This window comes from Aspergillus brunneoviolaceus (genome assembly GCF_003184695.1).
Source record: "Aspergillus brunneoviolaceus CBS 621.78 unplaced genomic scaffold BO95scaffold_124, whole genome shotgun sequence".
Lineage (NCBI taxonomy): Eukaryota > Fungi > Ascomycota > Eurotiomycetes > Eurotiales > Aspergillaceae > Aspergillus > Aspergillus brunneoviolaceus.
The window spans coordinates 1-55,953 of record NW_020290854.1 but is presented as its reverse complement, the minus strand read 5'-3'; the positions used below and the strand labels follow the sequence as shown (position 1 = coordinate 55,953).

Below are 55,953 nucleotides of genomic sequence, written 5' to 3'. Positions count from 1 at the left end.
TTAATTTATTTAATTTATTTAATTTATTTAATTTATTTAATTTATTTAATTTATTTAATTTATTTAATTTATTTAATCTATTTAATTTATTTAATCTGCTTAACCTTTTTTCTTATAGTTCCAAGGAGTATATTATACTTTAAAATATATTTACAGAATCTAGTATAAAAAATATAGAATCTAATATTAAATAAATTAATAAAATATATTATTTTTTATACTGTCTAAAATAATAATTATAATAATAAAAAAATTAAAAAAACCGGGTTTCTATTTCTATTTAAATATATATAATATTTAAAAACTTAGATAAAGCTAGTTTTTCTGTTTCTAATAATAATTTATTTTCTGAATTATTTTTAAGATTATCTATATTCTTATTCTTTATTAATATAAAAAATAGTAATTATTTTATTTTTTTCTTGCTTCTTAGATGTAAAGATAACTAAATCTAGATTAAAATTATAAAAAATATTCTAATACTTCTTACTAATAATAAAATAATTAGTATGTATCTAAAATATTACTACTTTAATTATATTAAAATAAAAATAGTTCTAATAATAATAACAGATATCTTAAAAACCATTAAATAGATATTTAATACTAATACTATTAATAATAACTAAAAAAAATCTCTAATTATCTAATAAAAAATAGAAAACTGATTATAGTAGGATTTTTAGTAAATAAAAATATTAGTATATTTTATAATATTTAGAATAATATTAGTTTAATTAAAAATATTTTAATAAGCTATATATTATAAATATTTAAATATATTCTAAATTTTTTAAATATCTCGGCTGCCGGTAAGAGTTTCTGATATTTAAAAATATTATAAAAAGCTTTATCTAGATCTGATAATAATCCGAAAATAGTTAATAATATATTAATAGTTAGATTCTAACTATAATAAAAATAAAACAAATAGTTTGGTATTTAAAATATTAATTAATATTATTATCCAGCCAGATATTCTTCTTAAACTTTTTAAGCTTTAATATCGGGTTTAAAATAATTATAATTATATAGATATAGCCTTCTATCTGATAAATATAATAATAATATTTTTAAAGCTTTTAATATATATTTTATAAGTTTTTAAAAATCTTTTTTTTAAAATATCTGCTTTCTTACTAGTCGGTTAATTAAGTAATCTAAATAATTAAAAAATTATTATAAATTTTATAAATCTTATAAATAGTAGGCCTACTATTCTTAGATAAATATAATATAAAAAAAAGAGATATAAAAGCTTAAAAAGATACTTTATTTATTTTTATTTAATTATAATAAAATAAAAATAATTAATATTATTATGATTATAGTATTAAATAAAACTGTTAATTACTTAATAAAAATTAAATATCTAGTAGATTATAAGATAAATTAAGTTTTAGTAAGTTTTAGAGTTAAAAAAAAATAAACTAAATCTAATTTAAACTATTAAATAAACTGGAACTTTTTATAATATTAAAAACTTATATTTACAAATTATATAATCTTCTAAATTTATAATTAAAAATTAGTATTATTAGCTAATATTAAAAGAAAATCTTTAAAACTTATTGATAAAAAACTAATTTAAATAATCTTTTTTTATAGTAGAAGCTTTTTATATTTGTTTTTTATAAATAACTCCTAGAATATATCTTTTTGAAAATTCTTAAAATATTAGAAGAGGCTTTAAAACTTTTATTATAATTCTTTTATATATATTTAATAGTAGTATTTAAAATCTTAATCTAAAGTTTTTGTAAAAAAATATTAACTATAAACTAAATTATATAAGTAAGATAGAATATATAATACTAGCTTTAAATAATTATTATAAAATCAGAATTAAATATATTATTATAAAGCTAAATACTTTAGCTAAATTAAGTCCGAAGTTTAGATAAGATTATACTAAATATTAAACAGATTATATTTATATAAAATTAATAAAATAATTATAGCCAGATTCTTACTAGTATAAAATCTAGATACCAGTCGGAAGTCTAGTAGAACTTTATAATAATTTATATCTTTTATTAAAAAATATCTAGTTAAAGTAAAAAATATTTCATAATTAGAATTAGTCTAGTAGTTTATTATAATTAATATCTGTCTAATATCTAAAAACTTTAATAACAGCTATATATTTATATTTTTTAATAATTCTAAAGAATATTCTTTAATCTGTACTTAATTAAAAAAACTTAATTTTTAATAGAAAAATAAAGCTATAAGATTAATTATCTGTTTAAATTAAATATATTCAACAGTCCAGAATAGTAAGTAATAAATAATTATAAAGTATAAAATTTAATTCTAAAAATTCTATTTATTATAGACTATAGAAACCTAAAAAAAATAATAATTTAAAAAAATATATATTAAAAAAATAAATAAATATCTGTAATAGCTTTTTATTTAGTATTTAAGTAATTATTTATTTAGATATTATTAATAGTATTTTTTTTTATAATTCTTGCGAAGATAATAGCTTATAAAACTAGTTTCTAAAATTTTAATTTCCGGATATTATAGAATATAAAGACAGATAATATAATAAATATAAAAAATTCTATTTAAAAATAATATATTTTTTAAAAGCTATTTTATATTATTAATATCTTCTTCCGACTAAAATAAAATAATAGTTTTTAAACTTATATACAGGCTTCAAAAAAGATTATTTTTTACTACTAATTCTAAAAAATACAATATTTTTTTATAAGTTAGATATAAAATAATCTTTTGATTCTTTATAATACGCGTAATCTGAAGATTTCAAAAAAAATTTAACTTAAAAAGTTTATTTTAGTTTAAATATTATCATAGTTTATAAATATTTAAAAAATAAAAAAAAACTCGATAGTATTTTCTGAAAATAAACTAGATAATTATAATTAACTTATAATTCTAAGACTACTCTATAAATAATAAATATAAAAAAAAATAAAAAATTCTATAAAAGTGGTTTATTTTATTTTAAGATATATTTTTATATAAATATAATTTATTATATTTTAAATACAGCTAAAATCTTTGCCGCATCTTATTTATTTTAGTTAATTAGATTAATTAGATTAGTTAGATTATTCTAATATTTATAAAAAAAAATCTGAAAAAAATTTATATAAAATTTTTCATAAAAGATATAGTATTTGTAAGAGCTGTTTAAATAATTAAAAACTAATCTATTTAATACTAAAATATAAGAATTTTAAGTATAAGAAAAGAAAAAAAAAAGAAAAATACAGAAAGACTTTAGAATATATATTATTATTATATAAAAAAATCGATTAAACTAAATAAATAAAGTAAGATTAGTATAATCAATAGCAGGTCTTTAGAATATTTAAAGTTGTAAAAGTTAAACAGATTAAAAAAATCAACTGGATAAAAAAAATAAAAAAAATTAACTAGATTAAAAAAGTAAAAATAATAGACTGCTTTTATAATATCTAGTATTGATTAATAGTTATAAAAAAATATAGTTGCCGAGAAAGATTATATAGATAATATTATATAGATCTCTTTTTAAATTTAATTTATTATATAAATAATTCAGCTCTTTTAGATAAAAATAAAAGTATAATAAACTATCTAAGCTAAAGTAAGAAGAAGAATAATAAAATAAAAATAATATATTTATTTTTAATAATTTAATTATTAGTAAATATATAGTTTTTTTAATATTATATACTATAATTAAGATATACAGTTTAAACTAAGCTATAATTATATATTTTTATATATATTTCTTACTATAAGAATGTTATACAATACCTACCGCTACAGCAGCCTATATCTACCACTATGGCAGCCGCTTCGGGGTCGATATAGATTTATCGGGATTTTAATCCGGATGTTTATATTATTATATTATTTGTCTCTTTTTTTTGTATAATATATTGTTCTAAGATCTTTTAAAAAAAAAGATTTCTTAAGAATTAGTTTTAAAATTAATAAAAAACTACTTTTAACTATCTTACTTGTTTTATTTAATCAGTATATCTACTATATTAAGTAGTTTCTAATAATTTCTAATTTTTTTTACTTTTGGTTATCTAAGAAAAAGTAATATATTATCTAATAAATCTTTATTAGAATTATTTTAAGACACTTCGTCTATTTTTAAATTATATTATCTAATCTAAATAGATATTTAAGAAGTACAAGCCACTATTTACTAATTAAAATAATTAAAATAATTAAAAGAATAGATTTAAGTATTATAAATAGAATATAAAGATATTAAATTTTTAATAGAATTATAATAATATTATACTAGCTCGACCTTATCTTTTAAATAAAAAAAAAAAAATTAAATTTAAAAAAATCTCTATTTTCTTTCTTCGGTTAAGTTTATAATAAAGAACGAAGTAGATTTATAATTTATTATATACTTTTAAAAAAACTCTTCGAAAGTATTAAATAAAGAATTAAAAAGTTCTAGCTGCAGTTAGCTATTTAAATTCTATTTATTAATAGAAATAGTACTAATATATTAATAAAAAATCCTCGGAAGACTACTAAAATACTAAAAAATTATAAGATTATTTTATCTAATGAATTTTTTCTCTTATTTAAAATACAGCTATTTTATAGTTTAATATTATAAAACAGCTTAAACAGGCCTACTAATAAACTAATTAGAATTTAAAAAAATTTTATTTTTATCTAAATATTTTAAAATATTACTTCGAATCTAAATAAGATAATAAATATATATTAATCTTTTTTTTAAAGCTGGTACCGAAACTCAGTTAATATATTTATAAATATATATTAAAACTACCGGACTTCTAAGAAGAAATAATATTTATTACTATTTATTATTAGAATATATTAAATCAAAAGAGAAAACAAGATCTAAAAAACTAAGAATACTATTTAAATAAGATTTTTAAAAAATCCGGATTTTTATAGCCTAATAATAAGTTTTTTCCGTCTAAATCCCTTTAAAATAAAAGAAATTAAAGAAAAGAAATTCTTCGCTGTTATAAATATAATAATAAATATTATTTAGCCAACCGATACTTTTATAGAAATAAAAATAAAACCGAACCAGAACTAATAAAAAAAAATAATAGTTAAAGAAGCCTTTATATTTTTAATAAATTAGTCTAAAATAAAGACTATTATTTACTTTAATATATTTATTTATTTTAGAAATATACTTAAAACCTATATAGACTTGGATTTATATACTAAAATTAATCTTATTAACTATTAATTTATTTAGTAATTTTATCTAAATACAGCCTGTTTTACAGTCTTACTAGTTGCTGTAATTAATTATTTTATTATAGATATTTATAATATATAAAAAATTCTTATTACCGCTATTAATTTAAGAGAAACTATATAATTATTTATAAGATATTATATAGCTATTAATTATAATCCAAATCTTTCCGAAAGTCCTATTCTACTTTTAATAATTATTTTAAAAAATCTATATATTTATCTATCTATATAAAATCGACAGTAATAGTATAAAATCTAAATATTAAAGATTTTATTTTTTTATAAGTTTATAAAAACTTACTAAAATCTTATTTATATTTATACTGTTATTAAACTTTCAGAGAATATCTAATTACTAGAAAATAAAGCCTTCTCAAATTATTTATAAATTAGATTTAATAAAATTATATTATTTTTTAAGCTCTAAAATTTTATAGATATATTTTTTTCTAATTATTTTTAATAACTTTTTTTTTATAGACCCTCGGATTATACTATTAATTTAAAAGATAATAAAATTTTATTATATAAATCTATTTATTTTTTATTTTAAGTTGAGCTCTAATCCCTCTGTTATTATATTAATAAAAATATTTAATTAAAATAAATTTAATTTTTTAAAAGTCTTACAAAAACCTCTATTTTTTTTATACTAAAAAAGAATAGAGGCCTCTGATTATATATAAATTACAGAAAACTTAATAAGATTTTAGTTAAGAATTACTATTCTTTATTTTTAATTTTAAAAATTCTAGACAGAATTACAGAAGCTAAATATTTCTTTAAGCTAGATATTCAGAATATATATTATTAAATTTATATTAAATAGAAAAATAAATAAAAAACAGTTTTTTAAACCTACTATAAGTATTTTAAATATTTAGTTATACTCTTTGGATTAACTAAACCTCCGGCTATATTTTAAAACTATATCTATTTAACTTTTTATAATATATTAGACGTTTTTTATATTATTTATTTAGATAATATTCTTATTTTTTTAAAGAACTGCTCTTTTTATATTCTTTATTTATATTAAGTATTAGAATACTTACGAAAAGCAGATCTTTATATTAAGCTATTAAAGTATACTTTTTATTAAAATTATATTAAATTTCTAAAATATATTATATTTTTATATAATATATTAATGGATTCCCGACGGGTATCTAATATTTTTATATAGCTAATACCAACTATATACTGTAAGATCTAAATATTCTTAAAATTCTATAATTTTTATTAATATTTTATTAAGAATTATTTTTTAATTATATTACTACTAATTTTTCTTTTAAAAGGCACCCAGAATAGGAAGAAGTCTGAAAGAATAGTATTAACTAATAAAAAAATAATAATATTTTAACAGCTTCTTTATAATTTTAAAATTATATTTTTATTAAGATATTTTAACTCTTAATAGAAGATCCGGATAGAAATAGATATTTTTTAATAAAATATAACAGAAATACTATCCCAGCCGGATAACTATAAAATATACTATTTTATTATATTCTAGTCGAAAAAATTTAATAGTATTAAAACTTACTATTTAATCCCAGACCAAAAGCTTTTTACTATTATTTATTTATTTAAATATTAGTATTAATATTTTAAAGAATTATTATATACTATTAAAGTTTTTTTAAACTATTAAAATCTTTAGATTTTTATAAAATAGCCGAAGCTAAATAGCCGTCAGGCTTAATAATATATATATTTTAATAGTTATAATTTTATTATTTAATATTAGTTTAATAGATATAATCCTGCCGATCTGCCGTCGAGAATAAAAAAAAACTTAAAAATTTTATTTAATATAAAGATTCTAAAGTTAATATAATATTAAATAGCTAATAAATCTCTTATAAGATTATAGCTAGTCTTAAAAAAATTCTAGCTAAAGTATAATAAAATATTTTTATAAAAAAATCCTAAATTCTATACCCGCTAGTATATATTAAGTTTATTAGAATCTAAATATAATTAAACTGGTATAAAAGCAGTTGGCTAAACTGTCGGAATAAAAATATTTTATAATCTATATATTAATATATTAGTAGTATTCCGAGTATATAAATATAAAAATTTATTATATTCTAAAACTGTTGAAATAAGCTTATTTTATAATAAATATATTAGTATATCGGCAGTATTCCGAGTATATAAAAATAAAGATTTATTCTATTCTAAGATTAATAAGAAATTATATTTTCTAATTAAAAAAATCTAAAATAAAAATATAAAGATATATTATCAAAAACTTACTGTTTTAGAAAATAATTCTAGGTCTAAATATTAAAAAATTAATAAAAATAATCTTATTATATATAAATACTGCTTGTATATTTTTATAAAACAAAATCTTCGGCAATATTTATTAAGTCTTTATTATAATAATTGGCTAGCAGGCTATTTTAAATAATTAAAAATAAAAACTTTTTTTAAAAGAAAATTCTATTAGATAAATCTTTATAAAGATATAATTATTTATATTAGAAAATGCCTTATATATTAAAAAGTTATATTTACTAGATATAAACTATACAGCGAGCTTAAATTATTATTAATTTTTAGTTAATTTTTTGTTGAACTATTTATAGACTTTATTACAGGTTTATTTTCTATTATAATAAAAAATAATATTTTAGATTTAATTCTTGTTATTATAAATAGATTTATAAAATAGTATTAATTTCTATCTATTTTATATACTATAACTACTCTAGAACTTGCTAAATTCTTTTATAAAAAAATTAAACTCTAGTTTGGACTATCTTAGAATATAATCTTAGATAGAGGTTTTTTTTTTACTAGTAAATTTTAGTTCCGAGTTGCTTATTATACTTAGATTAAACTTTATTTATTAATAGTATTTCGACCCCAGACCGATAATTAAACTAAAAAAATAAATTAGACTCTTAAATAATATCTTTAATATTTTATTAATAAAAATTATCTGAACTAGTCTATTCTACTATTTTTTACTTAATTTACTTATAATAATACTTTAAATTTAACTACTAGTTATTTTTTTTTAAGATTTTTTTAGACTATTTATCTGACTTTTATCTTCGTACTAAGATTAGTATTTTCTAAAAAAAGATTTCTACAGCTAAAAATTAAATTAATAAGCTAGCTATATTATAAAAAAACCTATAAAATTACTAGCGAAAAGCTAATAAAACAATAAAAAAATATTATAATAAAAAATACCAGCTAATAATTTTTAAAAAAAAAGATCTCGTAAAGCTGTCTACTAAAAATTTAAAAATTAAGATTTTATTTTAAAAGCTAGCTTTTTAATATATTAAACTTCTAAAGATTCTAGCAGCTATTAAAAAATAAATATATTAAATTTTTCTGTCTGACTGCTTTAGTCGAATCTATAATATTTTTTATATATTATTATTAAAATAATAGAAATCTAGTACAAATTTATAAGACTAATTCTATTTTCTAGATTTTAAAAAAAAAAGAAGTTTAAGATCAAAAATATTAAAAATAAGCAGACTTTTAATAATAAATAATATTTTCTAGTTAAATAGACGGACTGGCCAAATAAATATAATAAATAAATCCCGGAAGAATCTATAGATAATATCCAGCAAGCTATTTAAAGCTATAAAAAATAAAAAAAAATTAAAACAACAAAAAATATTTTATTTTTAAATATAAAAAAAACAACCGAATCTATATTAAATTACTATATTAAATATATTTAAAAATTAATACTAAAATATATAATCAAAATAAAAATCTTTATAAATAAACCAGATTCTTATCAAAAAACTATTAGACTAATCCGGCTAATTAGTACTATTTTTACAGAAGATAAGCAGTAAAAAATTAAAACTACTTTATTTTCTAAATATAAAAATTCTAAAATAAGATTTTATTACTATATATAGTATATATCTCACGGTAAATCCTCTTAAAAAATATCTGTTTAATTCTAATTTATAAAAAAAACCTGTTATTTCTAAATATCAGGCGAAGTATAATTAGATTATCCGCAATAAAATAACAGTCTATAATAAAAAAGTAATAAAAAATTAGATTAAACTAATAAATTAGTTTATAAATTAATAAAAAGTCGATAAAAAAATATATAGTAATCTTAGACTTACTAATATTAGTTAATTTATATTTACAGTAGTAGATTAGCTTAACTATTTTAAAGCCAGTAGCCAGAGCTAGAATTAAATAACTAATCTAAATACAGAATATTAGATTCTAATCTAAATTCTAGTTAAAAATAGTATAATTAATAAAAAACTTCTGGCTCCAGTCCAGAATTTATAAAAACTTAAAAATATTTTCTAGTATATTAACTAAAGTCTAGTTCTTATTAGCCTAAAAAATCTATTAAAAAGCTGTTAAAATATATTTAATAATAAATCTGATTTCTATTAAAATACTATTTATATACTATAAATATTATAGTATTAAAAATATAGTCAGATACAAAATTTTCTGCGTTAATAATATTAAAATTCTTAATACTAGTTTTTAAGTAATATAAACAGAAAAAGATTTTGGATATAATAGGCATATCGGCTAAATAACAGCAAGTAGTTATTAATATTATATTAAAAAACAGCAGAAATAAGAATTTTAAAAAAATAAATTAATAAATAAAATATAAAATAAATAATAAAAACAAGAACAAAAACAACAAGAAAAAAAAAATATAAAAAAAAAGATTCGGTAGAGAATTAAAATATAAAAATAAATAAAAATATATTAATTTTCTTTATTTATATATATATTTTATATTGGATTCTAATCAGATTATTAATAAAACGCGTGCTTTATTTACTATTTTAGAATCTTTTATCTATAGAATATATAGTCTATTAAATAATTCTTTTACTATTACAGCGCCGAACTCTATTATTTAAAAAATATTACTAGTAGAAATATCTAATTAAAATAAATAATAAAGCTATTTGCGGCTATATTATTATATTAAATAATCCAGCTTAACAAAAAAGTATAATTATTATATAATATCTATTACTATAATAGTTTATATCTACTATTATAGCAGCTGCTTCGGGGTCGATATAGATTTATTAAAATTTTAATCTAAATACTTATATTATTATATTATTTATCTTTTTTTTTATATAATATATTATTCTGAGATCTTTTAAAGAAGAAGATTTCTTAAGAATTAGTCTTAAAATTAATAGAAGACTGCTTTTGACTATCTTGCTTGCCTTACCTAACCAGCATGTCTACTGCGTCAAGTAGTTCCTAACAAAGAACTATAATTTTATAAAAAGCTAAATTTTGTTAATATTATTAGAATTCTTGAATTAAATTTTTAAAATAGAAATAAAAAAAATATAAATACTTCTTTTAGTTATTTCTTTCTGAATTAAAAAGCTTATTTTTATATACTTTTAGATAATAGTTAAAATAGTTAAGTTAATAACTACTTAATCTAAATATATTTTAACTATATTAGAGCCTAAATAGATATAATAAATAGGTTTTAATATTAAAAATAGTTCAAATAATTAATTATTTCTTTTTTAGCTATACCGCGGTATAAAAATTTTCTTAATATGGCTATAATCTGGTGGTCAGATATAAAATTTCTAATTAACCTGACCTGACCTGGCCGTTAGCCACTCTGTTAGATTAAGATTAAGGTATAACAGTCAGGTTAATCTACTCTAATCTTAATCCAGATTCAATTATCTTTATATCTAAGAAGTAAAGAAAGAATAAAATAATTATTATCTTCTATATTAATAAAAATAAAAATATAAATGATCTTGAAAATAATCTAGAAAATAGATTATTATTAAAAATAAGAAAACTAGTTTTATTTAAGTTTTAAAATATTATATATACTTAAATAAAAATAAAAACCCGGTCTTCTTAATTTCTTTACTATTATAATTATTATTCTAAATAATATAAAAAGTAATATAATCTTATTAGTTTATCTAATATTAGATTTTATATTTTTTATACTAGATTTTATAAATGTTTTTTTAAAGTATAATATATTTCTTAAAATTATAAAAGAAGAGATCGAGCAGATCAAATAAATTAAATAAATTAAATAGATTAAATAGATTAAATAGATTAAATAGATTAAATAGATTAAATAGATTAAATAGATTAAATAGATTAAATAGATTAAATAGATTAAATAGATTAAATAGATTAAATAGATTAAATAGATTAAATAGATTAAATAAATTAAATAAATTAAGTAAATAAGCTAAATCTAGATAATATTATTATATTATAATTAAAAGTATATTATACTTTATATATTATTTATATAAAAAAATACATATATTACTAATTAATCTATAGTTATTAATTTATTTATTATATTTAATCTTTCTAAGTAGTAGATATAAATAGTTAAAATAATAATTATATTTTAATCTAACTATAACTATATAGTTAAAATCTTTTTATATCTTAATCTAACCACCAGGTTATGGTCAGGTTAAGGTTAAGGTATAACAGTCAGGTTAACCCACTCTAGCCTTAGGCACTAACTGGTGCTTCAGGCTGAGCTCTATACTAGGGCCTTAGTCCCATAACAATAATAAATCTAATATAATTGTTATAAACTAGACGCAATGCAATATTTAGATAATAATTTAGATAATCTACTAAAATATTCTGTTTATATTCATTAATACTATACTCTTTTTAAATTCAGATAAAACTATATTTTTAAAATTTAACTTTTGTCAGCTGAGATTATAAATTTTTAAAATATAACAGATAATTTAAAACTAATATTAATGCTAGACTAATATAGCGGCCGGTTAATACTTTTAAAAGATATCTAGAATAAAAGCAGTAAATTTCCAAAATAAACTTTTTAATATAGTATTTTATATCTTACTAAATATATATTCTGGTTTCTCTAGGTTGCAGTGCCATCCACCGACAGTGCCGGGTTTTATGCGGAACGATCTCGCTGTGGGAGACTGCATTCCTCGCATTTTTCAAAGGCGCTGCCCAAAGGATCAGCACTCATGATACAATCAAGGTAGGATTGTCATGACCATCGTTAGCATTTTCAGAAGGTGAAAGGTGGGTTCTAGGAAAGGGAAACAGGAAGATGAAATGAGTGACTGGGTTGACGCGAGATGAGCCCAGCAAACGGTGGGTACAGAGACGGGGGCCTTCTATGGCGTGCTGCCAATTGGGGTCCCAACTATACGAGGGCCAAACTGGGATTTTTCTGGCCCAACGAGGTCGACTGATTGAGGCTGGGCTGGCGGTGCAGGATTAATACGGTACCTCAGGGTTGTGATTACTCTGGGATTGATACGACAACCAATCAAACAATGAGGGATTGGCTGACTGCCTTGGTTTAGTCCAGGTAGTGCTTACCGTCATCGACTAGACATTCTACCTTGTTTCATCAACCAAAACAATACCACACTCATCAACACCTACCAAGCTCCACCATCAGCAATGGAGACCGTTTTTGGAAAATTCGGCTCTGAGCTCTTGGAGCGACCGGAAGTCCAAGTCCTTGCGGTCCTACTTCAGAAACCCGACATCTCTCCCATAGCGACCGTTCAACGAGGGTCCGGGGATAGTCCAGAGGATTCACGCTATTTCGATCTGCCCCGATGACGGCGCTGGGAAGATGGATTGCAGGCGCACAGCGGGAGTTCTCTCGGGAGAATACGCAGGGGCTGATCCGGACGGCATTAATGGAGCTTGGGAGGGTTCAGAGCAGGATACGCTCAGGAGGCTTTCCATAAACTAGGAGTACTCGTGTGCTGTTTTAGCTTTAAAGTCGGATATAATAGTTGTAGTCATAGACAAGCCGCAAAAAATTGCCCCCGAGGTATGTATGCCGACATACAGTCTGCATTTAGATCTGCAACTATATGACTCTCCAGGAGCTGTTCACCTCTCTTCGATCTCCCTGCCATCCACCGTAAAATGAATACAGATAAGAATAGGTTGACCTTTGTTATTGCAAGGTGGAAAGGTCATCTTACCAGAATATTTACCACGCACGATCGTGGCACTTTTATATTAGCTGGACATTATCACTGCACCAGCACACGTCAGTTTGTATTGCTGGACTGACTCTGAAGCTCGATTTGAGAAGCATGATGCTTAGCTCGAGGTTATATCAGACCGCGACGGCCTCTGATTATTTTTCTTACCTGGCTAGATTCATAAAACTGAACGGAGAACTTGAAGCTAAACAATAGCACTTTGGGGGAGGGGGGTGGGCGTGGGCGGGCAGGCGCTTGATCATTACACCGGATCCACTTACCCGTCTTCACTTAACTTTCAGTTCAGATAGGTAAGTAGACTAAGGAGATGTCTACGTGGTGCACCAAGAGCCGGTGATACTACCCTGACCATGAATGATTAGCTTATGGTTGTTAGGGCATAGAGCGAGTGAGCGGCTTACTTATACCAGCAGAAAATCCCGAATTTCCCCGGGCTCTATTGCCGTTCCAAGCCACCCTCAAGAGCCTCCGTCTCAGGGCTGTTCAGTGCACGGATAAAAGAGCACGGACAGCAGTGGATGCCGAGGGACCCTTTGCATCTTTCAGAGACTTCATCATCCTTCAGGATCTCACCCTGCTACATGTCCATCTTCTGCGCCAATCGTCGCGTCAGCTGGGTGTCACCAGTGTAATCAGCTGGTGCAGATGCTTCCCCGCTCAATACAAACGCTGGGAATCACAGATGTTATCGATGCTGAGCATGATATTTTGATCTTAAATCTTATCGCTCTAGTTGGATACTCGAGGCGTTTCTCTCAGCTGGAGCAGATTTTTATCTATGCCGATTCTAAGGAACCGGGCTTACTTGACTTGTTGAGAAGAACCTGCAAGGCTGCAAACATTGTGCTTGTAGTGCAACGTCCTGACTAGTAGGGTTTTGTCTTATGTATATTTCTCTTCATTTTCCCTTTACCATGTCCGCAGTTTATCATCAGTGTCTACGGCAACAATGGAAAATGAATACCAACCCCCACTATATTCTCTCTCCTGCGTCATCGTTGTGAGAAAATCTCGTTGAAAAATAGCTTCGAACTTAGCCGCAGTCCTGCTGCACTCGAAACGACACGGAAGCGAATTAAAAGGGACTGACTGGATCGAACAGGGAGGATTGTCTGGGCTGAAGCAAGAATATCCTCACATAATAAAAATCCGATGAGATTCCGATTACCCAATTTGATTTTGCCCAATAGAGGTTGCTGGTTCCTATCCATGCTTATCCACATTGGGAAGAGTTGAGCTGATCGCCATTCAGTTGGGGCTTGGGAGGTGGGGGGGAATGATGTCGGTGTGCATTACGCTGTGGGTCTCCTGCTCCATACATTGACAACGATTCCGAGATCTCGGGACCTCATTATGAAGAGAACCTGTAATCTGGGACGCAATCGTGAATTAAAGTGGAGTCTGCCCCCCAAGTTCTCCACATCACCGGAGACATCACCTATCGCCGTGCTGCATGCTCAGCTGCGGACGATTTGGGCAATCCACCCGGACTGCCGATCGTCTGCTCGTAGCTGAAGGCTGAGGGTGGAAGCCTGAAGCTGAACAGTGGAGAACGCCGCCTCCTTTTGTGGATGCCCCGCGTCTGCTGGATTTCGATCGATAGATTGGAGTATATAAAAGAAGGAGTAGATATTTTTGCTACCTCCCCTTCTTCTATTTTTGCTTTACATCCAACATTCTCTTTCTTCCAATATGGGTCAAACCTTTTATGCGCACCTTCCCGGCTGTCGGGAAGGAACTACTATTCGCCTGCAAAGCTTTAAGCGAGATATCGCCACGTTTTCCAGCGCCGATGAATTGATGCACTCGTCCGAAGGATGGGTAAAGCACTACTGGGAAGATGGAGGCTGGTATACTAAGGTGGTCTCGGATAAAAACCAAGCATCTCAGTTCGACGTGGAGCAGGGAGATGGTGGATTGATGTTGAAAGAAAGGAGCACAGGGCTTTACCTCTGTAAATGGGGCGAGTAAGTTATTAGTCTTCTTCTTCTTCTTCTTCTTCTTCTTCTTCTTGCGAATACGACTAAGGCTGATGTGTTCTTTCTTTCTCTTTTGTCATCAGATGGGTCCGTCTGCACGAAGACCCATGGACCATGGGATTCCAGCTTCTGGAGGTTACAAATCATGAAATCCAGGAGTCGGGCCATGATAACCATCAGCGTTGGTATGAGATCTATATCCCGCAATATCTTATGTGGCTCAACGGAGCCAATTGCTCGGTGTACCGCAATCGGTATGGCAACCTCAATGTCAAGCAGGATGGGTGGCATTCTCTTTTCCGGTTCGAACGTGTGCCTGAAGATGAGCTTGAGGATTAGTAGATTGAAAAAGATGTTCGAGCACGGGTAGGGAGTGCTTGAGCTTAGTGATTTGACCACTGGCGGACGATCGGGACCCCCTGCATGTGTGTGTATACCTGAATAAGAACAACCATTGCAACCGTCAGAAGTCAAACTGCGTTAGGTTATCGTGATCAACTCCCGCTCAGTCAAGACGCTATCAAAGCCTACGTCGTCGTCTCATACTATTATAGCGAGGCCGGCCTGCAGCGCTAGCGAGAATACCTACCCTTGGCTTCTAGAATTGATCCTTGATGGAAAGGATAGAATCTGGAATACATCAGTGACAGAAATTAATTCAAGACATGTTATTTATGACAGCTTTTTACGAAATTCTTCTGAACGGATAACCAGCTACTAGACCCAAGGGTAAAAGAAAAGATCAAGCCCCATTTTATCATGGAGGTAACTACTGTGGGAGGCATCTTCCTGATATAGAGGCAGTGGGTAATATATATATATAGATTATCCAAATATTCTAAATTTTTTATTAGTGTTTAATAATAAGGTTGGTAGCTTTAGCTAATGACTATGATTTATTTGTACTTAATATTAAAAAATTTAATATGAATCTTTAGTATTTATCTGGTGATAGAGTGGCTAACGGCCAGGTCAGGTCAGGTTATGTCATAGATAACCCCTGGAACTATGGCGGGTTGCTAACGGTCTATTTACGCATCCTCTACGTAACAGTCGTAATATTAATAACTCCGATCTTCTTTAGTATTTAACTTTCAGAATCTTACTAGATCTTCGGATAGTAAGAATTAGTTTTAAAATTAATAAACTGCTACTATTCTATACCTAACTAATCTTTTTTTTTTATAATTCTAATTCTTTTTTTTTAATTATCTATAAAATACAGTATATTACTATAATTCTTATATTCTAATAGTATTTCCGAGTCGGAAACTTTTTCTACCGCTAATAGTTTATTATTTTTACTACTAGATTCTTCGGTAAAAAATCTTACTGTAGTTCAAAATACTATTAGTTAGTTATAAGATTACTAGTAGTTAAAAAAACAAATTACTAAACTACAACAAAAAATCTAATATAATAATATTAAATTAGTACTAATTCGGCAACAAAAAACTTTTTTTTTTTTAATTAAATCTAAAATAAATATTAAAATCAAAGATATTCTGCAATTTAAACTTTTCTTTAATATTTAAAAACGCCAGAAATAGTTCTATAATTTAGATTATAATTTTTAGAAGATACTATCTAAATTTTATAATAACTATTATAAAATTCTTAAGGCTGTAAGTTATATAAGCGCGACTTATTAATAAAAATAATACTATTATTTTAAAAAATTATTACCAAAATAAAAAAAAATATTAGTTATTTATAGTTTATTTTTATTAAATAAATACTTTTTTTTATCTAAAATATTATTATTTTTAAATCTAATATAATAAGCTATTTAAAGCAAGCTTAACAGTAAAATAATTAAGATTCTTATAAATTTTATATTTATTTTAATATTTTAAAATAATATTTTTCTAAAACTATTAAAAAGAAATATAGCTATACTTTTTTTATAAAATTATTTTCTGATTTTAGTTGCTATATTAAAAAATATATATACTAACTACCTAAGAAACAAAACAAGATAATATTTTTTATTATTTATTATTAAAATCTATATATATAGAAATAAAAATATAAATAGAGACCTGACGGATCTAATATATTATAAAAATAATTATAATTTTATAAAAATACTTAATTTTTTAATTTTAAAACTAATTATTCTAATCTAGTTAGAAAAATTTTATAATATTTTTTATATAATAATACTGAGCATCTTGCTAATTAATATTTTTTAAAAAAAAAAATTAACTCGAATTTAAGAACTGTAAGCTAGAAAAAATAATATAAAAAAATAAAATAAACTAAAATTAACTTTTTTGTTTTAATTCTATATTATAAAATAGAAACAGCTGATAAAATATTAATACTAATATAAATATCTAATATTAGAAAAATCTATATAAATATTAATAGTTGTGCGGCATACGATCTGATTAATATTAAATTTATATAATAATATTTTTTTTTAAAATCTTAGAAATTCTTACTATAGTTTAAAGCTATTAATTATATCTTTATTACTAGCTATAGAATATAAAATATTTCTTTAGATATTATTAATTTAAGAAAAGTATAACAGTATTTTATTAGACTATATATTATTATTATTTAAAATATTTTAATCTTATTTTTTATAACTATTTTACTCGACTATAAAATTTATTTGTTTTTCTAAAACAAGTAATAGTAGTTTAAATTTAATTAAATCTAAAAATTAAGTTCTTAAAAATTTACTAAAGCTTACTAAAATTACGTCTGTATTTATATAATTATTAAAATTTTCGAAAAACTATAGCTTTCAGATAACAACAGAAAATTAGAATATTATTAAAATAATTCTATTCTACTAGAACTGGTTGAATTTACCGATATTTTTTTTTAATTAATCTAAAATTCTTTTTAAATATTATAATAAAAATTATATTATTAATTTTCTTAAAAATAAATTATTTTTATTTAGGCCTATTTATCTTCTTTTAGAAAAAGAACTTTTAGTACTTAAAGATTATATTAATAAAAATACTACTAATAAAAGAATATATTTATTTAAAAGCCTTATAGAGGCTTTTATTTTCTTTATATTTTAAAAAAATAAAAGTTTATAACTATACGTAGATTATTATAAATTTAATAAAATTATAATAAAAAATTAATATTTACTGTTTTTAATCTTCGAAATTCTTAACTAATTAGCTGGATATAAATATTTTAATAAAATTAATATTTAAGACGCCTATTATTATATTTATATTAAAAAAAAACAAATAAAAGACTGTATTTTATATATATTATAATTATTTTAAGTATATAATAATACTATTTGGTTTAACTAATATATTTATTTCTTTTTAAAACTATATATACTCTGTATTATATAATATTCTTAATATTATTTATATTATATATTTAAATAATATTCTTATCTTCTTGATAATAAGATACAAATATATTAAATATATTAAGAAAGTAAGTGCTAGTACGACTATAAAAAACTAATTTATATATTAAATTATTTAAATACTTTTTTTTTTAGTAATAAGTTAAATTTCTTAAATATATTATTTTCTTTATAGATATTACAATAGATTCTAACCGAGTTAAAACTATTGTTTTATAACTATTATCTACTATCTACTATAATATTTAGATCTTCTTAAGATTTTGTAACTTCTACTATAGATTTATTTATAACTTCTTTTTACTAGCACTATCTTTAATAAATTTTTAAAAAAAAAGTTAAAATAGTAAGAAACCGGAAATATATTATTTTTTTTTAGATAAAAAACTAATATTTTACTGACTTATTAATATATTTCAGACTATTTTTCTTTTTTATTTTTTTAATTTAATTTAATCTATTCGGATCAAAACTAATATTTATAATAAAAAAATAATAGATATTTTAATCCAACCGGAACTAACAGAATAATATTATATAGTTATTATTTAATTAAAAAAATTCTCGGGTGCAGAATTTAACTAAAATATTTTAAATTAAGAATTTTTTGCTATTATCTATTTTTTTAAATATTAGTATTAATATCTTGATAGGATTTAGTATTCTATTAAAGTTCTATCTAACTATATAAATCTTAAATTATTTATAAATTAATCCCGGCTTAATAAATATTAAGTATATTAATATATAATTTTAGTTTTTTTTGACTTTATAATTAAATATTAATTAAATAAAAGTAATCCTGTTAATATTCTATCTAGACTATTTAAGCTAGTAAAAAGCTTTTATAATAATAATATTATACAGATATTTTATAACTAATTAATATTTATTTTAGTAGTATCTAAGATCTCGGTAATAATTAAAATTAAAAAATCCTAGTTTAAATATAGTAAGATATTTTTATAGAAAAAATCTAGATCTAGTATTTATATAATATTAAACAGGCCTATAGATATTACCGGTATAGAATCGGCTGATTAAATTATAATTTATATAATAAACTGTAAATAATCCGCTAATATTACGGCTATAAAAAGTATAAGTAAAGCCGAAAAGATTTATAAATCTATTTATAATAATAATCTAAGAAATTTAATTAAAACTTTTTAGAATCAAGATTTTAAATTTCAGAAAAAGAAAAATAAACTATCCAAATATTAGAAAATTATAATAAATAGATTATTATATTTTAAAAATAGACTTTATATATTAGAGATAAAAGGTCTATATTAAAAGCTATTATAATAATATTATAATAATCTATTAGCAGATTACTTTAAATAAAATAGAACTAAATAACTTCTCCGTAGAAAGTTTTATTAGATTAGTTTCTAAAATAATATAAAAAATTATATAGTAATATATTCTATTTGCTAATACTAAATCCCAGCTAGATATTAATTATATAAAAAATTCGAAAGTCTACTAATTTTATTAAGATTATAAACCAAAATTATTATAAATTTTATTATAGAACTATCCGAACTATACTACCAGAGTTATTAGATAGATTTAATATTAATAATTATTAATTATTTTATAAAAATAAACTGTTTTATAATAGTATTATATATAATTCAAGTAGAAGAACTGGCCGAACTATTTTATTAAAAAATTAAACTAAAATATAAAATCTTTTATAATATAGTTATAAATAAAGACTCTATATTTATAAAATTAATTTTAGTCTAATTTTTACTATTAAACTAAGATTAAAAAATAATTATTAACTATATTTTACCCGCAAACCAACAGCTAAATAAAAAGAATTAACTAAATTCTTAAATATTATCTGTACTACTTTATAACCGAATATTAAAACTACTAAATAAACTTACTAAACAAGATAGAATTTATATATAATAATTATTTAAATATCTCTATAAAAATAATTTTTTTTAAAACTCTAATAGATTATTTTTTTAAGTTTAGACTTCGGATTAAGAACAATTCTATAAAAATAAAAATACTATTAATATTAAAAAGACTAGAAAAGTTAAATACTTTATAAAAAAAACTAAAAAAAACTAGTAAAAAACAAGCAAAAATTAATTAATTTATTATAATAATTATTACAGTACTCTATCTTTTAAGTAAAATAATAAAATAATTTATATTTTTAAATAAAAAGATTTAGTTAAGCTATCTACTATAAATATTAAATTTAAAAAAATCTTTTAAAAATTAGTATTAAAATTCGTAGGGCTTTTTAGAATTCTAAAAACTATAAAAAAATAAATATTTTATTTATATTTTTCTAATAAATATACTTGGTTATATAATATTTTTTATATTACTCTACTAGAATTTTAAAAAATTAGAAAAAATATTCCCGAAACTTTACTAATACCAGATCTAGATAATAATAAGAAATAGAAGATAAAGCAGATACTAAATAGCCTATATTATTAAAAAAACTAATTCTATTTAGTAAAATAGTAGAAATAGCTTTTTAAATATAATTAATAGTTACTAGCAGAAAATTTAGTAAATATTTAGTAAAAAATTTATAAATTTAACAATTAGATTACAGCTTTTTATTTTATAATATATAAATTAAAATTAATATACAGCAGAAATAATAATAAAATAACTATAAAATATATATAATATATATATAATTTATAATAAAGAGATATAAGTTTGTTATATTATATATTTATTTTATTTATATCTATATATATAAACTATAAAAAGAATAATATTAAGAAAAACCCGGATTATATATATTCAGCAGGATTATTAAAATTAAAAAATAACTAAATAAAAATTACCGATAGAAGATATTATTATATAAAAAATAAATATAGAATATTAATAAAACTATAAACCGTAGATAATATTAATAGAAAAAATATTTTTAATATCAGCAATATATTAGTTTTTATTATTATTTTTATTAATATAAAAATATATAATCTCGCAGATTATATTATTCAGATAGAAAATAGTTATATAATATTAAAGCAGATAGCCAGCATTGCTAAATAAAAAATAAAAATACTTGTATAAGTTTTTGGTCTAAATAGTAAGAGTATAATACTTTATAATAAAATTATAATAAACAGCCAGATTTTTCTGTTGAAAAATTAATATAATTTTTATAAATAGTTAATATTATTTATAATTATAGCTTTTTTAGTAGCAGCTGCTATACCGTATTTAATATAGTAGATCTTTTTTATATTAAAAAATTAAGTAGTAAGATTAGTAGTTAAAAAACCAAAAAAATATAAAAAATAAGATTATATTTTTTTTTTATTTTTGCCGCCTAAAAAAAGCTTAATTAATAGATAATTAGTAATAGATTATTAATATTATTTAGTATTTCCAACGCCGTCTGGTATATATTTAGCTAGAGTTTAAAAATTTAAATAAAAAAAAACTTATAAAAATATAATTTATCTTTTAACTGGCGTACTATTAATATTTTATTAATAAAATAGTATTAAAAATATACCCGGGCTTAAACTTTTTACTGGAACTATACTTATAGTCTTTTATACTAGTCTAAAAATATTTTAAATAAAAAAAAATATTAAAAGAAAATAAAATCTTAATTAAAAAATAATAATTTATTATAGAAAATATAATAGTACAGTAGAAAATACTACAGCTACTAATTAATATTTTAATAATATTAAAAAAATATAGAATATAATTTACTGAATATATACTATAAAATAAATAAACTAAAATAAAAATAACAGTAAAACACAAGTTTTTTAATATAAAACAAAAAGTGTTAACAAAGTTAACAGATTAAAAAAGATATATAGAATTATATTTATATTATTATTATTATTATTAAAAAACTATAGTATTTCTAAACTAGAATAATATTATTTATAATATATATTTTAGATAAAATTAGTTTATAACTTTCTGTTATCTGCTATTATACTTCTAAAAATAGTTAGCTTTTATGCTGAAATAGCAGTATTATATTATTATTATACTGCTAAAAACAGCTGTATACTAAAAGAAAGCCCAATTATTATAGATAATTCTTAGAATTATAGCGGGTTACTAACGGTCTATTTATATATTTTTTATATAACAGTTGTAATATTAATAACTCCGATTCTTTTTAGTATTTAACTTTCAGAATCTTGCTAGACCTTCGGATAGTAAGAATTAGTCTTAAAATCAATAGACTGCTACTATTCTATACCTAACTGACCTTTTCCCTTTACAGGTTAATTGGAGTCTTTATACCTGACCGCCAGGTTATAGCCAGGTTAAGGAAATTTTTATACCTGACCGCGGTATAGCTAAAAAATAGATAGTTAATTATTTTAACTATTCTTAGTACTAAGATCTTTCTGCTATATCTATTTAAGCTTTGTTACAGTTAAGGTATACTTAGATTAAGTAGTTATTTATTTAACTATTTTAACTGTTATCTAAAAGTATACAGAAATAAGCTTTTTAAATTAGAAAAAATAACTAAAAAGATATTAGCATCTTTTTTATCTTTATATAGAAGAATTAATTAAAAGATCTTAATAATATTAATAAAATTTAGCTTTTTAAAAATTGTTGCTTTTATAGTAAAGAAAATATAAAGATATATAATTACAGCTTTATTCAGACTGTATATCTTAATTATAATAAATAATACCTAAGAAATTATATATTTATTACTAATTAAACTATTTAGAATAAATATATTATTTTTATTTTACTATTTTTTTTTTACTTTAGTCTAAATAGTCTATTATATTCTTCTTTCTTATCTAAAAAGCTGAATTATCTATATTATAGATAAAAATTAAAGAAAAATCTGTATAATACTATTTATATAGTTTCTCTCAGTAACTGTACTTTCTAACAACTGCCTAATTAATTACCAGATACTATATTTTTGATAAAGAGTTTTATAAAAGCCTTTTCCAGGCCTTTTTTATAAATATAAAAGTAATCTAAATAATCTAACTAATCTAGTTAATCTAATTAATCTAATTAACCTAACCAACCTTGTTCCTATTCTTCCTCTGGTCTGTGGACGTGCTCTTAAACGCGAAGACCAGTAGTATGCTATTACTCAAGTTGCCGGTCTTGCTGCCAACTCGTGCTCCATCTTCACATCCGTTCAACAGCCTGCGAAAGCTTTGCAGCTCTTGGAATTCAGCCGCGGCCTGATTCTAGGTTACTTAATTGATAATCTTACCGATCCGGATCAACTCCGTATGGATTATCCACACCTGGCTACTGAGTGTGATCAATTACGGTTTCTTCTCTCACACTCTTCTGCCTCCGACGACCCTATTGAAGTACAAAGGAGCATTGAGTTGAGGCAAAATGTCCCCTTTCAACTTGAAAAATGTCTCGCTGGTATTCGTCAACAACCGGGCTATGAGAGGTTCCTCTTAAAGCCGCCAGTTGAGGAACTTGTTGCCCAGGCTACTCATGGTCCTCTTGTAACAATCAACATGACTGATATCGGCAGTCATGCTATTTTTGTTTTAGATAACAGTATCTATTCTCTCGAGCTTCCATCTTTACTGAATTCGACCCATCTTCAAACTCTGCAGCTGATACAGCAGTTTCAGGCTGTGGGACAACGCGGCCTACACACCTCTCGCGGTTGGCGTGATCTTGAAAGTGAGATGCAGTCTCTCCCCGCACTCTTCCAGATCGCTGCCTCATACTTTGACATCGAGTCCCTTGCGTGGCTGTGGAACCACTGTGTGAAGCCCGTCTTGGACTCTCTTGCAAATCACCGACACGACGTACCGGAAGCAGATTCCTTGCCTCGCATCTGGTGGATTGGTGCCGGTGCGGCCAGCTCACTTCCGTTTCATGCGGCTGGTATTTATGATCGTCCAGGTCAGAGTACTGTTGACTATGCGATCTCCTCGTATACACCTACTATCAAAGCTCTGGCCTATTCACGATCCTGTCTGGCCAAAATCCAACCTCGGGACAGCCCAAAGTCTGTGCTTATTGTGGCGATGCCGGAAACCCCACACCAATCGTCACTTCCAGGGGTAGAGAAGGAGATTGAAGCTATTCAGCAAGCTGCTGGCTCAGCGTATACTGTTCGACTACAGCAGCACCCCGGATCTGAAGATGTACTGCAGGCAATGCAAGAGACCGATGTTATACATTTTGCCTGTCACGGGTGCTGTGATCCTGTCAACCTATCCGAGAGCCATCTTCTTCTTTATAGGAAGGATTCATCTGGTGCTTCGGTCGACCGGATTATTGTTAAACAGATCTCGAATCAAGCGATGAGCCAAGCGCGGATAGCCTTCCTATCGGCTTGCTCTACGGCCCAGGTCAGTGCCCGTAAATTTAGCGACGAATCCATTCACCTGGCCAGCGCATTTCAGGTCGCCGGGTTCGGACACGTGATCGCGTCGCTGTGGGCGGCGGATGACACGATCTGCGCGACTGTTGCAAAAGCTTTCTATCACTATCTGGCTCAAGACCCAGCGACGTCGTTCTCTGACCGCTCGGTAGCCGAAGCTCTGCATGCGGCGGTGGTGGAGGTCCGGAAGACCGAACGACACAGTATCTGGGCTTCCTTCGTGCACTTCGGCGCTTAATTCGCAGGAACAGGGCTGGTTTGGGTACGATTCTTGATTTTGGACCTCGACCAGCTTCATGCTGAGGCCTATGTTTTAAACTGTTCTAAATAGATGATGAGCAGCTTCCAAGTCATACCAAGATACGTACCAAGCAGGTTCATTGATCCGTGGAACAACGTTCAATCTTACTCAAGTCACTATTACACTTAGCTTAGCCCTCAAGCAACTCTTTGTTGTGTTGGCAAGTTCGATGGGGGTGCGCGTCGCCTATACCCAAAGTAGATAACTCTTTGTTAATCGAGTGGTCTATCCAATATTACCTCCTATCATTCTTTCCAATCAGAGAAAACAATCAGAGAAGATGGATACTTAAGGTTTGGCTAGGTTGAATTGCGTGATCATCGCCCGACTAGGATGATGGCTCACCCTTCCTTAGAGCACACTCACCCCAGGTCACCCCCGGTCGCGCGTCCGTAAAGCGGCCACACCCGCTAGCTCACCTGCACGGCACCCACCCGCCTTCTGGCCGCGTTCAAGCCACACGCCGGGAGGTTAGTAGTTGGGTGGGTGACCACCAGCGAATCCCTTCTGTTGTATGTTTTTTGTTGCTTTGGATTGTCCTTTCGTCCTGCAGTTGACGTTGACGCGGCCGTCCCGCGAATTATTCTCTGGGCCAAGTCGAACTGGAAAGCCCTCGCCAAGCCCTCTTTATCAATCCCAAGCCAGTGAAAAAAGACTTGTAAACAGTTGAACACGTAATAAAGATTTCTGATATCGGATACCTATACTCGGAGAAGGCAGATATCCTTCCCTCAAACACACCTATAGCGCCCGAAGAAAGGCAGTCATCTTCTGTAGATCTGGATCTTCGGGATAGCCTTGCTCCAGATACCGACAAATTGACTCCCCTTCCAGCACCGTGCGTGGGGTCATCCACCACACTCCCAGTCCCCGAATCTTCCCATACCAGCAGGCCAGTAGTAACAATGCCCGAGGATCCTTCGCGAGCAACAGCAATTTGAAGTTGGACGACATGGTGCTGAGAAATGTGACGAATCTCAAGATAGTCGGCAGAGGAGGCCGATCACCGAACAGCGCCCACGCAACGTCGACGGCGACGCTATGGTATACCGCTTCAGAGTCCGACGACTGTTTTCCCGTGCCCAGATCAAAGAGCCGCAGAAACGAGGCGGGAACCCCTTGAAGAGGCGCCGGGGGTGGAGCAGGCCGATTTATAATCGGATTGTTTTCCACCGGTGCTAGAGCTGCTGAGATGCTGTCTCGTGGAGGGGAGGGCATCTGGCGCCAGACTTCGTCTTTCCCTCGCGCAATCCTTAACCAGGTGGGACCGCTGACGAGATTCGGGGATAACGGCCAGGCCTCTTCTGGACTCGACGCATCGACGTGGCAGAAGACTAGTAGCCACATCAGCATGGAGGTGCTGAGCAAGGCGGCTTTGTCGTCGGATTGAGGATTCTGCGACAGTTTCCGATTTAAGCCAACCAGGGCTCGATCCCAGTGGTAGAGTTCCGCCCAGTCGGGGGTTAATCGGAAGGGTGTTGTTGTGTGGCGCTGGTACATATAGGTTACCGTCGTGATGGCATGCTTGAGGAATGGTGTCTGGAGTGCATCAGTGGGTGATTGATAAAGTATCACTTATCACTGCCTGCTTTTAAAAAAAGCAAAAGAGAAAAAAAAGAGAAAGGAAAAGAAAAGAAACGAAGGACGGAAGAGCAAGGGAATAAAGATGGTGAGCCTACCGTCTGTGCCAGTTCGACCACTTGAGTTTGATATACATCCAGCCGTTTGCCATAGCTCATGGTCGGGGCGATTTGTAGTTGGAATCGGTTCATCAGCCGATCGGTCGGGCAAAGCCAATAAGGTAATCCAATCGAGGGCGAGGGCCGAGCAAAAACATGCTCGATGACGGGTTGCAGGGGCTGCATCTTAGTCTGAGTGAAGCTAAAACTACAGGAGACACCATAAGCCTGGCATTGCCGACACATGGGTTTGACTTCGTCGCACTGCCATGTGAGCATATCAGGCGGCAAATTAGCCACTGCAGTCCAGCAGAGAAGGGACACCCACCTTCACCCGTCGAAGCTTGCAGTTTTTACAGCCCCATCTTGATCGCTGTCTAACACGAGCTGGACCCATGACCCCAAGGCCCAATCTTGTTGAACCTGTTGTTGGGAAGAGACGAGATTGTAGATGAGTGACATCAAGGCTGTTCTCAGCCTCGCGGGGCATCGCTCTGGATCCAGGCGGCCGGGGATGCATGGCGGATGCCGGATTTACCGGGTTTAAGCGCGGCGGATGGCGCTAGACCTCTTTTCGGTTACAGACCGTTTTGATTGGCTCGATGGTCAATACAGCTTCATTGTCGGGATCGATCAGATCCATGATCTAATGACGTGGAAACTACTATGTCTGTGATTATATCGAGTATAAGGGCAGGTGAAAGCCCCAAGGGTAGTCCTACAGACACTCTGCTCGTTCAGTCAGTTTCTTTTTGACCCCTAACATCAATCCACTGACCGTACTTCGGCCTACCTTGCAACACTGCGGGTCGCCATCGGGATATACATCCACGTTTGAACCTCCACCTTCAAAATGCCACCCAACCAAGCAGCTTGGCTGGTCCGTTCCAAGGCTTCTCCCTTTGAAGTCCGATCCGCTCCCTACACACGACCCCGAGAAGGGGAGATTGCTATACGGACTCACGCCGTGGCCATCAATCCCATCGATTGGACTATCCAAGGCCAGGGTACCACCCTGATGTACCAATGGCTATCTTACCCGACCATCTTGGGCACTGATGTAGCCGGAGAGGTGGTTGAGGTCGGACTGAATGTCACCACATTCCGGGTTGGTGACCGTGCTTTCGGCAAAGCATGCGGCACCGACGAAGAGATCAATTCTCACACCCAAGGGGGCTTCCAACTCTATGTCATCCTCGCGGCACATATGGCCTGTCCTATTCCCGCTCTACTATCGTATGAGCAAGCTGCAGTGCTACCCCTGGGAGTTTCTACCGCCGCATGTGGACTGTTTGAACCCGACCAGCTCAACCTCAAGCCCCCATGCGCTCGCCCTGAGCCAACCGGCCAGACTGTCATCATTTGGGGCGGGGCTAGCAGTGTCGGTACCTGCGCAATTCAACTCGCTCGGGCTGCAGGATACCGAGTTTTCGCAACCGCCTCACCTAAGAACTTCGAGCTGGTGAGACAGTTAGGCGCCAGTCGGGTGTTCGACTACCGGAGCCAGACGGTCATACCAGACATGATCGCCGCCTGTCAGGGCGAGACTGTGGCGGGAGCACTGACTGTAGGGGCCAATGGAGCAGATTGCTGTTTTGATATTCTCGCTCAATGTACCGGCCCCCGATTCATCTCCATGGCTGCCTATCCAGTGCCACAGCCGCCTCCGGCGCATCTCACGGTTCCTCGTACGGCGCTCGCATTTATGGTCGGAAATTCGAAGTACTGGTACAAATCCCGCATGCGAGGAATCAAGTACAAATACATCTTTGCCAGCACGCTATATCACAATGGGGTGGGGGCTATGGTTTTCCAGCAGTACCTGCCGCAGGCTTTGGCCGAGGGTCAGTTTCGGCCAGCGCCCGAGCCGATCGTTTATGGCAGGGGTCTGGCCGACATTCAAGGGGCAGTGGACTTTCACAAGTTGGGAGTGTCGGCGCAGAAGGTGGTTGTACTCTTGGATGACTGATATTGTTTCTGCCTCGGGCTTGTAATTTGTTTTCAAAAAAAGAAAGGAAAAAAAAAAAAAAAAAGAGGTCCGCGATCTAGCCCCATCTGAGCCATTATTTTAGCAATCACTTTTGTATTGGCACTGGCACATAAAGTTGAGAAAGTTTGGCATGATATAATTGCTCTTTCTGATCAACCGTGTTGAAGCTTCACTCATTGTTTTCCACTCACTATGCATTCTGGGTTTAACGCTGAAATGTGGACCAGGTTGGGCTACGTGTCGAAAGACTGGTTGTTAAGTGGGTGGTTGCAAAGAGTCCTAGGCTGTATAATTTCAGACTCTTCTTCGCACTTTATGCGTAACCTGGACCTGCTTTCGACTTATGCCTAGTAGACCGTGCAATGTACAGATTCTAAAACCCGAGCTGGTAGAAAACCTCGTCTGATCTAGAGAAACAGTAATGTCTGGCCGAGTGCTAGCCAGCCGTGACTGGGAATATCCACTCCGAAGAGCCCGATGGCTTTTTGATTAAACAGTGACTCGGAGTGACTTTCTGGATAGTGACTGTTGGAAAGGCAGGGGGAAAGTTGGGATGGAGAGTCGAGGAGAAACGCGAGGGGCGCCAGAGGGGATTCTATATCACATTGCAGTAAGGGAACAAGCACTAGTCGTGCATCGGCTGTCCTCGGTTCTGTCATTGAGCATCGGAGGAAATGATTTATTGGCCACTGCCGGGGACAGTCCTAGACAGTGGTGTTTGTTCCCGCGGCTCCCAGCAACGGTTCCCTCTCCCTCCCCAACTTGCTCTGTACCTCCGGTTTCTGGCCAACCATCCGCCAATACAGCGCCCAGGCCAAAGACAAGAATTGCACTCCCGCGAACACCCCATTGTTCACAACCGGGTATCCATACAGAAAATACCAACCTAAGCCCAGCGGGTCCCAGGTCTCGGCATATACTACCCGGAAGACCCACGATATCGCGACAAGACCAAACACGACGGCCTGAACCGCAAGTCCCGTTAGACTCAGCGCCGTGTCGTGTGCATGGTTTCGACTCTGTGCTGCCTGGAGGAACCAGGAAAATCCCCCGATGAAAGTGGCCATGGGGGTGAGGAGCACGGCATGATAGAAAATGAACATCTCGCGCAGGTCTTGGCGGGGCAAGCTCTTAGTCTCTGGTGTGAGACCAAATATATCGATGAGCTCCGGGATCAGCGAGACCAGGAGGGCAAGAATGTAGAGATTGCGATACGGGCCTGTGTCGGAGCCCGGCCGTCGGAGGCGAACGCATAGTATGAAGCTGATCGTCTCTGGTTTAGTGGGCGTGGTACAAGCACCCATAGCGGACACTTACAGGATAAGAAAAAGAGCCCATGTTACGAGGTCTTGAACGAAGTTTAGCCAGTCCCCAGCGCTGAAAGGATCGTGCTTGAAAGTTCCAGCAGCAGCCTCAGGGACATTGATGGAGAGGTAGACTTCTTTCGTGAGGTCTTCAGTCACGACCAGGAGATTAGCAAGCACATAGCCAAGAGATATTCCCGTGCTGCTCTTCTTGGACCAGAGAGCATGAAGCTGAGGAGCGAAGGAGAGGATCGTGAGGACGATTAGAATACTTAAGAAGGTTAGTGCTGTGGGGGCATAGTAGAGGCTAGGTAGAGAATGCGCACACTCTGAGAGGATCAGACGCCTCTGGAAAAGAATCGTCCAGTGGTTGCATCATCTTAACTGGCAAAAGTCGCTGGTTCCTGAAAGGTGGTGGGTGATGGATGATGGATGGTGGATGTTGAGAGGGGAATCGCGGCTGAGGATGCTAGTCTAGCCAGAAGCGACTAACTAGTCACTTGGCTACCTTGACAGTGTACGCTACATACAGTATATTACATGTACTGTACTGGACGGACGGACAGCCGAGTTCACTGAGCTGGTGTCCAAGGCCACGAATTCATGTACAGAACATAATTGATTGCGTTACTTGTGCGAAGTCTGCCGATATGGGATCTGCGGCACTGTTTAGAAAGCACTCTGAGTACATAGAGTTCAAATATGCTACCGCCTACGCTGAAGCTACGGAATTTCCAGGGGCAAGAGCAAGATCGGTTTTGCGAGCGACAATTTGCAGTGGGTTCCATGCCAGACCATGGTCGACACCACGTTGATCAGAGAATTCCCGCGCCAGATCCTCCAGCCACCCGTGCTCCTCGTCCTTGCCTTGTGCCAGATTAGATTGCAGGATGCCCAGCACTCCACTGAGATAATTGTGATAGTACTGACCCCGAACGGTGTCAGTCCACGAGCCCAGCGTCGCTTCGGTAACGTCGAAACCATGATTTCGAAGCGTATCTGGTAACGTTTTGACCCAGCTGTCCGTCAGTCAACAAATGCTTGTCAGGGAGCGCTCATACCAAGACACAGACACCCGGTTTCTCTTTCATGCGAGAGCAAAGCCACATACCTTGGATCGAGATGCTGTTCCTCCAGAAAATGCGAGTACACATGCTCTAAGCGTTGCATAGGCTTAGACAACACCCCGCTCGTGTCACGATCAACCTCCTCCCATTGAAGGTAGCCCCCAGGCTCTGTATGCATCTCTATCAGGGCATGAGATCTGCATTTGTTTCAACGGTAACTTCACATACTCAACAAGGCCTCAGCGAGCCGGATCAACTGGCCCGGGCAATTGTTCCGTACCACGCAGGCCCATAAACGTAGGTGCACCACGTCGAAGGCGGCGAGCATGTCTTCCGGGATCTGATCGGACATGAGGTCCAGAGTGTTCAATTCCACGTTCTGTGGAAGCGTCGAGCGGGGTGGGAAAGCATCAGACGAAACATCGTAGCCGATAATCTCGACTTTCTCCGTATCTATCGCTCGGCTAAGCTCGAGGCACCAGATGCTAGATGCGATATGACCGTCAGAGCTTCGGGAGCATTAGCGCATTAGCGGAGGGACGAGGGCATACCCTGTTCCCGTGCCGAGATCGGCGACCCTCAGACCCGGCCTCCGGGGAACCAAGGGGCTCAGAACGTGACCCGTCTGGAGTTTCCATAGTAGGTGCTGCTCGTTGAGTCTGATGGATAACCTCATCAGTGCAAGCGATTGTGGGGGAGGACGGACTCTTGCAACTCCTTGCCTCACACTCTCATGCAAAGTCCGATCTAGGATGTACCCATCAAGGGAAGTAATTGAAGCCATTGCGGTGGTACGATGCCCTGACCCACGGCCTCCCGTCAACTGACACTCTGTGAAGCCCCAAGCCGGCAGAGTCAGTTCATGGCTACTGGGTATGGTATGGATTTATAGAAATGAGAGGTGGGTACTAGTTTCGTAGTCGTCATTCGCCCGGCAAGGCACGGACCAAGTGCATCATCAGGAATTCTACTCTTCAATCCCCGCTGGCCTCCCGGCCGATCGCTCCATCGTACCCTCCATGAACCGACTTGAAGCCTGACTGCTCTTTGCTAGTATGGCCTCACAAACGATCATCGAAGTTATGATAAAAGTGGTGACGTGAAGACCGGACCCAGTCAAGACATTGCAGAAGAGGGGTGAGTCATGCAGGTCGGCTGGCATGCGCCCGGAGCGCTGTAAACCAGGAACACATACCCGGGGCTATCGGAAACACCATGAGATACAGCGTGGGCGAATCAGATGTCGAACATAGGGATGTGATGGGAAGAGAAAAACTTCTTTTGGGAGATAGTCACTTCTTCAGGCCGAACATGCAGCCGGTGGGAGTAGCTCACAAAATCCTTCATGCACGCCGCCGTTTTGGGAATGATTGATCTCAGTCACGGGTCGGAAACCACGAGTGAAGATTGGAACGCATTCTTTAACCCGCGATACAGATTGGGACTCAAGGGATAATGCAAGATACCTAGTATACTGCACGTGATGGATGCCATCTTCGAGGAATTCAAGATTGTGCCCAGAATCAATCGAGATTTCCATGCCTCCAACAAGAATGATGTCTCTCACGACTAGCCATTGAGTGACGTATGCTACATATCTCATATTGTCACATGATGAGTATATCTGTATATAACTTTCAGGGCATCTGCAGAATCGAAATAAGTGACCATGGCCCGGATGCAAACAAGCATTCTATCTGACCTGGAATCATGTTGAAGAAAATGCTGTATGCACAATCAATCGAGGACGGAGCTGTATCCGACAGGGTGCAGCGACTGGCATTTCTTGCTGCCTGCTCTCTCGGGATAGCATTTGTGCCATGCTACGTCCTTGCTCCTCTTGTTCGATCCCTCCGATCTCCCCTCCGCAAGCTCCCAGGACCGTGGTATGCTCCACTGACGACATTGCACCTTCGATACGCCTTCGCCAGGGGTACTATCTGGAAGCTTGTCGAGTCCAAGCACAGACAATATGGACCGGTCTTTCGGTACGGTCCTCGACAAATATGGATCTCGGACAAAGATGCCTTGCGAACTATTCTCCAAAAGGTGGACCTTCCCAGAATACAAATGTACGCGGAGATCTCTCGTGATGCGCACAGCCCAGGCCTGTTTGGGGAAGTGTAGGTTGACCCACACTCTCCTCTCCTCTTGCCCTCTAATGGACTTCGGCTAGGCGACCGGATCCCCATAAAACCTTCAAGCGCTTCTTATCACCCAGATTTACGGTTGCGCATGTTGACAAACAGACCCACCTGTTTGAGAAGTGTGTCGGAATCTAATTGGGTTTACATTTTAGCCTAGGCCAACCCGGGTAGGAGACAGTGGAATTCCCATCAGCACGCAGGTCTAGGACGAGAGGACTTACCCATAGGATGATTGTACGCAGGCCCCAGCTGAAGCCTGGGAGGGTAGTAGATATCCGCCGAGAGATGCGGCTTGCCGGTCTTCCAAACCAGGGTTTCACAATCCACCTCACAAGGGGGGCTAAAACTTGGAATCTGGTCGCACTCCGAGGCGAATCTGCAGATCAGTCGAACCGTCTGCGCTTCCGGGCTGGGCCCGTCACTTATCATAACCTGCTGAAATCCTGCACCGCGCATAGCATTGTCCCAAGTGGCTGGGGACCCGAACGCGTACGAACACCCGTCGTCGAACAGCCACCAGCCCTCCAGCAGACCGAAGATTTAATCCATAAAGAACAGCCGCCGGGTAATCTCATTCAGGCAGATCAGTCCGTCGGGTCGCAGCATCTGACGCGCGTTCGAGAGCGATACCTGGAGGTTACATGTGGCATGTACACAGTTGGTGGACACAATGAGGTAGAATCGCCCCAGAAGGTCAGGCTTCGGGGGCTGCTCGACATTGACGACCAGAAACTCCATCGAGTCGTGGTAGGCCTTGAACCGACGTTGGGCGGTCGCTACCATTGAGCTCGAGATGTCAGTGAAGCAATACTGGAATGGGACGCCGGAGTCGGATAACGTCTCGAGCAAGGGGACAGTAGATGCACCGGTTCCAGCGCCGAGCTCGAGGACGCGGATGGGACGGGGTGAGCCCGGGCTCATCGCCAGCTCCTTGACAAATTGGCACAACAGCTCGTTTGTAGTGCGGAACATGGGGGCGTCACCGTAAAATTCAGTCAACAGCTGCCGGTTCTTGGGGCTGCCAAACAGTGGCTGTAAAGGGTCAATGCGGCCAGAGATTAGACCAGCTAGATCTGTGCCCGTCAGATGAAGGAGCTCATGCTCGAAACGGTGCTGCGGATGCTTCTTCATTACCTCTTCAAAGAGTGAAGACGATGAGGGCTTGATGACATTCTTGTCGGAGCGAAGGTACTCGGTGCGGCTAACCGCATCGATGACCCCTGCATGCTGTAGGATCTCATACAGAGCAGGCTTGAGCTTAACGTGCCCCGACCTCACCTGGATGGAGGGCACGCCACGTCCAGGTTCCATCGTACGCAGATCACAGCCGAGCTGGGCAAAGGCATCAAGGACGTAGGCAACGGTTAGTTGAAACTGCAAGGGGTGCACGTTATCCCAATACCCAAGCCAACCATTCTGCCTCGCTAGCCCCGGAAAGCGGCTCTGTATATGATTGAAAGTGATCTGTGGTCTCCAAGCCACATGCCGAGTACTCGCTTGTGACTTGGCCTCGGGGATAATAACCCGTCTGGTTGACAGCGACTGCCCAGGACCTAGTTGAATCTGGTCACCTCCTAGGCGGGCACACAAGTCGGAAAACGTGGTGGCAGGTTGGATTTGTACTTTGACGTTGGAGCAGCAGAACTCTTTCTCGATGTCTCCCATGAACTCCTGAAAGAGCAACGAGTCAACACCCAAGTTGGTCAGCGTGGCTGCCGGCTCAGTGAGCTCAAGCGGACCCAGATGCGCCTCTAATAGTCGCTGCAATCGATCGGCTACGGAAACTCGCGCCTCGGAGTGTGTTTCAAAACAAGATGAGGTTTCCTCGCTGTGGGGAAAGCTCTCTGAGCGCGAAAGTGATGGTGTGCGAGACAGCGGCGACGGCGGAGCAACCTGGGCTCGCACACAGCGGTATAGAGTCTCCAGGGATGTCTGGACGTCAATGTTGATGGCAGCAATGTCCACATTGTATAGTTCCTTAATCTTCTGTCGCAGTTCGTTGATCCCCAACGAGTCTACACCAATGCTCTGGAGGGTGGTGATGGCTGATAGCCCATTGAGGGGGTCGTTGACCAGATCGCCCAGGATCCTATTGACCCGTGCCCCAACATCGACGGTCAGATCGGGTGGAGATGCTTCGTCCGGCACACCGGGCCCTCCGACTCGTTCCTCGTGCTCGGCCTTTGGTGACCTCGTCATGGTGGGGCTGGGGGCTGCTGCCAACATCGAGGCAAGGGCTTTCTCAAGCGATCCAGCTGGGGAATGACGGAACTCAGCCCCATAGACAGTTAGGGCCAGCTGGCCGGTTTCAAGGATGAAGGCCAGGATGTCGTACTCTATCGACGTGGCATCCTGCCTGATTGTCCGCGCCACCACCTGCCAGCTTGCATGGCAGGACTCCCAGGAGGGTTGAGGACTGGGTTGGATGCACCTCGCCCGTGCGCAGAGGTAGATTCCCATTCCTCGAGTCTGACTGGGGCTGCGGAAGAGGTTGGTATGTGCCCCAGCTACTGTAACAACCCCTTCAACACCACGGGCGGAATCAGCTCCGAGTCAGGGAGAAGGGAAGAATCTCGAGACAATTGAAGGTGAGCTCTGGCATACTGCGGGGTCCAATGCCAGCGCCGGATGAGCTTATAGACCTTCCCATAGGTCACCACTGGTGCCAACAAACGGTAGAGAACATCCCCGCCTATATCACAGGTCTGATCACTAGGCTGATTGTCTGCCATGATGGACTGATAGGTGGAATCTAGAGTGATCAAGTCGGAGGTCCGCTGCACGAGATCATCGTCGTTTTCGGCAAAGCGAATGCGCCATGTTGCACTGCGCATGTCCAGCTCCACGTAGAAGGTGAAATCCCACAAGGGCGGAGTCCTCCCATTTTGTCGTTGCATGGCCAGCTTGAGCTTCTTGCCATTGTTTTGTAGTCCGATCCAAAGCCCCCGATATAACAGCCCACGTTGGTCTCGGGCTGGGTGCCGGGCCGGAAGTAGTGGGAGCTCTCCAGGGCATGGTAGGTGGCTTCGAAGAGGAGGCGCTGCGCCGGGTCCATAGTGGCCGCCTCTCGAATCGATCGGCCGAAGAATCGGTGGTCAAAGGTGTCGACCTCGTCGAGGAAACTGCCATGGACCGTAGACAAGCGGTCTTCACTCCGCCAGTGGGCTTTGAGTGGGAACCGGGTGTTGGGAGGCTCGCTAGCCATGCACTGTCTTGCCGCCAGGAGGCTCCAGAACTCCTCAGGGCTGCGGGCCCCCGGCAGCCGGCAGCTCATCCCCACCACGGCTATTGCATGGTCAGGGTCCCCTTGGTTGGGTGGGGCTTTTGACTGTGACATCTCGATTTGGTCAATGCTGACGGAGTGTGCGGTGCTGGATCAGGGATGCCGTTCTGAAAAGGGGCTCATTCCATATCGCCGTCTCCGCCTTCTTATCCTCGCAACCCAACAGTGGAAGGGAAAGAGAACCCGGACAGTGGGTTGACGTCAGACGTGATCTGGGAATCACACCGAATGTCGGGTTGTTGAGGCACATCGCTAATTCAGACCAAAAGCAAGTTTTGATTTGGACGTTGGACCTCTTGCTCCTCATTACAGACACACAGCCAGCATCAAGTAATGATAAGGGCGCATAGGGTATAGCCCTGTAACTACCCACAACTAGTGGCTGGTCTTGCGGGAGGGAACGGATCGAGTCTTGCACGGATCCCCATGCGGCAGAAGAAACGCAGCGCCCGTGGTCGAATTACAATCAGATCTCCGTGGACGGGCTGTTGAGCATTCGGCATTTTAGATCACCCCGCGGAGGCGTGTACATGCGCTCGAGCCCCTCTTCCCATCGGGCGGGCATTTTTGCAGGCGGCCTAGTTCCACGCTTCATGTCGATCCATTCCTGAAGAAATCTCACCTAATGATGTAGCCTACTGTAAATAGACAGGCCTGCCGGCCACTACTACCCGCTGATCTGGAGAAGATCCCAGGTTTCTTCGCAGCTCCCTGTTTTCCTACCTCTCACGATATGATCTGGCGAAACGGACGGATAATGCGATGCGAGGTCCTGCACATTGGCAGCGGATAGAGGGAACCTGATATTCCCAAATACTCTATCATGTAGTAAATCAGCCCCGAAGATCCCATTTGCAATTATGCCACGATTTTCTCAGTGGCGGAGGAAGGTTGGTTGGACACGCTCGCCCATCTCGCGACCCCATAAAACCTTTCAAGCCAACCAGAGCCAACCACATGAGCTGTGACAGCACGGCCACATCCTTCTCGTGAAACTGTTCACCTCTCTGGTTCTCTCATCAATCTCAATGAGACTGTCGCATCGTGTTGCAGAGACGCGTCAAGCTCATGGGGGTGAGAACTGCTAGATTGGATGTGGTTTGAGGAGAATGTGGAGAGATGTGCACACATGACTGGGAGCTGGCAGAAGCAGCATCACAGAACGGATCAGATCCGCCATGGAAACCCGGTCTCCTACTGCTGATCTCGCTTATCTCAAAATCTCAATCCAGCCAATCCATACGAGGCCTGCCTCCTTTTCTTTTCCGGTCACGCGTCATGAGAAGATAAAATACAGCGCGAAGCTCCGACCAATGCTTGTCGATCATCGAACAATTCCGGCGTATCGGTGTTTAAATCTAACGTACGTTGGGTATCCATGCGAGGCCCTATGAAGGTCGAGACGTCAACGTCCGTGGACGCGGCGGTATCGGCGACAAGGCGTGCATGCGTCCGAGCTGTTTTAGGCCTGCATGCCTGCATGCCTGCTGAACACTTGGTGACCAAGTAAAAGGATGAATTCTGCATGATGGCCTTGCTGGCAAGCACGTTTCTAAGGCTCAGCGTCATCTTGCAGGCGGTCATGGCGCTACCCGCTGGGCTACGAAAGAAGGCTTAATTAAGGAATGCTATATCGATATTGATGAACCGACACCTGTAACCCAGAGAACACGAGCAGCAGGCTAAGGGCCAAGGTTCTGTCCCGGAACAAAACCAATAAAGAGACCTGGAAGTGTGTACCACCCCTATAGTCCCGATCTTAGCACATCTGCGCCACCAACTTGGTCAATCCAGCTTATCTCTTTGATCCCCGTACTCGACTCATTGAGGCAATCACCGAACCCCAACGAAACATTCATTCCTCGAAGTGTATTTCTTTGGCCTGGGTTCGCAGGCCAGGTTTCGTAAGGATTTGTAGCGGGACTTCAATTATGCTTTTGGGTGTTTCGATGCGCCCTTATGTTCGTCTTAACCTAAATATCACACCGGGTACGTCGGAGAGGGTCGGTGCCGATAATCAAGGCATACTGCGCGATGATTGCACGCACAGGCAGAAATCAACATTGGTATTTGGCACTGTTCGAATTTGGCACAAGTGGTGATAATTTTTTCTCAAAAGGATTCTGTCCCACATCGTCTCATCTAGATCTATAATGCTCGCAGCCCTGCGCCTCTCCACAGAAACTCGGCAATCAACGATTACTCTGCCGAAGCTCGCAGGCTCCAAACTGAGAGCGACGATCATGTTACCGGCGGTCAGCGTGGGCCAAGGGCAAATAGCACTGGCCATCTCGATCTTCTTCGTGGAGATGTCATCTGCAACCACTTCACGCCTTGGCCGAGAAGCATTCTTACGATAGGAACCCCGGGACCACAACCAAGGTCAAGAATGGAAACCGTAGGGTGCTGTAGTGGATCGAGGAGCAGGTTGGCGTATCGTTGTCGCGACGACTTCTGACTTTCTACTCACTGGAAATACCCTTCCGTGATACATGGAAAAAGGGGGGGCAGCTCCGATCAGTGATAACGGTAGTGTCCCCAGAACAATGATATTGTGGTAAAAAGCTCGGGAGCAGATGTTTGTGGATATATACCCACCGATTAAAAATGACAGATAAACCATCAGAACTAGTAGGTAATTTCAAATCAGGCCATGGGTCAAGGTGCGGGGTAAATCACACTTTCCTAGCGCCAGTAGCCGATCGTGAGCTGACCCGTGCTTGTCTCGGGCCACATCGCCTCCAATGGAATCAGCACTATCAATCTTGTGAAGGCACGAAGCGCATACAAGACAGGAGAATTATCTCGATTAAACAAGGGGCTAAGGTAGCACCCAGATCATTACCTTATGCTGGACTTCTACTCCTACCACAATTCAAGCAAGTACCACATTAGCAATTCCGAGAAATAACGCGGGGTAGAGAGCGAGCCGTTCTCCTCCAGAGACATGTATGGTTGCATCCTCGATCCACCGGGCGCAGGCGCGAGCGATTTTAATCGGTGGATAATGATGAATCATGCTCCCGCAAACGGATGTTCTCGAACTCGCAAGATTTCCGGCGCGTCATATCTATGTCTTAATCGCCTCCGCTCCAAGGGGCATGATTTTCTTTTGAAACATAGGTGTAGAGTTGATTCAAACAATGGAGAATGCTTATTATCAAAGTCCAAAAATCGGGGATTCACAGGTCGAAACAATTGCACACTCCCGAAATACAGGCGCACGTCTGGGAGCAGCAGTTTTCAGGGTATTCGAAGATGCAAGGTTGGCCGACGGCGGTGCACTTCAGGGGGGCGGCGCACTTGACGGAGATGCTGGCGGGCTGACCGGCCAGTGGAACCGAGTAGGTGGTGGGGTTGCTGGTTCCGCCCGTGCCCGACCAGACCGCGGCGTTGTTGCCGGGCTTCGGCGTCGCGGTGAAAGTGAGCTTGCTCTTGCGCAAAGCCATGAAGGTTTTGGATCCGCTGTCGAAAGTGAAGGAGTCCCCGTAAATGTCGGCCGGAAACTTGACCGTCACGGAGCATCCTTCATTGGTGATGGTCAATTGGGCGCAAGCTACGCTCGCGACCGCAGTGCCGATGAGGCCGTTGGCCGGGGTGTGGCTGCAGATGTCTCTTTTGTCAAGCACCGGCGAAGCGCTTGCTAGAGATGCGCCAAGGAGGTAGAGGAGGCTGCCTTTGAGCATTGTGATCGGGTCAGGGGGGTCGATGTGGAGCGATGGTTGAGGTCTGGATATGGTGGTGCTGGATTGAGACTAGAATACCGATGTTCAACAGCAGGATCGGCGCAGGTCTGCTCTTTTATATCCCAGATCGTCCCCAATTTTATGGCACAAGACTACTCGACAGAAAAGGGATATTGAACTGGATGAAGCCTATTGCAGACGAAGTTCAGCTCGATTCATGGAATAAGAATCCCGTGAGCGGCTGGTACGAGGTCTCCATACAGTGCCGAACTTGCTTGCGGCTCGGTCTCTATGCTTAGATCATGGTTACTGGGCTCATTGGTCGATCGAAGTTTGCTCCTGCGTTCAGATTGAGTCTAGATTAGATTTTTTATTCCCTCGCTTGGTGGTTCGACATGCGCGTGATTAAATCCAAGATTGCATGTAAACCATGTGCCACAACCCGGTGAACCATGGCAGTGGAACTTGCGGGTAGAAAGGCTTCTGCGCACCTGGTATTTCCTGCCATCCCTCTAAGAATTGGACAATCGAATAAAATTAAACAGGCGCAAAAGCTGAATGATGTTATTACCATTTTTCGGAACAATATCTAGAACAATATATTTTATACACTGAAATTCCAGGATAAGCTTTGTGACCAAAAAGTCAAGAATAATAGAAGGTGCGGATGCCGTGGAACTTACCACACCCAGTCGAGCCCGATTATCTCTCGCCTTGCCCGGCTAGATAAACATAAGGAATAGATGTGTATGTGGCGGGCGACCCATGCAATCTTCTCCAGTAATTCCCCTATCAAACCAAGCAATCCACACTTCCCTCCCCCTGATGCCTCTTGGTCCCTCTCACCTCCTCGTCTTCCACACTCCCATTTTCATCACTCCGACTAACCTGCACCTGCACATCCATCCTCTTGACAATCGCCCCCCCGTTGCCCACCAAGATGCCTTCCTCACTACTCAAACTCAAATCCACACTCCCATTTCTCCCACCCCCGGCTTCCACTCCCACATGATATTTCCGCATCTCGCGGCGCAGCATCTCGGCCGAGGTCAGTCGTGGTCGTCCCGCTACGGCGAGTTCAAACATCCCCCCGTCTCCATTTCCATCCCCATCCTGTATTCTCCCACCGTTTTTGGTGGATCGAAGGCGGAACCCTGAGGTACTCGTACTCCTACCATAGCCATAGCCGTACATGTTCTTGCCGGAGGAATATTGGTCGGTCGTCCCGAAGAGGCGCGGCCAGTAGCGACTGAGGACCGCCTTGAGACACGGGGCGCAGGCGGCGACGACGGCAACATGCACCTCGACGGCGGAACTGCAGAAGCCGATGGCGTAGGTCGCGTCGGTGACTGGGTGGGTCGGGAAGAAGCCGTTCGCCAGGAGGATGATTCTCCAGATGCCAATTGCGGTTGCTCTGTTGTTGGGCTCTTTCCTTAGTGCCTGTGATGTGCAGGTGGTAAAGGGAAAGCGGGCGAAACGTACATCAACCCCATACATAATATCACGCAGACGGCCAGTTTCTTTCGCCACGGCATGTGGAGGCGGAAGGTGATCAGTGTGGGGATCGAGACGACGAGGATATCGGTAAACAAATTGATGGCGGCGGTCGCGACATAGAAGGCCCCTTGGTTGATGCAGGTGCCGTTGGCGAGGGAGGTGTCGTAGACGTACGCGATCGGGTGGCATTGAAAGATATCGACGAACAGAACAGCGAGAAAGAGGAGGATGGTGACGCTCGTGGTGGACCAGATGAGGAGGTTGACTGACCGGGATTGTGACTCGAGGCGGCGGAGGAAGAAGAGGATCGAGAGTTTGACCATTGTGAGGCAGGGGTTATAGATGAGTTGGTTGGCGAAATTCCACTTTTCGTCCAAGCTTGGGTGTCAGTTTTGGCTTGCATTGATGCGGCAGGAGATTACTCGGAATGTTCGTACAATGAGGCCAGTTTTTATGTTGTAGTCTGCGGGAATGTCCCATTCGTGGATGCCCACATAGTTCGTTTTAATGTCTTCACCTGTCAGATAGACGTTCAAGTAGCCAATGAAGGTGGAAACAGACAATACCACGAGGTGATGGATTGGCCGACGGCCAGTATCTAGGAATGTTTAGTGGGGAGTGAACCGGCGGGAGAGATCTATCATGCAACCCACATATCCGGCCACAATGAAAAAATCATCTGCCTCGATTAGCTAAAAGATCGACGGTCCCACGAGAAAAAAAAGCTCACCAGGTCCGAACCGTGTTCCTGTCATAAACCGACTCCATGACCGCAGCACGACCGCGATCCCTCCCAGAATAGGAAAGGCGACTACGACCCCCAGAGCCACTTTCTGGTGACTGTCGTCAACCATGGGGGGTGGATAATCATCGAAGCTTTGCAAAATCTCGCGAGACACGGGGATAGGGGAACCGGGATCTTATGAACTCGGTGCAGCAGCAGGCAGGGATAAATTCCTGCATGCAGGTCCATTGCGCCGGTTTTCCAATGCTGACCAGCCCAGCAGGGATGCGTGTCTTGGTGTATCCAGATTGACTACAAGAACAATGGACTAGACAGGCTTGTTTATCTCCCTGGTATGGAAATTCCGGGCGCGGCAAACTATAGGCAATGACTGTGGCGTGCACTATTCACCCCGAAAGTGACATCTGGCCAATCACACACCAGCTCGTAAACATGCAGCATCTAGACGGCTCGACCGGAAAGCACGGCAGAGAGCGTGAGCAGGCAAATGAAACGTAATCTGGCACAGACAAATTAATTTGTTAGAGATAGGCATGGCCGTCGTCGAGTTGCTGCCTGGGGGAGTTGTTCCGAAGCTAATCGCGCCGGTAGTTTAGGGCTCGGGCGGGATTGGCCGAGGCCCGGACCATCTGGGGATTTCGTTCCACCGGACCCTCACTAACGCCAGACTATCCACAATCGCTCCTCGCTAGCGACCAAACTAGCACCGGGGAATGCAAGCATGTATCCCGTGCAATTTCCGGCAAGGACCGGCCCAGCCTCGGGTCTTCGGCCCAAGCTAAAAAACACAATGGACTGTGGATCTGCCAACTGCACGTTGTTGTTGACTGTCGACCATCATCCCACATGGGCCATCCTGCCATATGCCCCGCTAATTATAAGAGATTCTTGTCGGTGTTATTTAAATGGGCAAAACCCGGTCTGTAGCTAGGGGTTGACAGTCTTGTGTCCATCATGGTTCCTTCAACACCTTCACTACTGGCCGCACTGGGCGTATGCTCTCAGGCCCTGGCCTCTGTGGGGACAGTCCCTGTGGCTGCCACCACGGTTTCCTCCGCCAACTTAATCGCCAATGCGTCGTATTTCGTCAGTGAAACAAAGCAGCTCACCAACAGTGCCTTAACGACGCTGAGGAACTATCAGCCCATGTTCAAGTTTGCTGACGCCAACCTTACCCTGCCCGCGGTGGGCACATGTAAGGTTTACCCCGGAGATGCTGCGTGGCCCTCGACCTCCCAATGGTCGGCATTGAACCAAGCACTGGGCGGCGCTCTCATCAAGACAGTCCCCCTGGCTGCGACCTGCTACCCAGCTTGGTCGGCCTACTACAACCAAACAGCCTGTGAAGAGATTTCCGATGACTGGACTGTGTCATACCTACAGTACGTTCCCCCCATTTTTGGCAATGTCTCTGAATGTAAACGCTGACCTGAGCAGTGCTGCAGACCCCGCCTCAATCATGTGGCCTCTATTCGAAGGCCGTAGCTGTCTTCCTACTGACATCGCGACTTCCTCTACCTGTACCGTTGGTGGCTACAGCAGCTATGCCGTCAATGTCAGCACCGTGGCGCAGATCCAGCTGGCAGTCAATTTCGCTCGCAACCATGGGCTACGTTTGACAGTAAAGAACACAGGCCACGACTTCAACGGCAAGTCAACCGGTGCTGGGGCCCTGGGCATCTGGACCCACAATCTCAAGGACATTGAGGTCTATGATGAATACCATCTGGGTGACTACCATGGCCCTGCGGTGAAGCTAGGCGCTGGTGTCCAGGCCTTCGAGGTTTATGAGAAGGCTCACGAGCTCGGCTACACCGTGGTGGGTGGCGAGGGCAAGACCGTGGGTGTGGCTGGTGGATACGTGCTGGGCGGTGGCCACTCGCCCATGTCCAGTGTCTACGGACTGGCTGCTGATCAGGTTCTGGCCCTCGAGGTCGTTCTCGCCAACGGTCGCTTTGTTACTGTAACCGAGCAATCTAACCCAGACCTCTTCTGGGCACTTCGCGGCGGCGGCGGTGGTAAGCAGACACCCCCGGTTTTCTACCCATCCCTCTCTTCCACTCTCTAAACTTAACACTATCAATAGGGACCTATGGTGTCGTGACATCAGTCATCTCGCGCCTCCACCCCAAGATCCCCGTCACTGTCTCCACCTTCTCCTTCATGACTTCCACTAATGTGACTGCCGACACTTTCTGGGCGGGCGTGGACGCGTACATGAAGCGCTTCCCGACCAATGCCGACGCGGGCACGTACGCCTACTTCTGGATCATCAAGCTCGGCGAGGAGAGCTTCGAATTCCTGATGAATCCCTACTTCGCGGTGAACCACACGGTGGCCCAGTTCAATCGGCTGATGGCCCCGTGGTTCGCCGACCTGGACCGGCTGGGCATTACCTACACCCCGAACACGACCTACTACGACAACTTTTACAACGCCTGGGAAGCGGGCTTCCCGCTCGAAACCATCGGCAGTGTGACGATGATGACTGGCTCACGCCTCATCCCGCGCGAGAATTTTGTCAACGCGACCCTCTTCAACCAGACCACTGCCGCTTTCCGCTCGACGGTCTCTGCGGGCTACTCGCTGCTGGCCTTCAACCTCAAGGCCGAGCTTCCCGCCGGTTACCCGGAGAGCGCGGCCAACCCGGCCTTCCGGACCACGCTGATGCATGCTATCACCTCGACTAGCTGGGACCGCAACGCCACCAATGCGGAGATTCTGAAGACTATGGATACCTTGACGTATGATGTGCTGGGCGAGTGGCGCAAGACATGTCCGCACTCCGGGGCGTACATGTCCGAGGCAGATATCCAAGAGCCGAATTTCCAGCAGGCGTTCTACGGAAATTTGTACGCACGACTATATGCTCTTAAGCAGCGGTGGGACCCCGCGGGTCTCTTCTACGCGCCCACAGCTGTTGGGAGTGAGGATTGGGAGGTGAGAAGTTTGGATGGGTTACCAGACCAGAATGGGCGGTTGTGCCGGGTTTAAGACAATTTCACTGATAATGTTGAGGGTTCGGGGAAGTTTTGTATGATATTAGTTGTATAGTACTAATTGGAAGAGAGTATTTATTCAGATTCGTGGACTATACTCAGATCAGAGACTATCTGGCATTATCTATTCTTTGTTCGACTTCAATGCTATTGTTGTGGCGGTAGGCGTTTCTTACTAGTTCGACCATGTGATTAAGAGTGGTTACCGGGCTGCTTTGTACGTCATATTAATTCATGTCTCAGGATGTCCGCCAACCAATAGATTACAAAGCAACTGAGATATAGTTTTCTACAGCCTGTCCCTGAGCCAGCGAATCCTTCACAGCCGTTTTCCCTTGTAGGCTTGTTCTCCCTGGTACTCTTGGTAGTCTTGCCGAGTATACGCACCGAGTTGGTTGGCATAGTCTGGCTAAGTTTTGTGAGACCAGATACCGGCCATCTGCTATACAGTAGGCTGGGAAATAGATCTAATATTCCCTAATCCAGAAGGGTTGTCACATTGAAGATTGAATGTGATTAGAGTAGGTCTTCCCCCTTTAATTTAATTGGCTGGCTGAGCCGCCGAGAAGAATTAGAGTGGATTAACCTGACCGTTATACCTTAATCTTAACCTGGCTATAACCTAACAGTCAGATTAAGATACAAAAAAATTTTAACTGTACGGTTATAATTAGATTAAAATATAATTATTATTTTAACTGTTTATATCTACCGGTTAAAAAAATTAGATATAACAGATAGATTAATAACCATAGGTTAATTAATAATATATATATTTTTTTTATATAAATAATATATAAAGTATAATATATTTTTAATTATAATATAGTAATATTTTTTAGATTTAGCTTATTTATTTAATATTATAGTACAGCTTTAATTCTTCTAACTTATCTGTTTAATCTATTTAATCTGTTTAACTTAATTAATTTATTTAATTTATTTAATTTATTTAATCTACTCGACCTCTCTCTCTATAAAGCTGAGGAATGTATTATACTTTAAAAAAAATTTTTATAGAATCTAGTATAAAAAAAATAGTATCTAATATTAAATAAACTAATAAAATTATACTATTTTTTATACTGTTTAAAACAGTAATTATAATAACAGAAAAATTAAAAAAACCGGATTTTTATTTCTATCTAAATATATATAATATTTAAAAACTTAAATAAAGCTAATTTTTCTGTTTCTAATAATAATCTATTTTTTAAATTATTTTTAAAATTATTTATATTTTTATTTTTATTAATATAAAAAATAATAATTATCTTATTCTTCTTTTACTTTTTAGGTATAAAGATAATTAAATCCAGATTAAAATTATTAAAAATATTCTAGTACTTTTTATTAATAATAAAATAATTAATATATATCTAAAATATTACTACTTTAATTATATTAGTATAGAGACAGCTCCGGCGATAGTAATAAATATTTTAAAAATTATTAAATAAATATTTAATATTAATATTATTAATAGTAACTGAAAGAAAATCTCTAGCTATTTAATAAAAAATAAAAAACTAATTATAGTAAAACTTTTAGTAAATAAAAATATTAATATATTTTATAATATCTAGAATAATATTAATTTAATTAAAGATATTTTTATAAGTTATATATTTTTAATATCTAAATATATCTTAAGTTTTTTAAATATTTTAGCTGCTAATAAAAATCTTTAATATTTAAAAATATTATAAAAGGTTTTATCTAGGCCTAATAGTAATCTAAAAATAGTTAATAATATATTAATAACCAGATTCTAATTATAATAAAAATAAAATATCTTTTTAAAAATAGTTTAATATTTATAATATTAGTTAATATTATTATCCAGCCAGATATTTTTTTTAAACTTTTTAAGCTTTAATATTAGATTTAGAATAATTATAATTATATAAATATAGTCTTCTATCTAATAGATATAATAATAATATTTTTAAAACTTTTAATATATATTCTGCAAGTTTTTAAGAATCTTTTTTTTTAAAATATCTGTTTTTTTACTAGTCGGTTGATTAAATAATTCAGATAATTAAAAAAATTATTATAAATATTATAAATTTTATAAACAATAGGCCTACTGTTTTTAAATAAATAGAATATAAAAAAAAAAAGAAATATAAAAACTTAAAAAAATATTTTATCTATTTCTATTTAGTTATAGTAGAGTAAAGATAATTAATATTACTATAATTATAATATTAAATAAAACTCTTAATTGCTTAATAAAAATTAAGTATCTAATAAATTATAAGATAGATTAAATTCTAGTAAGTTTTATAATTAAAAAAAAGATAATAAATTAAGTTTAATTTAAGTTATTAAATAAGCTAGAATCTTTTATAGTATTAAAAGCTTATATTTATAAATTATATAATCTTTTAAATCTATAATTAAAAATTAGTAAAATTAGTTATTATTAAAAAAAAATCTTTAAAGCCTATCTATAAAAAACTAATTTAAACAGTTTTTATTATAAATAATAATAACTTTTTATATTAGTTTTTTATAAATAACTTCTAAAATATACTTTTTTAAAAATTCTTAAAATATTAGAAAAGATTTTAAAACTTTTATTATAAATCTTTTATATATATTTAACAGTATTATTTAAAGCTTTAATCTAAAGTTTTTACAGAAGAATATTAACTATAAGCTGAATTATATAAGCAAGATAAAATATATAATACTAGTTTTAAATAATTATTATAAAATTAAAGTAGAATAAAATATTATAAAACTAGATATTCTAGCTAAACTAAGTTCGGAGTTTAGATAAGATTATATTAAATATTAAACTATTATTATTAATATTATCAGTTGTTATACCTAACAACCGATAAAATAGATTATATTTATATAATATTAATAAAATAATTATAGCTAGATTTTTATTAGTATAAAATCTAGATACTGGTCGGAAGCCCAGTAAAACTTTATAATAATTTATATTTTTTATGAAAAAATATCCAGTTAAAATAAGAAATATTTTTTAATTAAAACTAGTCCAGCAGTTTATTATAATTAATATTTATCTAATATTTAAAAATTTTAATAACAGCTATATATATATATTTTTTAGTAACTTTAAAAAATATTCTTTAATTTGCACTCGATTAAAAGAACTTGATTTTTAGTAGAAAAATAAAGCTGTAAGATTAATTATCTGTTTAAATTAAATATACTCGACAGTTCGGAATAATAAATAATAAATAATTATAAAATATAGAATTTAATTCTAAAAATTTTGTTTATTATAAACTGCAGAGGCTTAAAAAAAATAATAATTAAAAAAAATTTATTTTTAAAAAACAAGTAAATATTTATAATAGTTTTTTACTTAATATCTAGCTGATTATATATTTAAATACTATTAATAATATTTTTTTTTATAATTTTTATAAAGATAGTAGTTTATAAAACTAGTTTTTAAGTTTTTAATTCCCGGGTGTTATAAGATATAAAAATATATAGTATAATAGATATAAAAAATTCTATTAAAAAATAATATATTTTTCTAAAAATTATTTTATATTATTAATATCTTCTTTTAATTAAAATAAAATAGTAGTTTTTAAGCTTATATATAGACTTTAAAAAAGATTATTTTCTACTATTAATTTTAGAAAATAAAAAGCTTTTTTTTATAAATTAAATATAAAATAATTTTCTAATTCTTTATAACACGCGTAATCTGAAGATTTAAGAAAAAAAAAATTCTAACTTAAAAAATTTATTTTAGTTAAAATATTATTATAGTTTATAAAAATCTAAAAAATATAAAAAGAAAGCTTAATAATATTCTCTAAAAATAAGCTAAATAATTATAATTAACTTATAATTCTAAGACTATTTTGCAAATAATAAATATAGAAAAATAAAAATAAAAAATTTTATAAAAACAGTTTATTTTATTTTAAAATATACTTTTATATAAATATAATCTATTATATTTTAAATACAGCTAAAGCGCCTGCTGTATCTTATTTATTTTAAAAAATCTAGTAAACAGAGAATTATATCTTAAGCCTAAAATTATAAAAATTAGATTAATCAGATTAGTTAGATTATTTTTATATTAATAAAAAAAACCTGGAAAAGACTTTTATAGAATTTTTTAAAAAATATAATATCTAGTATTTAATTAGATAATTATTAAAAAGTACAATTGTTAAAAAAGATTATATAAATAATATTATATAAATATTATAATATAGTTCTAACTCTTTTAATTTATCTGTTTAATTTATTTAATCTGTTTAATCTGCTTGATTTATTTAATTTATTTAATCTGTTTAACTTATTTAATCTGTTTAATCTGCTTAATCTATTTAATCTGCTTAATCTATTTAATTTATTTAATTTATTTAACCTGCTAAATCTGCTGCTTTTAACTATTTATTATATAATTCTAAATCTACTTAAAAATCTTTCTATTTTTAAATTCTTTTATAGTTCTTTAAGCTATATCTTATTTATAAATTTAAAAATAGTCTAACTAAATAGCTAGTTAAAAATAAAAAAATAAGTTATTAAAATACTGCTAGTTTATTATTTATTTTATTATTTTATTTACTATTATCTGTATCTGCCAGCCTGTAATTTAACAGTAGGTTTTTCTTTAAATTTAATTTATAATACAGATAATTCAGCTCTTTTAAATAGAAAATAAGAATATAATGGACTATCTAAACTAAAGTAAAAAAAAATAGTAAAATAAAAGTAATATATTTATTCTTAATAATTTAACTAGTAATAAATATACAGTTTTTCAGCTATTATATAATATAACTGAGATGTATAGTCCAAACCGAGCTATAATTATATATATTTATATATATTTCTTACTGTAAATAGAGTGGATTAACCTGACTGTTATATCTTAATCTTAACCTGGCTATAACCTGGCAGTTAGGTTAAGATATAAAACAATTTTAACTATACGGTTATAGTTAGATTAAGATATAATTATTATTTTAACTGTTTATATCTATTAGTTAGAAAAATTGGATATAATAGATAAATTAATAACTATAAATTAATTAGTAATATATATATTTTTCTTATATAAATAATATATAAAGTATAATATATTTTTAATTATAGTATAATAATATTTTCTAGATTTAGTTTATTTATTTAATATTATAATATAGTTTTAATTCTTTTAATTTATCTACTTAATCTATTTAATTTATTTAACTTGCTTGATCTGCTTAATCTGTTTAATTTATTTAATCTATTTAATCTTTTTTTCTATAAAGCTGAGGAATATACTATATTTTAAAAAAAATTTTATAAAATCTAATATAAAAAAAATAATATCTAATATTAACTAAACTAATAAGATTATACTATTTTTTATACTGTCTAAAATAATAATTATAATAGTAGAAAAATTAAGAAAACCGAATCTCTATCTCTATCTAAATATATATAATATTTAAAAACTTAAATAAAGCTAGCTTTTCTGTTTTTAATAATAATCTATTTTTTGGATTATCTTTAAGATTATTTATATTTTTATTTTTACTGATATAAAAGATAATAATTATTTTATTCTTTTTTTACTTCTTAAATATAAAGATAATTAAATCTAGATTAAAATTATTAAAAATATTCTAATACTTTTTACTAATAGTAAAATAATTAGTATATATTTAAAGTATTACTGTTTTAATTATATTAATATAAAAACAGCTCCGGTAATAGTAGCAGATATTTTAAAAATTATTAAATAAATATTTAATATTAATATTATTAATAGCAACTAAAAGAAAATCTCTAGCTATCTAATAAAAAATAAAAAACTAATTATAGTAGGACTTTTAATAAATAAAAATATTAGTATATTTTATAATATCTAGAATAATATTAAATTAATTAAAAATATTTTTATAAGCTATATATTTTTAATATCTAAATATATTTTAAGTTTTTTAAATATTTCGGCTGCTGGTAAAAATCTTTAATATTTAAAAATATTATAAAAGATTTTATTTAGGTCTAATAATAATCCGAAGATAGTTAATAATATATTAATAGCTGGATTTTAACTATAATAGAAATAAAATATTTTCTTAAAAATAGTTCGGTACTTATAATACTAGTTAATATTATTATTTAGTTAGATATTTTTTTAAACTTTTTAAACTTTAATATCGGGTTTAAAATAATTATAATTATATAAATATAATCTTCTGTCTAATAGATATAATAATAGTATTTTTGGAGTTTTTAATATATATTTTATAAGCTTTTAAAAATCTTTTTTTTTAAAATATCTGCTTTTTTACCAGTCGGTTAATTAAGTAATTTAAATAATTAAAAGAATTATTATAAATATTATAATTTTTATAAACAGTAGGCCTACTGTTTTTAAATAGATAGAATATAAAAAGAAAAAAGAAGTATAAAAACTTAAAAAAATATTTTATCTATTTCTACTTAGTTGTAGTAAAATAAAGATAATTAATATTATTATAATTATAGTACTAAACAAAACTCTTGATTATTTAATAAAAATTAAATATTTAATAAATTATAAAATAGATTAAGTTCTAGCAAGTTTTATAGTTAAGAAAAAGATAGTAGACTAAATCTAATTTAAGTTATTAAATAAGCTGAAATTTTTTATAGTATTAAAAACTTATATTTATAAATTATATAATTTTCTAAATCTATAATTAAGAATTAGTAAAATTAGTTATTATTAAAAAAAGATCTTTAAAACCTGTTTATAAAAGACTAATTTAAATAGTTTTTATTATAGATAGTAGAAGCTTTTTATATTAGTTTTTTATAAATAGCTTTTAGAATATATTTTTTTAAAAGTTTTTAAAATACTAAAAGAGGTTTTAAGACTTTTATTATAAATTTTTTATATATATTTAACAGTACTGTTTAAGGCTTTAATCCGAAGTTTTTATAAAAAAATATTAACTATAAGCTAAATTATATAAATAAAACAGAATATATAATACTAGCTTTAAATAATTATTATAAGATTAGAATAAAATAAAATATTATAAAGCTGGATGCTCTAGCTAAGTTAAGTCTAAAGTTTAAATAAGATTATACTAAATATTAAATTATTATTATTAGTATTATTAGTTGTTATATCTAATAACCAATAAAATAGGTTATATTTATATAAAACTAATAAAATAATTATAATTAGATTTTTACTAGTATAAGATTTAGATACTAGTCAGAAGCCTAGTAGAATTTTATAATAATTTATATTTTTTATTAAAAAATATTTAATTAAAATAAGAAATATTTTTTAATTAGAACTGGTTTAGTAGTCTATTATAATTAATATTTATCTAATATCTAAAAACTTTAATAACAATTGTATATATATATTTTTTAATAATTTTAAAAAATATTTTTTAATCTGTACTTAATTAAAAGAACTTAATTTTTAGTAAAGAAATAAAGCCGTAAAATTAATTATTTATTTAAATTAAATATACTCAACAGTTCGGAATAGTAGATAATAAATAATTATAAAATATAAAATTTAATTTTAAAATTTTTGTTTATTATAGGCTGCAGAGGCCTAGAAAAAATAATAATTAGAAAAAATTTATTTTTAAAAAATAAATAAATATTTGTAATAGTTCTTTATTTAGTATCTGGCTGATTATTTATTTGGATATTATTAATAATATTTTTTTTTATAATTTTTATAAAAATAGTAGCTTATAGAACTAGTTTTTAAGTTTTTAATTCCCGGGTATTATAAGATATAAAGATATATAGTATAGTAGATATAAAAGATTTTATTAGAAAATAATATATCTTTTTAAAAACTGTTTTATATTATTAATATCTTTTTTTAATTAAAGTAAAATAGCAGTTTTTAAGCTTGTATACAGGCTTTAAAAAAAACTATTTTTTATTACTAATTCTAGAAAATAGAGAGTTTTTTTTTATAAATTAAATATAAAATAATCTTCTAATTCTTCGCGACGCGCGTAATCTGAAGATTTAGAAAAAAAAAATCTGGCTTAAAAAGCTTATCTTAATTAGAATATTATCATAATTTATAAAGTTCTAAAAAATAAAAAAAAAAACTTGATAATATTCTCTAAAAATAAGCTAGATAACTGTAATTAATTTATAATTCTAAGACTATTCTGCAAATAATAGATATAGAAAAATAAAAGTAGAAAATTTTATAAAAATAGTTTGTTTTATTTTAAAATATGCTTTTATATAAATATAATTTATTATATTTTAAATACAGCTAAAGCGCCTGCTGTATCTATTCTACAGGGGATGAAGCATAGAAGTTCAATGCTTTAAAATAGGGCGGCACTTGGTATTATGATTGGCAGCTTAATTCTTAAGTATAATCTAATGCTATTAGATTTGCAGACCGAATGCTATTAGATATAAAGTAGATATAGTATTTATACTTATTCTATTATTAGATCTTATCTAGAATATACTGTTTATTAAATTATAATATTATCTAATCAACAACCTCGAGACTATATTAATTCTAAGAAGATTAGATTATATATACAAAAAAGATGTTCGGCTATATTAAACTGTCTAGTATAAAGATAATACCCCGAATATTTAGTTAATTTGTTTAATTCTATATATCTGTTCTATTTAATAGATCTAGTTTACTTAATTAATCTAGTTGGCACAGTTTATATTTTGCTTTATTTATTTGGTTTAACCGCCCGCCCGCGCAATAAGAATATATAGTTTAAGGTCTTTCTGTATTTTTCTTTTTTTTTTCTTCTTCTTATGCTTGAAATTCTTGTATTTTAGTACTAAATATATTAATTCTAATTATTTAAACAGTTTTTACAGATTAAGATTAAGATAAAAATAAAAAAAGATCTCTAAAAAGCAACAATTCTTTCAGTAATATTTAAAAATATATAAGCTATATTATAAAAAGTAAGAATATTTTAATTATAGCAATTTTAGTCTAGACTGCTATACTAAAAAAGTAATTTAGTTGTTATAAATATATAGATTAAATAAACTCAGCTATATCAGATTATATAGAAAAAGCGAATTATATAGCTATAGTAAAAAGTAAGCAGTCTAGCCGTAAAGAATAGTATAGAGATTTTTTATTATCTTTTTATATTATATTTATTTTTTACTGTTAGCTATATACTGCATGAACTTTCTCTTATAGTATTATATATTTAATATATTTTATGTTTTCTGTAGTTATTATTTTATTATTATAATTATTCTATTATCTCTTCTCTACTATATTTTCTATTAATATTGCTATAATAGAGTCCGAGCTGTTTTACTAGATTAAATATCTATTAGTTATTATCTGTCGGAGTTGTTAGTATAGGATTTGTTTAAAAGAGATTATAGCTTATCTTCAAAATCCAGTCTACTAGATTAAATACTATAAGATTGTTTCGATCTAAAAAGCTGTTCTCGAGTAGAAAGAACTTACTAAAAATCCTAATATTATTATAATTTTATTACAGCTGATTTACGTGCTTTCAGATTTTTTTTTATATACTAATAGTTTTATATACTAATATAATTTTATAATATATTACTATATCACCCGCTGTCTCCGGGATATGCGGAACTATTAGTATACAGTATATAAATAGAATTAAAATATACATCGGGATAGAGTTTCTACCGAGATATAATAAGTAGAAAAGACAGAATTTAAACAATTTTATATAACTGTATACTATTAGTAGATTTTTTTATTATATAAAAAGTTTTACTATATCTATATCGAGTCGGGCGAGGTATCTAATATTAATATTTAATTAGATATAATAAAGTAGTTTATAAAAGCTTTTATTTAAACCAGCGAGCAGGCTGATACTGGGGAAAATTAACAGATTTAGATAGATATAATTTATAATACAAACTAGTAGCTGAATATAACCGGCTGAACAAAATATCTGAAGAAAATCCCGGCGAATAAACTACTAAATAGTATTATTATATTTAAGCTGGCAAATCCGGATTCTATAGTAGATGCTATACATCGAATCTAAAATATAATAAAGTATCTGATTTATCTGAGCCAGCAGATAGTCCGGTATTATAGTTAGATAATCTATATTAATACGCTCCGGTCGATAAAAGATAAGATCCTATACCAGCCTCTGCGACTGTATATAAACGAAGATATCTTAAAGTATATATGTCTATGGTAGTAGATTTTTATGTTCATTAGGGTTTACATTAGGGTTTACATTAGGGTTTACATTAGGGTTTACATTAGGGTT

The 55,953-nt window shown here is 33.5% G+C and overlaps 16 protein-coding genes across 16 annotated transcripts; 7 read left to right on the top strand and 9 right to left on the bottom strand.

Annotated features, from left to right (window-relative positions):
* Positions 1-3,810: 3,810 nt before the first annotated feature.
* BO95DRAFT_469427 (uncharacterized protein) lies at positions 3,811-12,876 on the top strand (the record flags this gene model as incomplete). The annotated part of the gene is made up of 2 exons (XM_025589443.1): positions 3,811-3,827; positions 12,612-12,876. 2 exons carry the CDS (start codon positions 3,811-3,813, stop codon positions 12,874-12,876), a joined length of 282 nt encoding a protein of 93 aa, XP_025436304.1.
* Positions 12,877-14,944: 2,068 nt separating this feature from the next.
* Positions 14,945-15,916, top strand: BO95DRAFT_519253 (uncharacterized protein). Its single transcript, XM_025592023.1, has 2 exons — positions 14,945-15,241; positions 15,337-15,916. The coding sequence occupies exons 1-2, from the start codon at positions 14,967-14,969 to the stop codon at positions 15,590-15,592; spliced, it is 531 nt and encodes a 176-aa protein (XP_025436303.1). The 5' UTR covers positions 14,945-14,966; the 3' UTR covers positions 15,593-15,916.
* Positions 15,917-23,710: 7,794 nt separating this feature from the next.
* BO95DRAFT_377220 (CHAT domain-containing protein) lies at positions 23,711-25,228 on the top strand (the record flags this gene model as incomplete). Its single annotated transcript, XM_025583244.1, has 3 exons — positions 23,711-23,892; positions 23,959-24,139; positions 24,341-25,228. Coding segments are annotated over 3 exons (1,251 nt in total), but the record flags the coding sequence as incomplete, so codon positions are not given.
* Positions 25,229-25,823: 595 nt separating this feature from the next.
* Positions 25,824-27,411, bottom strand: BO95DRAFT_448467 (Zn(II)2Cys6 transcription factor domain-containing protein). The gene is made up of 3 exons (XM_025587853.1): positions 27,299-27,411; positions 26,971-27,234; positions 25,824-26,830 (listed from the first exon to the last, which is right to left on the bottom strand). Exons 1-3 carry the CDS (start codon positions 27,365-27,367, stop codon positions 26,033-26,035), a joined length of 1,131 nt encoding a protein of 376 aa, XP_025436301.1. The 5' UTR covers positions 27,368-27,411; the 3' UTR covers positions 25,824-26,032.
* Positions 27,412-27,697: 286 nt separating this feature from the next.
* BO95DRAFT_40686 (zinc-binding alcohol dehydrogenase family protein) lies at positions 27,698-29,046 on the top strand. The gene has a single exon (XM_025584049.1). It carries the CDS (start codon positions 27,824-27,826, stop codon positions 28,937-28,939), a length of 1,116 nt encoding a protein of 371 aa, XP_025436300.1. The 5' UTR covers positions 27,698-27,823; the 3' UTR covers positions 28,940-29,046.
* Positions 29,047-29,664: 618 nt separating this feature from the next.
* Positions 29,665-30,534, bottom strand: BO95DRAFT_377204 (uncharacterized protein; the record flags this gene model as incomplete). The annotated part of the gene is made up of 2 exons (XM_025583243.1): positions 29,665-30,223; positions 30,278-30,534. Coding segments are annotated over 2 exons (816 nt in total), but the record flags the coding sequence as incomplete, so codon positions are not given.
* Positions 30,535-30,976: 442 nt separating this feature from the next.
* On the bottom strand, positions 30,977-32,108 carry BO95DRAFT_426151 (S-adenosyl-L-methionine-dependent methyltransferase; the record flags this gene model as incomplete). The annotated part of the gene is made up of 4 exons (XM_025584744.1): positions 31,883-32,108; positions 31,560-31,816; positions 31,376-31,499; positions 30,977-31,283 (listed from the first exon to the last, which is right to left on the bottom strand). Exons 1-4 carry the CDS (start codon positions 32,005-32,007, stop codon positions 30,977-30,979), a joined length of 813 nt encoding a protein of 270 aa, XP_025436298.1. The 5' UTR covers positions 32,008-32,108.
* Positions 32,109-33,170: 1,062 nt separating this feature from the next.
* Positions 33,171-33,371, top strand: BO95DRAFT_323542 (uncharacterized protein; the record flags this gene model as incomplete). Its single annotated transcript, XM_025581828.1, has 1 exon — positions 33,171-33,371. A coding segment is annotated over one exon (201 nt), but the record flags the coding sequence as incomplete, so codon positions are not given.
* A 523-nt stretch (positions 33,372-33,894) lies between these two features.
* On the bottom strand, positions 33,895-34,414 carry BO95DRAFT_448465 (class I SAM-dependent methyltransferase). The gene has a single exon (XM_025587852.1). It carries the CDS (start codon positions 34,397-34,399, stop codon positions 34,019-34,021), a length of 381 nt encoding a protein of 126 aa, XP_025436296.1. The 5' UTR covers positions 34,400-34,414; the 3' UTR covers positions 33,895-34,018.
* A 276-nt stretch (positions 34,415-34,690) lies between these two features.
* Positions 34,691-34,945, bottom strand: BO95DRAFT_323674 (uncharacterized protein; the record flags this gene model as incomplete). Its single annotated transcript, XM_025581829.1, has 1 exon — positions 34,691-34,945. A coding segment is annotated over one exon (255 nt), but the record flags the coding sequence as incomplete, so codon positions are not given.
* A 1,447-nt stretch (positions 34,946-36,392) lies between these two features.
* Positions 36,393-36,803, bottom strand: BO95DRAFT_321927 (beta-ketoacyl synthase; the record flags this gene model as incomplete). The annotated part of the gene is made up of 1 exon (XM_025581810.1): positions 36,393-36,803. A coding segment is annotated over one exon (411 nt), but the record flags the coding sequence as incomplete, so codon positions are not given.
* Positions 36,804-37,762: 959 nt separating this feature from the next.
* Positions 37,763-38,561, bottom strand: BO95DRAFT_40586 (uncharacterized protein). The gene has a single exon (XM_025584020.1). It carries the CDS (start codon positions 38,343-38,345, stop codon positions 38,031-38,033), a length of 315 nt encoding a protein of 104 aa, XP_025436293.1. The 5' UTR covers positions 38,346-38,561; the 3' UTR covers positions 37,763-38,030.
* BO95DRAFT_448464 (uncharacterized protein) lies at positions 38,340-39,340 on the top strand. The gene has a single exon (XM_025587851.1). The coding sequence runs from the start codon at positions 38,693-38,695 to the stop codon at positions 38,861-38,863; it is 171 nt and encodes a 56-aa protein (XP_025436292.1). The 5' UTR covers positions 38,340-38,692; the 3' UTR covers positions 38,864-39,340.
* Positions 39,341-39,540: 200 nt separating this feature from the next.
* On the bottom strand, positions 39,541-40,636 carry BO95DRAFT_448462 (uncharacterized protein). The gene has a single exon (XM_025587850.1). It carries the CDS (start codon positions 40,445-40,447, stop codon positions 39,944-39,946), a length of 504 nt encoding a protein of 167 aa, XP_025436291.1. The 5' UTR covers positions 40,448-40,636; the 3' UTR covers positions 39,541-39,943.
* A 603-nt stretch (positions 40,637-41,239) lies between these two features.
* BO95DRAFT_426149 (uncharacterized protein) lies at positions 41,240-42,798 on the bottom strand (the record flags this gene model as incomplete). The annotated part of the gene is made up of 4 exons (XM_025584743.1): positions 41,240-41,861; positions 41,930-42,309; positions 42,382-42,461; positions 42,675-42,798. The coding sequence occupies 4 exons, from the start codon at positions 42,796-42,798 to the stop codon at positions 41,240-41,242; spliced, it is 1,206 nt and encodes a 401-aa protein (XP_025436290.1).
* Positions 42,799-43,640: 842 nt separating this feature from the next.
* On the top strand, positions 43,641-45,756 carry BO95DRAFT_489637 (FAD-binding domain-containing protein; the record flags this gene model as incomplete). The annotated part of the gene is made up of 3 exons (XM_025590580.1): positions 43,641-44,071; positions 44,127-44,707; positions 44,776-45,756. 3 exons carry the CDS (start codon positions 43,644-43,646, stop codon positions 45,681-45,683), a joined length of 1,917 nt encoding a protein of 638 aa, XP_025436289.1. The 3' UTR covers positions 45,684-45,756.
* Positions 45,757-55,953: the final 10,197 nt, after the last annotated feature.

Coding starts and splice junctions, on each gene's coding strand:
- BO95DRAFT_519253 (XM_025592023.1), top strand. CDS start 14,967: ATGGGTCAAACCTTTTATGCGCACCTTCCCGGCTGTCGGGAAGGAACT. Junction 15,242..15,336: donor TACCTCTGTAAATGGGGCGA/GTAAGTTATTAG, acceptor TTTTGTCATCAG/ATGGGTCCGTCTGCACGAAG.
- BO95DRAFT_448467 (XM_025587853.1), bottom strand. CDS start 27,367: ATGGGTCCAGCTCGTGTTAGACAGCGATCAAGATGGGGCTGTAAAAAC. Junction 27,235..27,298: donor GCAAGCTTCGACGGGTGAAG/GTGGGTGTCCCT, acceptor CTCACATGGCAG/TGCGACGAAGTCAAACCCAT. Junction 26,831..26,970: donor TGGTCGAACTGGCACAGACG/GTAGGCTCACCA, acceptor GATGCACTCCAG/ACACCATTCCTCAAGCATGC.
- BO95DRAFT_40686 (XM_025584049.1), top strand. CDS start 27,824: ATGCCACCCAACCAAGCAGCTTGGCTGGTCCGTTCCAAGGCTTCTCCC.
- BO95DRAFT_448465 (XM_025587852.1), bottom strand. CDS start 34,399: ATGAGCCCGGGCTCACCCCGTCCCATCCGCGTCCTCGAGCTCGGCGCT.
- BO95DRAFT_40586 (XM_025584020.1), bottom strand. CDS start 38,345: ATGACCGCCTGCAAGATGACGCTGAGCCTTAGAAACGTGCTTGCCAGC.
- BO95DRAFT_448464 (XM_025587851.1), top strand. CDS start 38,693: ATGCTTTTGGGTGTTTCGATGCGCCCTTATGTTCGTCTTAACCTAAAT.
- BO95DRAFT_448462 (XM_025587850.1), bottom strand. CDS start 40,447: ATGCTCAAAGGCAGCCTCCTCTACCTCCTTGGCGCATCTCTAGCAAGC.